Consider the following 72089-nt stretch of genomic DNA (forward strand, 5'->3'; position numbering starts at 1 on the left):
GGAACATAACAATATGATGAGATGAAGTAATTGGGTTCTTTTATCTCAGCAATTGTGTAATAAATGAATGTAAAGGTTATGCCACCTTTTGTTTTTGAGGCACTGGCGCATAGTTCAAAAGAAAAGATTTACATTAAGCAAGAAATACTGTTGTCAAATTGTAAGACATGGGAGTAATCCACGAGTAAAGTTAACAGACAAAAATCAGTAGTAACCTTAACCTAGGGCTGTCCTTGATCTCCTCCCCAGAACTGTGTTGCGTGCAAACTAGTAACTGTCAGCGCTTGAAAAGCTAACAAAGTTGAAAGTAGAAAGCAGGCAAAATGGATTGTTGCCAAAGGGCATGTTAGTATATAGATAACTTGATTTCAGATGTGAGCACATACTAAGTTCCTCAAGGAAAGAAGACTCATTTGTTTCAGCTTTGTGATTTGCTTACTGCAGTTTACTGCAATGCTGCTGCTTTTCTTGTCCTTATTGGGTTTTGCTGCCGGTGGGAAGCTGCTTGTGGTGCCAATGGATGGAAGTCACTGGCTCAGCATGAAGCCGGTGGTAAATGAGCTGCAGCACAGAGGACATGAAATAACTGTTGTCGTGCCGGAAGTAAGCATGCACATGGGAACAGCGGAGTCATTTACTATAAAAATGTATCCTGTACCTTTCACCAAGGAAGAGCTGGAAAGAATTTTTGTCTCATTTGTTAAGGGTATTTTTCAGGAACAGCATTTTATATTAAGGGTTCTAACAATAAATGAACATCTTAAAGAAACCTCTGCATTTTTCTATAGCACATGCACACACTTGCTGTATAACAAAGAGCTGATGGACTTCATAGAAAGGAGCAATTTTGATGCTGTCTTTACGGATCCCATGTTACCCTGTGGGCAGATAATTGCTTTGCATCTGTCTATTCCTTCTATTTTCTTCTTGCGGGAAGTCCCATGTGGAATAGACTCTAAGGCTACTCAATGTCCAGCTCCACCTTCTTACGTCCCAAGAACACTTTTAGCGTATACAGACCATATGACATTCATCCAGCGAGTGAAAAATCAGTTACTCATCTTGGCAGAGTCTTTTCTTTGTAATTTTGTTTATTCACCATTTGAAAATCTGGCTTCTGAGTTTCTGCAAAGACCAATGACAATGAAGGAGCTTTTAAGTCATGGATCTATTTGGCTGAAAAAATTTGATTTTGCTTTTGAGTATGCTAGGCCAGTGATGCCAAATATGGTCTTTATTGGAGGCATAAACTGTGTACAGAATAAGCCACTGTCTCAGGTTAGTGATTGGTTTGTTAAGACACACTAGATTTACAAGGGGAAATGTTACTGACAATTATTTTATTACATGTTCAATGGTGTTTAGTTGAATATTGATACAGACTCATGCGTTGTTTACATAAAGAATTACTCCTGATATACAGATAGTCTTATTCTAGAATGAGAACACTTGCTTCTGAATAATTGAATTCACTTTTAGTTGTATTAAGATAATCTATAAAGGAACTAACTCTGGAATAGCTATTCTGCTTTAAATTCACACCCTATCTTAATCTGAATTCACTTCCTATGTAAATAGGCCTTTGGCTGTAGAAGTTGTATTGATGAAATGTTAATTTTAAGGACAAAAATTAACATGAGGAAAAGATCTCTTTCCTAGTCCATATTCATTCTCCTGGGACAGCTCTACATAGCAATTTTGCTTTGTGAGAGTTCATAAATATTTATTTTCAATTTGTGCATCTGGGTTTACAAAACCCACTCTTCACCAAGAAATCTCGCTGCCCAAAGCAAAATCCAGCAGAAATTGCCAAAGATGTCTTGCCATTGAGCTAACCTCTTGCCCTTACACCCAGATTTTGAAGCTTCCTGCTTATTTTGTCTTTTTGATGAGACTGCAGGTGGTAGCTGTTATTTCTCCGTACTTTTTTCTCTCTCTGGCTTTGGAGGATTTAAACTACCAATACCAGCCCAACCCATAAGTGCATAGGTACAGCTGTATAAGTACCATCTTGATAAAATCTTTGAAAGTACATAAGGGATAAAGGAAATATTATTATCAGTATTAATAATAATAACAATTTTATTTCACAGTACTAATTAAGAAGTCATAACAATATGAGCTGAAATTCTGCAGTACATGAATATGCCTAGTTGGAAATCCCCCAGAAAGATCATGTGACAGTCTTTAATATTAAGCCAAATATTATTCCAGCAACTTCTCTGCCAGACTCAAATGCCTCTGGGGGTTCTTAAATCTTACATTTCCTAATAGATTATTGCTTATAGCTATAATTCTTGCATGATAGAAGTGTCCATTGGCCCTGAATTTCACTCCTGGAAGGTCATGTTTTTGGCAACATGGGAACCCACTCTGTCAGGGACAGCCACACTGCCACAAATAGGAAATCTTTTCTTGTTTTCATTAAATACTACACACTCGATTTGAGAGCTTCTAGAGAATTATTCCTTGGTATGAGTATGTATCAATTTAGCAGTTTGCAAATGCAGAAGAAAACAAAATCAAGGAGCAGTATTAGTTTAGCTGTACAAAATAGTTTAATCTGTAGAGTTTATGGTCTTCTGGCTTTGAGTGTCTCTATTTTCTCCCAGACTTGATCAGTTTGTTGCAAGCTACTTTCCTTTCTCTGGGTGTAGACACATGACATATTTCCTCTGGAGTAATGTGTGTTTACTCCAGTGTACACATAGTGTACCGTCATAGGGCCTTGTTACACATGGTATTTGAGCTGCTCAGATGTTGATCGGTGTTAGTGCTAGCTCACATTTGAAACAGTCACACCTTAAGGTTAAAAACCTTTTCCCACTGTCCCTCACCTGCACAGCTGTGGGTTGCCACTACACGGCTGGTGAGCCACGGGCAGCTTCTATCCCTGCTCTAGGTGTGGGTGGGTGAGAAATAGGTTGTGGGGGGACAGGAACAGCAGTGGAGAGTTAATGGGACGGGGGTGGGTAATGAAATGGGAAGTGGAAAGGAAATGGGGATGGGGGATAGGTGGTGAAATGAAGTCAGCCATTGAAGGATAAAATAAAAAGGGGTAACAAGGAAATTAAAAAGAAATAAAGAGGAAGTAAATTAAAGAAGGTCTTATTTTTTAAATTGAGATTGGGATTGGGGTGTGGTCCCCTAACTTGTTCCCTCCACCCCCTCTAGACCTTAGTCTTGGACCCGTCTATCCCCTATGGCCTGGCTAGCTGGCATGTGCTCTGCAGGCTATTTACACAGGTTTGCACCCTTGGGGATCAGAAGGGAGGGGGAGTTGGTTTGGTGCCAGAATCACCCCCTGGGGAACAGAGTTCAGGGGGTGGAAAGTTTGTCCACACAGAACAGGAGGATGGGGGAGGAGACATGGCATCCAGGGATGCTAGAAGTCTGCAATGTAGGCAGCTCATCTGTGGCGAGTGGCCACACATTAATGGAACACAAGTTGGGTAACATGGATCAGATATAAATCTGCCCTGAAGTGGTAAAACTTTAAGCCACCTAAAGAGTGCTTAAAACTGGTTTCAGGGGTTAATGTGTGGACAATCCAGGGATTTCAAGCTCCAAGAGATGCCTAAAGTTAATGTGTAACAAGGCCCTTACACCAGATAATGTCACACAAATCCAAGAGTAAAGTTAGCACACAAAAATCAATAGTAACCTTAACTGGGATAAGTTGCAAGACAGTCAGTGTGCATACAGAGCTTGCATCAGTTTCAACTTGAGATAGCCATTTGTTCAACGCAATCAAGCTGTTACCCATTCCTGGTCACTTAGGACCATATAAAGTGATTCTGGCAAGACACAGTTCTGGTCCTTCTGGGTATTGCTTTGTAGATTCCCATACAACTTAGTGCATTCCAGCAAAACTATGTTTCTTACATTCCATATTATACTTAGTAGTTTACCAAATGACAAAAAACTGCTTCACAGCTTCTACAGGGTTGTGCACTTCTTAATATTTTACAGAAATCACTCTATTTGGCTGATAAGATATGGCCTTGTGTTTGCATACCCTAGGTCAGCACTGTCCAAACACAGTCCTTATTGAAGGCAAAAGCAGTAATTAAGGGGAGAAACTAACATACCTTAGTTCACTGTAGGGGGCCAACCTTTCTGATAGGTATGCCTCCTGCCAAAAATTAGCCCCACAACCTCCCTGAGTGCTACTCTCATCCCCTTCCCCTGCCCAAGCAGCGGCTCTGCTTTCTACTCCTTGCCCTATCTGGTACTTTTGCCTGTCCCCTCCCTGGTCTGCCATATGCCATACACATAAGATGCACCTGCCACTTGTAGCACATGCGCTGCAGGTTGGCTACCTCTGTATTAGCATGTGACTACACAGTTTAGATTTTCAGTGCTATGTTTATTATTCCATATTTGGGAACAGTCCCGTGACTCTGAAAACTTGAGTTCCACAAATATTCTATATGACCCTGCACAAGTCACTTAGGACTATATCATCTTCTTTTGTATGAGATTTTAGGATTACAACATTCATAGATTAATATCTAAATTTGATAGCCATTTGACTGCTTCAGGCGTAGCTGCATGGATTGATTTTAGACTGTCATTAAATGATCAATTTAATGGGCAATCACTGACAATATGCTGTACTGTCTGAAAAATTGGACCACAATTGCTACCTGAACTCTCTTTCATTCTCCATTTATGGAGTAGGTGTCGACATCTTCCATGAACTGTCCATCTGCAATTCAGGGAGGACCAAATCTTTCTCAGTAGGTCAAATCCTGGCTGGGGGATTGTAGAGTGGCTGACTATGTATTTCTGTGCCAGCTTGTTATATGCCCAGGTTTCCCTCCACTGTTCGCCGGTGGATATTCAATAGGACATAGGTGCCTACAAGCTGATAATCTAAAACACACAGGTTTTGGCTTCCTGTAAAGTAAAATTAAAGAGTTAGGTTATTCTGAGAACATGCATAGTGAGTGAGGGAGAGGGAGGAGCTGTTCAGTTATATGCCAGATATAGGAATGTGCTTGAACTCCTCCAAAGCTTAGGTAACCTATAAGGGCTTTGGACACCTCTATTTAGTTGGAATCTACAATCTGGAATCTTCTTCTCAACATAGGCACCAAGGGGTGGATTCAGGAGGGGTACATTGGTGTGTTTTCACCCCCTCACTTTGATTCCTGCTCCATCCAATGTTTAAAAACAACTGCCTGGCTGTGGCAGCAGCACTTTTAGTTAGGCACTGCTGAGGGAATCTACTGACTTCAAGTCTTATTACAATCTATTTGATCTCTTCTAAACTCTTCATTCCACAGGTGTTAACAACCCTCTCTGTATTCCAACAGTCTTGAATCAAGTACCAAGGGCCCTGCTAAGCATCAGAATGGAGAAGTAGCAAGGGCACCAACTGTGGGGCTTAGATGCCTCTATACTAGTACTAGGAGCATGAAGAACAAACAGGAAGCACTTGCACTCCTGCTTGCAAATAAAGAATTCGACCTGGTTGGGCTAACAGAAACTTGGTGGGATCCTACCCACGACTGGGCAGTGGACATTCAGGGCTACAGGCTGTACAGACAGGACAGAGTGGGGAAAAAGGGGTGGGGTGTTGCTCTCTATGTTAAGGAGCAATATACATCTTCTGTAGTTAATTTGGGCCAGGAAGAAGGGCAAATTGAGGAACTATGGGTCAGGTTACAGGGGGGTCGGGGTGAAAGGGACTTGGTAGTGGGGGTCTACTACAGACACCCACACCAGGGGGACGAGTTAGACCTAGACTTCTTGAGACAGCTCTCAGAGGCAGCGTGCACAAGGGACCTGGTCATCATGGTGACTTTCAAGTTCCAGACATCTGCTGGGAGAAACAGGCAGCCAGGTGTGCCTGTTCACAAAGGTTTCTAACCTCCTTACAGGACCTTCACCTATTGCAGGAGGTATGCGTTCCCACTAGGGGAAATGGCTTACTAGACTTAGTACTGGCCACAGGGGACGACTCGGTGGGGGATTTGCAGGTGCAAGGTCACCTAGGGGATAGTGACCACCTATTGATAGGGTTCACTATCTGGAGAAAGGTGGGGAAGATAACTAGTCGGGCGGAAGTGCTAGACTTCAGGAAGGCCAACTTCAACAAGCTCAGGAGATTAGTTAGGGAGGGACGGACTGATAGAAGCCTTGAAGAGATCGGAGTACAGGAAGGGTTGGCATTTCTCAAGGGACTAATCCTGCAGGCACAGAAAAGCACCATCTCAGTACACATAAAAGGGGGCAAAAAAGCAAAGAAACCCCCTTGGTGGAGCAGGGAAATCCAGGAGAGCCTGGAGGGAAAAAAAGAGGCCTACAGGCTGTGGAAGCAGGGGGCTGCCACCAAGGAGGAGTATACCTGCTTGGCTCGAGCTTGCAGGGAAGCAGTGAGGAAAGCCAAAGCAGAAATGGATCTTAGGCTGGCAGCAAAAGTTAAGGATAACAAAAAGTACATAGGAAGCAAAAAGAAGGTACGGGGTAACTTAGAGCCCCTCCAGGATGAACTAGGGCAACTGGTAACAGATAGGATGGCCAGAGTGGAGCTTCTAAATGATTTCTTTGCATCCGTGTTCCTGGACACGAATACAAATACGCATCCCATTGGGACCTTAGGTAGGACCAGTATAGATACCAACCCAATAACTGTTTGAGCTGACCTAGTAAAGGGGCCCCTGGATGGGTTGAATGTATTTAAGTCAACAGGTCCTGATGATTTTCATCATAGGGTGCTTAGGGAATTAGCTGGAGCCATAGCGGAGCCACTGGCACAACTGTCTGAGCTCTCCTGGTGCTCAGGACAGGTCCCAGAGGGTTGGAAAAGGACCAATGTGGTCCCTATTTTGAAGAAGAAGAAGGAGAAACTGGGTAACTATAGGCCAGTTAGTCTCACCTCTATCCTTGGGAAGACCTTTGAAAAAATTGTTAAGGATCACATTTGTGGGGGACCAGTGGCTAAACGATGCTAAGGGGCAATCAGCATGGGTTCATAGCAGGCAGATCCTGCCTGACTAACTTGGTTTCATTTTACGACCGGGTCACAAAATGCTTGGATGAAGGAATAGAGGTAGATGTTATTTACTTAGATTTTAAAAAGGCCTTTGACACAGTGTCGCACCCAATTCTTGTAAATAAATTGTGTTCATTATAAATGCTTGTAAAGGTTATGCCACCTTTTGTTTTTGAGGCACTGGAACATAGTTCAAAAGACAAGATTTACATTAAGTAAGAAATACTGTTGTCAAATTGCAAGACACTGGAGTAATCCACGAGTAAAGTTAACAGACAAAAATCAGTAGTAACCTTAACCTAGGGCTGTCCTTGATCTCCTCCCCAGAACTGTGTTGCGTGCAAACTAGTAACTGTCAGCGCTTGAAAAGCTAACAAAGTTGAAAGTAGAAAGCAGGCAAAATGGATTGTTGCCAAAGGGCATGTTAGTATATAGATAACTTGATTTCAGATGTGAGCACATACTAAGTTCCTCAAGGAAAGAAGACTCATTTGTTTCAGCTTTGTGATTTGCTTACTGCAGTTTACTGCAATGCTGCTGCTTTTCTTGTCCTTATTGGGTTTTGCTGCCGGTGGGAAGCTGCTTGTGGTGCCAATGGATGGAAGTCACTGGCTCAGCATGAAGCCGGTGGTAAATGAGCTGCAGCACAGAGGACATGAAATAACTGTTGTCGTGCCGGAAGTAAGCATGCACATGGGAACAGCGGAGTCTTTTACTATAAAAATGTATCCTGTACCTTTCACCAAGGAAGAGCTGGAAAGAATTTTTGTCTCATTTATTAAGGGTATTTTTCAGGAACAGCATTTTATATTAAGGGTTCGAACAATAATTGAACATCTTAAAGAAACCTCTGCATTTTTCCATACCACCTGCACACACTTGCTGTACAACAAAGAGCTGATGGACTTCATAGAAAGGAGCAATTTTGATGCTGTCTTTACGGATCCCATGTTACCCTGTGGGCAGATAATTGCTTTGCATCTGTCTATTCCTTCTATTTTCTTCTTGCGGGAAGTCCCATGTGGAATAGACTCTAAGGCTACTCAATGTCCAACTCCACCTTCTTATGTCCCAAGAACACTTTTAGCGTATACAGACCATATGACATTCATCCAGCGAGTGAAAAATCAGTTACTCATCTTGGCAGAGTCTTTTCTTTGTAATTTTGTTTATTCACCATTTGAAAATCTGGCTTCTGAGTTTCTGCAAAGACCAATGACAATGAAGGAGCTTTTAAGTCATGGATCTATTTGGCTGAAAAGAATTGATTTTGCTTTTGAGTATGCTAGGCCAGTGATGCCAAATATGGTCTTTATTGGAGGCATAAACTGTGTACAGAATAAGCCACTGTCTCAGGTTAGTGATTGGTTTGTTAAGACACACTAGAGTTACAAGGGGAAATGTTACTGACAATTATTTTATTACATGTTCAGTGGTGTTTAGTTGAATATTGATACAGACTAATGTGTTGTCTACATAAAGAATTACTCCTGATATACAGATAGTCTTATTCTAGAATGAGAACACTTGCTTCTGAATAATTGAATAAGCTTTGGAAGTAGTATAAACTTTTAGTTTATATTAGTTTTACACTTTTATCACTTTTAGTTGTGTTAAGATAATCTACAAAGGAACTAACTCTGGAATATCTATCCTGCTTTAAATTCAGACCCTATCTTAATCTGAATTCACTTCCTATGTAAATAGGCCTTTGGCTGTAGAAGTTGTATTGATGAAATGTTAATTTCAAGGACAATAATTAACATGAGGAAAAGATCTCTTTCCTAGTCCATATGCTTTCTCCTGAGACAGCTCTACATAGCAATTTTGCTTTGTGAGAGTTCATAAATATTTACTTTCAATTTGTGCATGTGGGTTTACAAAACCCACTCTTCACCAAGGAATCTCGCTGCCCAAAGCAAAATCCAGCAGAAATTACCAAAGATGTCTTGGCTTTGAGCTAACCTCTTGCCCTTACACCCAGATTTTGAAGCATCCTGCTTATTTTGTCTTTTTGATGAGACTGCAGGCGGTAGCTGTTATTTCTCCGTACTTTTTTCTCTCTCTGGCTTTGGAGGATTTAAACTACCAATACCAGCCCAACCCATAAGTGCATAGGTACAGCTGTATAAGTACCATCTTGATAAAATCTTTGAAAGTACATAAGGGATAAAGGAAATATTATTATCAGTATTAATAATAATAACAATTTTATTTCACAGTACTAATTAAGAAGTCATAACAATATGAGCTGAAATTCTGCAGTACATTAATATGCCTAGTTGGAAATCCCCCAGACAGATTATGCGACTGACTTTAATATTAATCCAAATACTTTCCTAACAGGAACTCTTATAGCCTGCCTTTTCTAGTTTTCTACCCCTTTTCTTCACTAAGTTTTGCTGGGACTTTTAACAATATTAGCTGACTGTGTGTTAGTGATGGGGCTTATGCAGCCTGTTACTTCATGCCCATAAATTAACTGGAAAAGCATAGAAAGCAGGGCACCAGAAACTGTAATAGTTGATGTATTGATTAATTTTAAAGGGGAGTAGTGACACAGATTGTTTCCTCACTTTACTAGTAAGTACAAAATATTCGTTTGTAAAAACTTTTTAGAAATACATCTGACTCTTCTGTGCTGTCCCTCTTCAACTTTCTACCTACTTTGAATCTGGGGCATGTGACTTCCTCTAGGTATCCCCCCACAGCCTGTAGCAACACCATTACTGCATTTGTACAACTCCTATCCTAAGCCTGCAGTTGTGGCTGAGTGGTGTCTGTGGGAAACTCAGGTTCAGTTCCCAGGCACACATGTAACTACAGTCATTGAGGCACTGAATGTCTGGTCTTTGGATTTGTTCTCAATGGTCTAAAGGGAGGATGGAAGTTTTGGACAGCCTTGGCTCCTCCATACTCCTGCCTAGGTGTATGTGTCAAACATCTGGTGACCTCTCAGGCACATACCATGATCCAGAAGGATTAATGCTTGCTTACCAAATCTATCCAAGGCACTCAGAGGCTTTTGCAAACAATGTATGAAAGCTTTCCAACAAACATGCTTGGCAAGTGTTGCTGTCACTTGGTTTTAAAAAGCAGCGGGTCTTTGTCAGAAGCAGGTTCAGCTACCCTCAGGGGTTGCTTTCCCTTGTGCTCAGTTCTTGATCTCGTGACTCCTACCATAAAAATACAGCTTCCAGCTCCATAGCTAACACTGGTCCTGTTTTGTTAATAAGCACTCTCTTTCAGATTTCAGTCAGTGGCTTGCTACATGACCAGTCTTGCAGGGAGAACAGCATGTTTGGCCAAACCATGCGAGACATCCTCTATCATCTATCATACTGATCATAGCTGCCTAATGGCTATATGTAGGGCAAATGCTGGCAGATCTTGTGCAAGCTTGGAGAAGGGGTTCAACCAGTTCCGCTTGCCTGACCAGTTACATTTCAGATTTAGATTAAAATATTCTAAACCCACTTCAGCGAACATTTGATTCATACTAATGTCATGTCATCATGATGCACAAAATTACAGTGAAGTAGAAGGTGCTTAGTAGAAAAAATTACAGATTCTTGGCACAAATAACAGTTCTCCACCCAGGCTGACTTCCAGCTGCACCCCTTCTTTATGTAGGACCACACGCTTCCTCAGTCTACAGTGAGCACAGCCATCTAGTGGCCAAATCAGATATTCCAAGACCATTCCAGTCATCTTTCTATCCTCTTAAGAGATTTTTTCGAAGTACAAGTATGAACTATAGATAACTATAGATAATATCATCATTTCCTATCCTAACACTGTAGTCTACTTGCCTCTTTCCCTTTACTTGGTCTTCAGTGAGACAGCCACATAGAGAGTGAGGCCTGGCTTATTTTTGAGGCAAAGGGTTTATTCCTTAAGCAGGGAGAGGTGGAATGGGAATGGGAGGGGAGTAGCCTGCAACATGCTTCCTAAAGGGGCAGAATCTATACTTCTCGTGTGTGTAAGGGAACGCCAGCTAGGCATATACTTCCAAAGTTTCTACCTCACTCACACGGTCCAAGACTTTTGCAATTACAACTGCATCTTTAATCCTACATCCTTTTAACAATAAGCAGAAACCTCTAGAGGAGACCACCCTATGAGACAGTCACCTGCCCAAAATATGCTTGACTCCAGTCTTTTAAAATCATTACCTCACTTCAGTTTCTGTTGTTCCCCTGAGAGATTGTCTGAGACTGGTTTCACCTGAAAGACTTGATCATTAAGTAGGAATGCAAGTCTGCCAGGGGGCTGGAGTTATGTATAAAACCTGAAATACTTCAGGTTTGTGTGGCAGACAATGGATTTTTAGAAACATGGCCCCTGTGAGTAAATACCATCATCCAGTTTGTGTAAAGTTTCTTTTTCTCCTGTCCTCGTTTCTTTTGGCTGATGGTGGAAAGTTGCTTGTGGTCCCGATGGATGGAAGTCACTGGCTCAGCATGAGGACAGTAGTGGAGAAACTTTCTCAGAAAGGCCATGAAATTGTTGTTCTTGCACCAGAAACAAATTTGAATGTGAGAGGAGCATCAGAATATTATACCCTGAAAACATATCCGGTGCCTTTAACACAGGAAGAGTTGGACGCGCGAATGTATTCATTTGCTCATGAGCTTTTTGAGAAACAACCTTTTCTTGAAACAATTATGAGGCTATATGAAAAAGTAAGAATCATCTCTGCTGCATATTTTTCCTCCTGCATGCATTTATTGTATAACAAAATGCTTATCAGATACCTTGAAGAGAGGAGATTTGATGCTGTTTTTACAGATCCCATTGTGCCCTGTGGACAGATAATTGCTTTGCATCTTTCTATTCCTTCTGTTTTCTTTTTACGAGGGCTTCCCTGCAGTTTTGATCTGCAGGCTGCTCACTGTCCAGACCCACCGTCTTATGTCCCAAGGACACTTTCAGGCAATACAGACCATATGACATTTATCCAGAAAATGAAAAACTTATTACTCAGTTTATCAGAATTCTTTCTCTGTGATTTTGCCTATTCACCATTTGAAAGTCTGGCCTCTGACTTTCTGCAAAGACCAATGACAATGAAGGAACTTTTAAGCCATGGATCCATTTGGCTGAAGAGAATTGATTTTGTCTTTGAGTACCCTATGCCAATGATGCCCAACATGGTCTTTATTGGAGGGATAAACTGTGGACAGAAGAAGCCATTGTCTCAGGTTAGTGCTTTGTTTGGTAGGTTGTATTAAAGTTTTGATGGAAAATACTTCACTTTATTATATGCTGTGTGCATATGCAGTTTGGTCTGTCTGTTACAGATAGTCATTAGAAGTCACATTTTGTCTAAGGTGTCTACTAAAGAAAATGAGAATATATACGTAAAGGAGGAAGGATGCTCTGTCTCTTTTTTGCTCTGACTGCATTTCTAAAAACTCAGTGCTTCTGATTCTACTAGGGCTTGTACACATATATTCTTTGGTTTCAGTGGAATTGGATGTATGCCCTCCATTTTCACTAACAAATCTAAACACATTCAGTGGTTTCTGGTGCATTTAGAGACTATCATCTGGCAGTGATCACTTTGATACAAATAGGAGTTGCACATCCTCAGTCCAGGCCCAGGCAGTACCTTTGAAATACAGCTTTTGAGTGTATAGCAAATTTACACAATTCTTTATTGCAATACTTCTTTCCAGTTTCTAAAAAGCTTTAGTTTATTTAGAATCTGTTCAGAAGCGTTCCAAATCTACTTTGCCTGGCAAGGGGGAGGGGGGAGATAGGGAATTGTTTCATATTTTCAATGATTACATTTCACTGGGAGGGTTTAATTTTTATTTTATGTTTATTAGTATTATTTTTCTCCATGGAGGCATGCAATTATGGAAGTCATGTAGTGTGACTGTAGTCGATTCCTCTGCCTAATCTTACATCCCTTAAGTCCTCATCATGCATGCATTCTAATTGCTGGTAATTGGAACGCCTTGAAAAAAAATCTACTGAGATACAAGCTTATTTGGGAAATTACAGCAAAATATGCATTAATTGACAATATTCTGAATTAGTAACTGAAGATGTCTGAAATTCTCTCATGACTTAAACTGCAGTTCATTCTTTAAAAAAAAAAACCTTAAAAAAATAGTTTTCCAGTTACCCTAGTTATCTGCAATTTGGTGCATTGTGTGTAAAGTCTGTGTGCTTTGAGTCCATGTTCACACTCTAATAGAAATGATTTAGAATTCAATTTTCTAACAGCACTGTTTTGGTCAGACTGCTGCCAGCAGACAGGCATTCACTGCATCTCGCTGCAATTTGCTCAACCGGAAAATAACACTGCCTTCTAAATACTTTCGCTGCACTTGGCTAGATCGAAAACTGGTGTAACTGAAGGTTGTTCCGTTAAAATAAATTGAGCTATGCCACTAGTGTCAATCAGGATATTTTTGTTAAATAAAGATTGCTAGAGTTGTATTTGTCCACATCTTGTCTTACAGCTGTATTTCACAGCTTGTTTTAGGCAGTTGCATAATGTGGGCTGGGCAACCAGGGCACCAGCCCCAGGCACTCACTCGGAAGGGGCACAAGAATGGCACTCTTTGCCCAGCTGCTGCCACTGCTGTAGCCAGCCTAGACCCCTGCCATCATTGCTGCTGCCCAGGGTACAGACCCTGGTAATTACACCTCTGATCTTAGATGCTAATATAATTTTATGCTCAGTCTCTACTTTCAGGCATCCTTGCCAAAATGCTTTCCCCCACACCACTTGAGAGGGGTTTACTTGCTGCGGATCCTGTTTTGAGTAGAACCAGCAGAAAATTTGACATCTCCAATTTTTATTGTATTTTTTAAAATCCAAATTGCCTTTTTCAACAAGAAAGAAATTTCCATTGAAAAGTTTATATTTCATGGAAATTATTTAGGTTTTTTGGTTAAACTGAAAAATCAAAAAAAGGCCAACCTTAAATATTATTCAGGTTTTTTATAGCTAAAATATTTTTTTTTACTTTAACTTGAAAATATCAGGTTTTTGTGTTTACCATTATTCCATAAAAATTTGACCTTTTAAATATTTTTTTTTTGGGCGGCAGTGGTGCAATAATTTGCCAGCTCTACTTTGGACCAAAGTCAGTTCTCTTGCTCAGGATCCCTCACCTCCTTTTCTAAAGCCCTGTATGGAGATCAAAAGGTCAAAGGTCCACTCAGACCTAACAGTCCCCTGTGCTACAATGGTTAAGGCACATACTGGTTTCTGTAGCCAAAGGCATGCAAGGTGGTGGTGTGGCACTTGTTTTCCTTTGACTCCCCAGCCCAAATGACTAAGTGTCCATTTTCCCATGACTAGGGAGAGAGGGAAGGGGGGCTTTAGCCCAAGTTGGGAGTGAAGCCTGAATTCATACATCCGAAGCCGTAGCAGGACATCTTAATCACTCTTGCTCCTCCTGAACAGAGCTGGGGGAGCAAATGGAGGACTCCTCTTTATTCTACAAACTTCTATACTGGAACAGGGGAAACCTGTTCTTCCATCTTCAGAACCCTGCAATAGAGAAGGAGGTGGCTGAAACCTGAACAAGGAATCATGGAGCCCTTATCTTGGCCTCCTACTAAAGAAACCAGCAGTAACATAACTAAGTGGGAGTGGTGACCAGGACAGCATCCTGGGGTGCTCACTTTGGGCACAAAAATAGCAGCCACTGTACTTGCCAGTGAGCTACACTGCCACCATAAGCAGCCCAGCAGCTGCTACTCTCCCATGTGCCGCCACTAACCTATTAAGCTTCTGTGGATCACCTGTCATGGGAACCTGGAAGAGGAAAGAGGACCAGAAGCACAGGGAGATTTGGACTCCTCCACAGGTTTGGGGGAAGAATTTAGAGAGTGGGTGGTTTTACTGTAACTATAAGAACAGTTGTGGTAAAGCTGTTTAGGGAAGTTGTAGAATCTCCTTGATTGAAGTTTTTCAAGATACTAGGTAGACATTGGTCTGGGATGCAGAGATTTGGACTAGATGCCTACCAAAGCTTCTTAAAGCCCTGTGATTTTACTTCAGTGATATGGCTAGAGAGGCCAGCATGTAGAAGTGTGCCCAGGATAAAGATTTTGTGTTTCTTTAACTATAAGCTTAAGTATTGACTTGAAAATGTAACAGAAGTCAGAGCCTGCTCTGATATCAGGAAGGAAGACCTACTTTGCACATCTTCCTATGGAGATGCATCGCCCCAAAAGGGTTTCAGAGCTCTCTGTAGAAGAACACCGTGTAGTGGGTACATTTGTAAATACACTGATGGACCATTATGACCTTTCCTTGTCCCTAATAGTCAACAGGAGAACTCCTTTATGGCCCATCTCTATGTACCATCTTGCATTGAAATGACTCATGACATATGAGAGTTGAACCAAAGAATGCTAGAAATTGTGGTGTAAAAGATTTGTTAAATCTGATGCTACAGCTATGCTTTTTTATTCACCATGGCATTCACTAAGCAACAGCAAGCAGAAGTGCTTGGGGCTGTTTTTTAAAAAAAATATGGAATTGCTACCTCTTAAAATTCACAGATGAGTGCTTCTTGTCCTGTGACATTCTTTAACTCACAGATAAACCCACATGTGAATAGGATTCTTCTATACTTCTGTATTAGCAGTTTTTGGCAGCAGTGAACTACATGCATTTTTCTTACTCTGGTTTTGCAAGTATATGGGAACCTGTTATATGTGAATTGGCATTGTGATCCCATGACACTGAAGTTTTTCCACCAGCTCTCCTATGCAACAGCTATATGAGCCTGCTAGGAGAAAGAGTGAGGTGGTCTCACCTGTAAAGTCATGTACCTGCTAAATGACCGCAGCTCTAAGGGTATGTCTCAACAGTGACTGTAGTATAGTGTAGGGCAATGGTTCTCAACAGTTTTAGACTTGAGGCACTCTTTGAGACTCAAGGCACCTCCCTGAAAATGCCAGCTCTTACTTTTCACTCATTTTTTGACTGTAGAAAAATATTCTTCCGCAATTCTTCTATTGCAAAGAATTCAGAAAGACCATAAAATGTTATACGATTTTTTGATATTATGGATTCCCTTCTGAAATCTCTAGATTTATGTTGTGAATCATGTTGGCATACCTAATAACACATGGTACCCCATGGCAAGAAACTTCAGTGTGCCGTAGCACCCAAGTTGAGAATCACTGGTGTAGGCATTCCTGAGATAATTTAAACTAGCTAATGTGGGTACCAGAAGAAGTCTAATTGAAGCAGCACAGAGCTCAGCCCAGGATAATTTACTTTACTTCGTGGGCAGTATAGGTATATCTAAGCTTCCTTAAACCACAAAGCTATGTGCATTGTGTTTGGGTTTTTTTTCAAACAATAAATTTAATAAATCTCCAGCAGTTTACCAAACAATCTAAAGAACCTCAAACAAGAAAATAATCAATGAAAATTAAAAATGCAATGCACACAAGCTTTTGGATTCTTATGAGTAGCTGCTTAAGTAGTGTGGGGTTTTTTTTTTTGTCTCATTCTGCATCTTCAGGAGAAAAATATATATCATTGGTAGTGAAGAGGAATCACTGCTTAGCAGCATTATTAAGAAAGTTCAAATGCAAATTTGTTACTGAAACTGATGCATTGATCTTGTCTGTCAAAAAGGGTGTTTTGGTTATGCAAACTATTTAGCTCTTGCCCTTGCTTTAACTGACTGTCAATTTTGATTCCCAGTCCCCAGTATTTTTACAGGTATTTGTACAGTGTCTAGTATGCAATCTGAATTTGAGCCCTATATGGCTTATTGTCTGTCACTGATGACTCTGAAACAGAGCCATAGTCCAAGGAGAAGTAAGTGGAACCTCTTCTTCATTGTGATCAGAAGCCATATGGAGGGTATTAGACACCCATGCTTCTCCAAGGACAGGTAGGAGTTCATCCCTACCTTTTCTCTCTACTCATAAGGAGCAATATGGGAGATTGTTACACACATCTGACAGTCCCTGCATGGTAGTTGGCAGCTGGGAGGAAAAGACTAAGCTCTGAAGAGTACTGTCTGTAGGACTGAAGAACTCATCTGAATGAACCCCACAGCTCCCCACAGCTTCATGAAAGATGAAATTTTCCAGATCACTCAGTAGTGGACTAAATCACTGCTACAGGGGTGGCTATTTTTGCATCCCTAACCCCCTCAAAAGCAGTGTCCTGGGCTGCTGCCCTGGTTGCCCTCCTCCTTCCAGTTCTGCTACTATCCTCTGAAATAATTGGTAGTTTTACTAAGCACTGGAAAGAGAGTAGAATTAGGCCCACAGTGAGTGCATCTGAAATCCTACAATAGACGAGGAAGTGACTGAAACTTGGAGAAGGAATCATAGAACCTTCATCTTTGCCTCCTAGTAAAGAGACGAGCAGTAGATGGGCAGTGGATGCTCTAATCTTTCCTGGATTTCATCCTCGTTACTTACTGTGTTAATCAATCCATTCACTTAGAGTGAAGCTACATGTTACACTTAGACCCTAATCCATCTGTGGTACATTAAACAGTGTTAAAGTTAAAACATGCTGTGGGCAGTTGCCTATTAAGAGTTAATAACATTTCTTTCTTGCACAGCTCTGACTCTCTACTAGAGGGCTGGTGAGCAGAGGTGTGGCTAGAAGCCAGGACACCCCGGCTCTATTGCTTTATCCCTGCTCTGGGGGAGTATGGGAGTAAGGGAGCGGTGCATCCCTGGATGCTGGAGGATTGCAAATTCCTTATTTTATCTCCATGGAGCAGGCTAAAGTTACCCTAACATGGGCTAGATAGAATGGCCCAATTAACCCTTGCCTGAAGTGGTGTAACTTTGAGATGCTCAGAGGGCACTTAGATGAGTTAACAAGCTTTAACACATGGATGCTCACATTTTAAGTGCCCTTAATATAGTGTGTGTGTGTATAATGTGTAACCCTAACCCTTAGCCAGAGCAGAGATGCGTTAAGAAACTGTATGGAGTTCATGCATCACAGAATCAAGATTTAGCTCAGAATCATTTCAGCTGAAAAAGATCTAGTTTGTTGCAGGTAGGTCTTGCTTGACCAATCTCATTTCCTTCTACGAACAGGTGACCTATCACCTGGACAAGGGAGAAGAGATTGATGTCATATATCTTGACTTCAAAAAAGCCTTCGATCTGGTGTCCCATGATTGCCTCTTGGAGAAACTGGCCAATTGTCACCTTGGGTCCTCCACGATCCACTGGCTGGAAAATTGGCTCCGGGGTCGGACCCAGAGGGTAGTAATTGATGGAAGTCACTCATCGTGGTGTCCTGTGAACAGTGGGGTCCCCCAGGGCTCTGTCCTTGGACCCATACTGTTCAACATCTTCATTAATGATGTGGACACTGGAGTCAGAAGTGGACTGGCCAAGTTCGCCGATGACACCAAACTTTGGGGCAAAGCATCCACACCAGAAGACAGGCAGGTGATCCAGGCTGACCTGGACAGGCTCAGCAAGTGGGCGGACGAGAATCTGATGGTGTTCAACGCTGATAAATGCAAGGTCCTCCACCTTGGGAAGAAAAACCCGCAGCATCCTTATACGCTCGGCAGTGCTATGTTGGCTAGCACTATGCAAGAAAGAGACTTGGGGGTCATCATTGACCACAAGATGAACATGAGCCTGCAATGCGATGCGGCGGCTAGTAAAGCGACCAAAACGCTGGCTTGCATCCATAGATGCTTCTCAAGCAAATCCCGGGACGTCATTCTCCCCCTGTACTCAGCCTTAGTGAGGCCGCAGCTGGAGTACTGCGTCCAGTTTTGGGCTCCACAATTCAAAAAGGATGTGGAGAAGCTTGAGAGAGTCCAGAGAAGAGCCACGCACATGATCAGAGGTCAGGGAAGCAGACCCTACGATGACAGGCTGAGAGTCCTGGGGCTCTTTAGCCTGGAAAAGCGCAGGCTCAGGGGTGATCTGATGGCCACCTACAAGTTTATCAGGGGTGACCACCAGTATCTGGGGGAACGTTTGTTCACCAGAGCGCCCCAAGGGATGACAAGGTCGAATGGTCACAAACTACTTCAAGATCGTTTCAGGCTGGACATAAGGAAGAATTTCTTTAGTGTCCGAGCCCCCAAGGTCTGGAACAGCCTGCCACCGGAGGTTGTTCAAGCGCCTTCATTGAACACCTTCAAGATGAAACTGGATGCTTATCTTGCTGGGATCCTATGACCCCAGCTGACTTCCTGCCCTTTGGGCAGGGGGCTGGACTCGATGATCTTCCGAGGTCCCTTCCAGCCCTAATGTCTATGAAATAGTTTATTCAAGCTTTTTATGGAGAGTCTGCTGCCAAACTTTTAAATTTTTACTTTTGTTTCACCTCATAATGTACATTTATTTAGCAATAAAACATTTAATTCAATGGCAAATAAGACTGAAAGTCTCAAGAAAGAGACAGGCATAACTAAAAGGAGATTGTTTACCATATGCACCAGATTCCTACATAGACAGCTTGCAGAACTGTATGGGATTTATGTATCCTGTATGACCTCATAAAGCAGGGTTAGAGTGTCATAAGTATCAGAAACCCTTCAGTAGAAAAGGACACGTTCATTAAGTTTATTAATGCCCTAGACCAAAGTGTTTTCAAATCTTTATCACCTCTTAACATGCATTTCATTTCACTGCATGCATTTATTTAGCTATTACATATTTACTTGATAGCAAATAGGGCTGAAGGTCAAAAGATACCAGACTTTTAAAAACTGACATGAAAGCTCATCTGTGCAATACTCACCAGATGTCTGCAGAGATGGCAGAATTTTTCTTTCATTTCTGCATCCAAATTATGGGAGTGCTGTTTCTCTTCCTGCCTCTGCTGAGCTTTGCTGATGGTGGAAGACTGCTTGTGGTGCCAATGGATGGAAGTCACTGGCTGAGCATGCGGGCAGTGCTGGATGAGCTCAGAGGGAGAGGGCACGAAATAGTCATTGTTGCACCTGAAATAAATGTGCACATAAAAGTATCAGAATTATATTATGAAACTGTATCCTGTTCCTTTCACACAGGAGGAGGTGGATGAATATTGTCGAGCAATTTCATATGAGGTTTTTGAGGAACTTCCTTTTCTATTAAGATTTACCAGAACATATGAGAAAATGAAGAAGACCACATCTCTATTTTTATCCACTTGTACATATTTATTGAACAACAAAGAGTTGATCAGATACCTTGAAAAAAATAGATTTGATGTTGTTTTTACAGATCCCTTGATCACTTGTGGGCAGATAATAGCTGAGTATCTATCCCTTCGGTGTTTTTCTCGCGTGGAATTCCATGTGGTTTAGACTATGAGGCCACTCAGTGTCCAAATCCCCCTTTGTATATCCCAAGGCTATTTACAACAAATACAGACCATATGACATTTACCCAGCATATGAAGAATATATTGTTTGGCTTGTCAGAGAATTTCCTCTGCTATTTTTTCTACTCCCCAGAATTTGCAATTCTGGCCTCTGACTATCTTCAACGAGAGGTGACTATGCCAAAGCTGTTAAGCAATGTATCTGTTTGGCTGATGAGATTAGACTTTGTGCTTGATTATCCCAGGCCGCTGATGCCCAATCTTGTTGTCATTGGAGGTATAAACTGTGCTCAAAAGAAATCATTATCTCAGGTTAGTAAAACTTTTATTTTTGTTGCAGTTCCGATCAAATTCTAAGTTCACTAGAGAATTGGCATACATTATGTTAAAGACTTCTAGTTTTACCAAGAACTTTGTCTTGGTATTTTCCATAGTATTTGGGCAGATGATCATAACAAGTTTCAAATGACCTTTCTGTTTAATCAACGAAAATTTTTTTCTACTAGTTAGAATCATGGCTGAGATCCTGAGTTTTCAGTGTGGCTTTGCTGAAATCGGTTTACACCAATGGAGGATCTAGACTAAGCCCCTCACTTTGAAACTTCCCAGAAAGGACTTCAGTTATCAGCCAGAGAACTAAACTGACTAGCTAGAGGTAGACTGAAACACATGTCAGGGACTGGTCCCTGAACCAGCACTTACATATGAAATAGATCATTTGGATCTCTGCTAGGATGTCACCCAAGCATGCTCCTCTGTAGCTGCTTCTTTCGCATCAGGCTCTTGCTACTACACGTTTCACAATGCTCTCTTACTGGCTGTTGGCAGGAAGAGAATCTATTTTATACCTGATAGTGCATCAAGGAAACAAACAGAATCCTCTGAAATCCTCTGAAACGTCTGTTTATTTTATTTATAAATCTTTTCCTCCTTGTCTGTACTGAAACAGTAATGCTTTTAACCCCATTCCAACCGTGTGTGAATACTTATTATTTTAAATTTAATTCTTAGGAATTTGTAGCAAATCCTACTGCAACATCTAATCAAAGTAACTTATTCATTTAAACCTCCTAATTCTAACTAGATACTGCTAGTGCTCAACTGCTGATTAATAATTATTTTTTATGCTTTCTAACCCCTAGTTAATCTTGTCATTGTATGAACATAAGTCAATATTTCTTTCAGAACCAGTAAATATTCATGGCCATAGTTCTCCCAGAAAATCAGTGTTCAGTCCTCATGTAGCAGAAGGTACCTTTTTTCCCCTGGTGCTCAGCAGTGGCTCCCTTCTTGTAGTCTCAGCACCCAGTCATTTCAGGATTTCTCTTTTATCTGGCCTTCTGCAGCCTTGCTGAAGGTAAGAAACTACTGGCGATGCCTGTGCACAGAGGTCATTGGCTCAGCATGTGTCATGTAGTAAAGAAACTCAGCCTGAAGGGACTTGGAATAGTAGTTACTGTGCCAGAAACCAATTTGATCATGAGAATATCATCAGATTACACAGTAAAAATCTAGGAAGTAAAATACACACACAAAGATTTGGATGCACACTTCCAGTTATGAGGCCATCATATATTTTTGATGATTGGCTTTTTCTGAAGAGACTTATAGCAGTACACTAAAAGTTACTTACCTTTCTTGCTATAATATTTGCTACCTGCAAACACTTTTTGCAAAATGAACAATTGGTGAAATACATTGCAGAGACTCATTTTGTTACCTTGAGGATCAATAGTTTCTGAACATCTTGCCATCCCCTCTGTCTTTTTGTGAGGGATTCCTTGCAGTTGGGAATATTACAAGACTATCCAGTACCCAGATCCTCCTTCTTACATCCCTGGACTCTCTACATCCTACACAGACCAAATATTATTCTCGGTAAAAACACGGTTTTCAGATAATTGGAGTTCTTGATTTGCAAATTTGCTTATTCTCAGTTTAATAATCTATCCTCTGAGTTTCTCCAAAGAGAATCAACAGTCCTAGAGGTTTTAAGTCATTCCTCTATTTGGCTCATGAGATATCACTTTGTTTTTTGGATATCCCAGGCTAGTGATGCCCAACATGGTCTCCACTGGAAGCATCAATTATGGTTAGAAGAAAAGCATGGTCTCAGGTAATTTATTTTGACAGGGAAAAATTGATTTATTTTAAACAACCGAGTATGTTTTTCATGTTAATTATATCGTTTATGCTATTGGAAAAAAACCATATGCAGCTTGCATTTTTAAAAGTAACTTCTTTTGGGTCTTTAATTTTTGCACGTCTAATCTGTGACACTTAAAGAGGCCTGATTTTCAGAAAATATTTATCACCCACCCTCTAAAAAGCTGACTAATTTGAGCACATTCAGGATTGACACTCCAGAATTAAAGCACCCAAACCACTTGTCACTCTTCTAAATCAAAACCATGTATCTGCTATATGAAGACTAATTAAAATGGTTCCCTAAAATAGCTTTCGTTCTGATTGAAAATGCTATCAAGAGAGTTTAAGATGTTTATGGAATAGTGATGACTAATACTTTAAAAACATAATGGTCTTAACCTTGACTGATTTTTTTGTGATATTTTCAGAATATGCCTGGCATATTTTCAGGGGGCTGATGCCCAGAGTGTCCATGAATTTCAGTGGGAGTTGCAGATTCTCAGTATCCCTGCGACTGTTTATAATCCATGGTAACTTGTTTAAAAGATATTATAGTGATTTATCTTTGCTCACAAGCTTAATGCTGAGGCATGTGCTTTGCTAGTTCATACATTTTTTATTCTTTTTCTCAAGGAGATCAACGTGATTGATTAACTTGCTGGATGATAGGCTGTCATTCTTGATTCTCCTTTTTAAAACCTACTTGGACTAAAAATCCCTTCTTTCATTTCTTTCACCAGTTAAAGACTGCCTTTTTCCCATACTCAAAGAATGTAAATAGTTTATTTGATTTATTAGATTTATGCGTGTGATAATTTGGGGGTAATATATGTGTTTGTGGAAGTTAGGGCATTCTGACACCAATGAAGACTATATAAAAACCTAGATAGATACAGTATATCCCTGATTTTAGCTGAGAAAGAAGTTGTGGCATTTTTCTTTTTGATTTAGCAAAACAGGTTGCAATGTCCAGAATGTTGGAATCCAGTTAGTCATTAATGACACTAATTATCCAAGTTCATAACACTATGATTACTTACACAACATGTGTCCTTTGAACAGACTTGTCTAACCTTGTCCAACCGTTGCTTTGCTTTTTCCTGATAGTTAGATATTTTTGATGTACCTTGGGAGAAACATAAAAGAGCTGAATTTCATCATGCCACATAATGAACTTTAATCTGCTGAGTCACTCTACACAAGTGAAATAGTTGGAATTGTTGTTACTATATTACTTAAACTCCAGTGACACCATTTTTAAACTCTAGAGTAAGGAAATTTATCAATTGATTATTATTTGACTTTCTCCCTTTTATTCCAGTTTTTTACATTATTAAGTAAATTAATCCAAGTAAAAATGTAACTAGAATGTTTATAGAGATTAGACATTTATAGAGATTTAGAGATTATGGAGATATTACTAGAATCCTAGCAATTTCTGATATAAAACACAGCTACTGCCTTTTCTTCCTTAAACTTCTATTCCCTTCTGGTCCTTCAGGATCTGTTCATTGTACCCACCAGAAAAGTAGTTTTGCTTAGAAAAAAACATTTGGCAGAGAATTGCTTTAGCTTGTGCCTTTCTGACCAAGAACCCAAGTGGAAATGAAGTCTGATAACTTCTTCATTTCCTGAGGTGCTGAGGGCTTTCACTGTCTGCAGAGTAGGCCATGCAAATTGATCCAATATGAACTACAAGCTATAGCTCTTCTGATCTTATTAACATAAGACATTTTAAAAATAGAGAGCAAATCATGGTAAAGGAAGCTTTGTAGAACATATCCAGGAGTAAACTGGATAAAGTAACCAAAGCCTGGTACCTTTGGCTTAGTTACTTATTTCTTACATAAAATCTCTTCCTGCTCTCCTTCCTCCCCATCCGTCTCAAAAGTCAGTTCCTCCAGATCCCTGTTCCACGTGGGGTTTATAATTAATATTAGGGTAGAAGTTATGTTAACATTTTCCGAAAATGCTATTTTATCAGGTGCATTGCCTTGGGAAATCAAATAGTCTTTCTTCTCCATGCAATGATTATTCACCTCTGAAATGTTCAGCCAACATTTTCATGCCTAGTTCTAGATGGGCCGCCAAACTTTCTGTCAGGATTTTGAAGCTCATTTTTATCTTCCCAGTTTCTTATCCATTCTCACAAGTCAAAGGGGCTGAATATCAGCTAGGATGTCCATTTTTCTTGCTTACTAAAGTTTCCTATGCTTGTTAAAGTTTGTTGCAACAACCAGGTTACTCTGTCTTGAGTCATATAAGTACTTCAGTTTTCTATGTATGTGTCCTCTGATATTGTCTCCTTCAAAACCTACTCCTGGGAGGGCAGCACCACTTAGAAATGACTTTAGTAGCTTGCTCTGTACATTTTCCCCTTTTTGGATGTAGTGTTCCTATTCTGCCCTACTATAGACATGATAGCAATTATCATGAGTAGTGCTGGTGAAATAAGCTACAAGTACGTAGGACAGGAAACTGTGCTATAATCATCTTCGAATAAACCTGAGCCACAGCTATCCTGCTATGATATTCCATGACCTTGTTGAGCAAAGACCTCTGTGTACTGTGCCATTTTACACAGATGAAATGTTGCTGGAGGAGCTTGTTTAATAAGTTATTTAAACTCCAAGACACCAATGTTAACAGTTCCCTAATATTTAATATTCCCAACTTTTATCACAGTTTATACCTTAACACATGAACTCCAGCAACATTTCTTCAGAGTATTGCATTGAGAACAATCAGGCATAAAGGTCTGCTTTTTGACATTTGCTCCTTTGCTTTTAAATGCTGTTCAGAAGGTTTATTAGAGAGCTGGTTCTTACCCCTGCTAGAACGACAGCATCCATGTCAGGGTTTCAAATAACTGCTGGCAATAGCAGAACTGAAGAGGGAGAGGAAGGGGCTGGGGGGCCGGGCATCCAGGGCAGGGGGCCTGACCACTGCTTTTGTTGTGGGGGTGAGGAGCACAAAAATAGCCATAACCATAATGGTGGCCAACTGCAGTGCTGGAATCGATGCCGCAGCAACTGGTGCATTGTGCTGCTATATCTCTGACAGCTGGTATAGGTCTTTCTGTCTCTATCTCTTTATGGAGGTTTGGTGAAGGCAGGAAGTTGATGGTTGTATCTCAGGAAGGACATCACTGGCTTAGCATGTATCTGATTGTGGTGGGCAAAGGAAATATGATGCCATGGGAACACTGGATTATTATAACATACGAATGCATCCAGTGCCTTACACGCAGGAAACTTTGGATAAATATTACATTCCAAAGTGCAGTGTGGGGTTTTTTTTTATCCTCTTCTGATAGAATAAAATTGTGATGATACATGGAAACATGTCAGAAGTTATTACCGTATTTTTTCGCCTGTTGGAAATTGTTGTATAACAAAGAGTTAAACAGTTACTTTGAGGAAAACAAGTTTGATGCCATCCTAATGGATCCTGTGCTACCCTGTGGACCAATAATAGCTGAATATCTGTGCCCCACCCCTCCCCCTTCTGTTTACTTCATGCGTGGACTTCCATGTGGTTTAGACTTCAAAGCTACTCAGTGTCCAAATCCTCTTTCTTATGTCTCTGCAAACCTTTCATACCCAATTCAGGCCACGTTATTTACCCAGTGTGTGAAGCCTGCAAAGTTGTTATTTTTTCACCTGTTATATTTGGAATATAGGGAGCTAGCTTCTGAGTTTCTTCAAAGACAGGTAACAGTCCTTTTCAACAACACTGCCCTTTGACTGATATAGCTATGTGTATCCCAGACCACTCAGGCCAAATACGGTCTTCATTCGAAGCATAAACTTTGAACGAAGAAACTGTTATCAGGCCTTGGTATGTTTAATCTTAAGAAAATATGGTATGGTTTCCCAGGGGTTATTTAAATAATTTTTCACTTTTTTTTTGTGCTTTAGATAATGCAGATCCTAATATTGGATCAGATCCTTAGCCTCTGTACACTGATCTAGTCCCATTGACTGTGTTCACATACATCTTAACTAATGACTCAAAAAGTATATCTGCCATGTTTTCAAAAAAACCCCAAACCAACAAAAAAAACAATAAAGGCACTTCTATCCAGACATTAAAACTATTTTGGCCCTTCCATACCAAGCTTGGGATCCACAAAAAATTAAAGCGCATGAACCAGTGAGAGTTTAAGTAACCTTCTCCTTGGGGAGCAAGCTTTGGAGCTTTCTGGAGAGGGCAAGGGTTTGTATCCCCAAATTGTATGACCCTATGGACTTTGGGAGGGACACAATACCCCTGCAGATCTAAGGCCCCAGAAAAAGTCCATCCTGGCAGCATTCTCATGATGAGAGACACTGCCAACGTGTGTGGGGGGGCGGAGGGGGAGGTGTCAACGCACACACACATGCTAAGTACACATTACCTGTGCTCCTTTTTTAAGGGGAGAGGACAGTGCAGAAAACGTTTTGCTGCTGCTTTCTGAACTACATCTGAGAAATGCAATAAAGCCCTGATAAAGCCCTGTCAGGGGTGCTTTACTGCGCCTATTTAATAGAATTTCTATGGAGAAATTTGGGAAAGAATTGTACCTAGGCACTGTTTGGTCAACATTATCATGAACACTGTGAAGAACTGAATGGTTTTGAGAATTCTAAAGACATTTCAGGGAGGGGAAATCTTTTTTTTTTAAAAGAAGTCTGTATTTTTTATTTTATCGACTATACTGGCGTGTCCAGTGCCAGTGAGGAGCAGAAAGTATTGCTCTATACTCAGTTCAAGCCAGGAGTAATCAAGAGCAACGTGAACTTCAAACAACCCTGACCCAGAGCTATGAACTTCTGTGACCCAACTCCACTAAAGAACTAAGGTTGTCCTGCTGAATCACTATAAATAGAATATGTGGAAGTGCTTATTAGTTAGTCCAGCAACATTAACTGATATCGATTCAGTATTAACAGTCTCACTTTTATCACCGTTTATAACAATAAATATGAACTCTGCCAACTCTAATAAATATTTTACTTTAGAATCGGTAAGGAGTAAAGGTCACATAGATGCATGCTTTTAAATGCTGCTCAGAAGGCTTACTAGAAGAAAGTTGATTTTTTAAGCCTATTGGCATGATGGCAACTGTATCAATATTCCAGGTAACTGCTAGGTTGGCTCTTTTTTTTTCTCTGTGGAGTTTTGCGGAGGGCGGGAAGCTGTTGGTTATGCCTCAAGATGGAAGTCACTGGCTCAGCATGCGTGTAGCAGTAGAAAAACTTGGACAGCGGGGACATGACATCGTTGTTGTAATACCAGAAGCCACGCTGCTCCTGGGAACATCGGAATATTATACGACACGAACGCATCCAGTGCCTTACACACAGGAAACATTAGATAAACATTACCAGTCCATAGGTCAAAATGTTTTTCTTCAATCTCCATTTCTAGAAAAAATTGCAACAATATACAGAAACATGTCAACAGTTACCACCATGTTCTCTTCTGCCTGTCGGCAATTTTTATATAACAAAGAATTAATCAAATACCTTGAGGACAGCAAGTTTGATGCCATCCTAATGGATCCTGTGTTACCCTGTGGACCAATAATAGCTGAATATTTGTCCCTCCCTTCTGTTTACTTCATGCGTGGTCTTCCATGTGGTTTAGACTTCAAAGCTACTCAATGTCCAAATCCTGTCTCTTACATCCCAAGAATTTTTACAACCTATTCAGACCACATGACATTTACCGAGCGTGTGAAGAACCTATTAATTGATTCTTCAGAAAATTTATTTTGTTACCTATTTTATTCAAAACATGAGGAACTGGCTTCAGAGTTTCTTCAAAGAGAGGTAACCGTCCTGGAACTGTTCAGCAAGGCATCAGTTTGGCTGATGAGATATGATTTTGTGTTTGAGTATCCCAGACCACTCATGCCAAATATGATCTTCATTGGAGGCATAAACTGTGAGCAGAAGAAACCATTATCAGAGGTTTGTATTTTTTACTTAAAGTTTAAAAAAACACAGGTTTTACTAAAGATTGTTTAAAGGTTTTGTATTATTATTATTTATTGCCATACTATATTTGTTCTTGAGAGCTTACCTGGTTCAAGATTGTCCCAGATGCCAGATCTCTGTACCTCAACCTATTTCCAATGACTGTTCAGATGAATCTTGGCTATGGACTCACAATGTTTATGTCTACATGGTGCAATGCACTACATTCTACTCAAAGTAGCTCATTTTTAATATTATAAAGTTGAAAAGTCTATGGCATTTACCATTCAGTGGATCTTTTGTAGGTTTTATTACTGTATTTCGTGTGTTATTGATATCTTGTGTGGTCCAGTGGAAGTGTAAATTTTATGCAAGTTTATCTACATGTGCAAAGGTCTTGATGACATCACAAACATCAGATTCAAGTAAAAGTATTGGGTGATGCATGAAAAAGTTGGGATAGTATTTGTTTTTAAATAAGCTTCTGGTGCAGTGGGGATTTATATTGTCCAGATGACAGTTCTACAGAATGGCAGAGGCCCTCTTGGGTCATGCTTGAAAAATTGCTATATCCAACCCACATTTCTTAAATCTTGTACTTTGTCTTTATTGTTCTGTTCTATATAGCATCTGGTTTGGGTGAAACAGAGTCTACTAAAGTGACATGCTTCAGGTAGCATGGAATGAGTTTCATAGATTTCATAGACATTAGGGATGGAAGGGATCTCAGAATATCATCGTAGCACTGCCAAATCTATAAGCGTGCTGCGGGTTTTTCTTCCCAAGGTGGAGTACCTTGCATTTTTTGGAGTTGAAGGCCATCAGGTTTTTGCCCGTCCATTTTCCGAGCCTGTCAAGGTTGGCCTGGATCACCACCCTGTCCTCGGGTGTGGATGCTGTATCCCAAAGTTTGGTGTCATCAGCAGACTTGGCCAGTCCACTCCTGACACCAATGTCCACATCATTAATGAAGACATTGAAAAGGATAGGTCCAAGGACAGAGCCTAGTTGGACCCCACTGGTCACGGCGCACTACAATGATTGACTTCCATCAGCTACCACTCTCTGGGTCCAACCTCAAAGTCAATTCCCCAGCCAGCGGACTGTCATGTAGCCGAGGCCACAGTTGGCCAGTTTTTCTATAAGACAATCGTGGGATACCAGATTGAAAGCTTTTTTAAAGTTGAGATATATGACGTCGATCTCTTCTCCCTTGTCCAGGTGATATGTCACCTGGTCATAGAAGGAGATGAGATTGGTCAGGCAAGACCTACCCCCAACAAACCCATACTGGCTATCCCTCAGGATGTTGCCCTCAGCCAGTTTGTCAAGAATGGTTTCTTTGATAATTTTTTCCAAGATCTTACCCGGGATAGAGGTCAGGCTGATAGGCCTGTAGTTCCCCAGATCTACTTTCCTCCCTTTCTTGAAGATAGGCACCACATTGACCTTCTTCCAATCCTCAGGCACTTCACCTGAGCGCCATGAGTTCTCGAAGATCTGTGCCAGTGGCCAAGCTATGATGCTTGCCAGCTCTTAAGTACCCTGGGGTGTAGACTGTCTGGGCTGGCTGACTTGAAGGTGTCCAACCTCTTAAGGTGTTCCTTCACATGGTCAACATTGATGTGGGGTAATAGGTCTCCCTTGCCCTGGCTGTCCCATACTTTATTGGGCAGGGCCGTCCCTTGGGGCTGGTAAAAAACTGACACAAAATACCCGTTGAGCAGGTTGGCTTTTTCCTGGGTGTTGATTGTCAGTTGATCCATATGGTTTAGCAGGGGTCCAATGTTACCCTTGCTTTTCCTCCAGCTCCCCTCATATTTAAAAAGGACTTTTTATTGTCCTTGATATGTGTAGCCAGTTGGAGTTCAGTCGCATCCTTGGCTTTCCTGGTTTACTCCCTACAGGTCTGGACCAGTGCATAATACTCCTCCTGTGGGGTGGATCCAGCCTTCCATCCATTATAGGCCTTTCTTTTTAAATGCAGGAGGTCAGCTAGTTCCCTGCAGAGCCAAGGGGGCTGCTGTACTCTTTTGCTTCCTTTCCTCCGAGATGGGATAGACATTGCTTGTGCTTTCAGGATTGCTCCCTTGAGGAGCAACCACTCTTCCTGAACACCCCTCCCCTTCGGGTCATGGTCCCTTAGGGCCTTGCCAACAAGCCTCCTGAACTTGTCCAAGTCAGCTTTCCTGAAGTTCAGAACTTCTGCTTTGCTGACTGACTTGCCAGCTTTACGGCAGATGGTGAAGGTGATCAGCTCATGGTCGCTGTCTCCCAGCTTCCCTTCGATCCTTAGGTCACTGATTAAGTCACCCCCCATTCCCAGTACTAGGTTGAGCAGTACTTTGCCGCTTGTCAATCCATAGACTTTGTGAGTCCACACACATGAGGAAGCTTTGCGACCATTCGGATGTGGCCAAATGCTTTTCCCACAAGATGTCAGGGAAGTTGAAATCTCCCATGACAACCATGCACTGGGAGCATGCAGCTTCAGCTAGTTTCCTGGCAAATTCCTGAGCAAGCTCTTGATCCTGGCTAGGAAGTCTGTAATAGACCCCCACCATTGTGTCCCCTGTGCCTTGTTCACCATGGATTTTTGACCCAGAGAGTCTCCAATCGTCTCCCCTGGGACACTATGTCAGCTTGCAGGGATGTGTAGATTTATGCGTGTGATCTCCCTATAAGATCGTAATCCTTTTAGTTTAGCAGGAGGACCAGTTCCTCCTGTTTGTTCCCCAGGCTCCTGGCATTGGTGTACAGGCAAGTAAGAGTCCCATTGCGGGTCCTTCCCTTTCCTACAGATTGCTCTGGGGCTGGGGTAGGGGTGAATTCCCTTGAGTGCCTTAGCCTGCTGGGTTTATAAAAATGGCCCAGTGGGCTTGCAGTGGCGGTACTCCCCCCATCCCCTGGCGGGCTCAGTTTAAAGCCCGGACGAGCAGATCAGCAAGTCTGGCTGAGAAGAGCCTCTTCCCCAGTGCAGAGAGACGGAGGCTGTCTCTTCCCAGCAGCCCACTGCCTCCCTCACCAAAAAGCAGGCTGTGATCATGGAAGCCAAAGCCTTTACAATGACATCAGTGCTGCCGTCTCTGGATGACTATCTCAACCAATCTCTCCCTCTTCAGTCCATGTGCCCCCACCCCCCTAAGCTCCACTCCCAGAGCCCTGTAATCTCTCATGACCCAGCTGGGATTGTTCAGAACCATGTCATTTGTGCAATGAGTTGGGCTATTTTGACAAGTTGCTCCAACAGCCAGGTGTGTTGGGGATGCCTTGAACATACTGTACTCTGAGCCTGCAGAACATAAGTTACAGCAATCCTGTGGATGCTCTGATTTATGGTAGGGGCCAGTCTAGACTGAGGAATTTGAAGGGAATATTGGAAAGTAGCAAAATGCTGAGTGCATTACGAGTGCACCTGAAAATCCAATCAAGTAAATATAGTTAACTAGCACAATAGAATCATCTATCCAGAAAAGAGATGTTTTTATGAACTTCTGATTACAGCTATGGCCACAGAGCTAGACAGTTATTGGAGATGAATGGTAGTCACCAGAGCTAGATTATAGAGGAAATATAGTTCAGTTTTGACTAAAACAAAACTACGATTAATCTATACTGAAAATATGTGAAAATACTGGAACTCTCCCTAGCAATAGTGCAGTTGTCTTGTTGAAACAATATGGGGAAGGAAGCATATTACAAGCATAATATGATAATACCACAGGTGGTAAAATCCAGACAATTCAAAGTCCAACAGATAACACTTATCTCTCGTTCCATTGTTACCAAAATACTTCATGAAGAGTTCAGTCTGACAGTTACATATGATACCAAATAATGAACAAATGAATCGCAATGATTTTCAGTATCTTTTTATTTAAAGTAGGGACTGAAAGCATCAGATCAATATTTTGGTCATCACTCTAGGTTTTCTGTGCCTCCACTGTCCAATGAACTATACAAAATCAACTCAATCAGTTCATTTTTAATCAAAGGTTTATAAGTACATACATTGTTGATAAGGTACGATCTTTCATATTCGATTCCATTAGATCTTGAAATGAAACATAACTTCCATACCTCCCATGAATCGCGTGGCATCTTCTAATTTTTACATAGACATTATTATTATATGTTAAAGCTAGTTGAATGATAGGAACTGGAACCAGTTAGGAAACAGTTAACTGGATAATTTGCCACTACCCAATCAAGATACAAGCCTTGCCAGGACTGCAGATGAAAGAGGTGGAAAAACTATCAGGATTTGTTAGGATGGGAGCCAGCCAGACTGGAACACTTGCTAGCTGGAGGGATTAGCTGAAGGTGACCGAAATGTGGCCAGAGTTCTGAGTTTCCCCATGGATTTAGGACTGACAGTCTGAGGATGAACTTAAATCAGCTGGACAGAAACTGGGAGGACACATGCTGACTGACAAAGGACTGACATGAGTCGGAGTCTTTTTGCAGAATTGACTGATCCATTCAACTTCAAACAGACTCAAGACTGACAGTACTGGGAAGTACTGAGAAGAGGAAAGGGAGTGAGTAATGATGCTCTGAGGAGGTACACATTCAGGAAACAGACATTTTGTGCATTGCCAGTTTCATAAATCCCATGTTAAGTCAGATTGCAGAATCAATCTTTAACCAGTTGAAGTTAAAAAATAGCTTGTTTAAGACCATGTAGACATTGGAAATTAAATATTTACTTTAGGATTGAAGGAATGAAAGGGGCAAAGTCACACAGCAAAATAATTCCAGCATTCCCTGCAATAGTTTAGTGTGCATCTAAAACCTGGCTGAGTGATTCTGTGGCACAAGGCTTCTTGGTTAATGATATGACTTCTTTTCTACAAGGGGTTTATCATCTAGCTGCATGGCTCCTATTTTTCCTGCCCGTCTGGACGCTTTCTGAAGGGCGGAAGTTACTGGTGATACCTATTGATGGCAGTCACTGGCTCAGCATGCAACCAGTTTTGGAGCAACTTAACCAGAGAGGACAGGAAATAGTAGTTGTTGCACCAGAAATAAATTTGTGGATAAATCCATCAGCACATTACACAATGAAAACATACTCTGTACCCTACACAAAGGAATTTTTGGAAGAACAGCATAAGACAATGGGCCATAAAGTTTTTTCACAACAACCTTTCCTGGAAAAAATCACTTCAGCAGTCTCAAAAATGAGAAACATTACAATGATATTATTTCATTCCTGCGAACAGTTTCTAGCCAACAAACAGCTGATCAAATACCTAGAAGAAAGTAAATTTGATGCTGTCTTTATGGATCCTCTGTTTCCATGTGGGCAAATAGTAGCTGAACATTTGTCCCTACCCTCCGTTTACTTCATACGAGGAATCCCATGTGGTGTAGAGTTTCATGCTACCATGTGTCCAAATCCTCCTTCTTACCTTCCAAGATTCTTCACGGGCTATACAGACCACATGACATTTATCCAACGTGTGAGAAACCTCTTGGTCAGCTCCATCGAATTCTTGGTTTGTTATCTTTTTTACTCACCATATGAACACCTGATCAAGGAGTTCCTTCATCAAGATATGACAGTGCCTGAGCTGTTTAGTCATGCATCTATTTGGCTGATGAAATATGACTTTGTGTTCGAGTATCCTAGGCCTATGATGCCCAACATGGTCTGCATTGGAGGTACAATCTGTGGTCAGCAAAAACCATTATCTCAGGTTAGTTTTATTTATTGGCCAAGTAAAGTTTAACTATGTAATAAGACCAAGTTTAAATCAGTTAAAAATTCAAAGTAAGGCAAGTGCATCATAGAAATCCTTGGGGAAAGATGTTGCACCTATTTTTATTATCATCTATAAGTAGACATTTATGCAGTCAGAAAGCCTCAGTTATCTACAAAAACCCAACCCATGAAAGCTTATGTTTTAGTGCATAGAATAATTTCATTTCATAGCACTGCTTATAAGACTTGTGGGATAATCCAAATAACAATGCCAAATGCTAATATTTTGCAGTGTACCTGTACCACATCTTTCATAATGGAATTCCAAACATGATAATTAAATGACTGCACACAGCCATTTAATAGATATATACCAGAGTTATTTTTACAGAGCAGCAACTTGAAATTCAGAGAGATTAAGTGCCTGACAAAATTAATTTGGATACAGCATTTAGAGGTTCCTACTGTGGACTTTTGACCTGTTATGTCACAAAGTTCTACAGATCTCCTGATCATAATCTTGATTGTAGTATCAACATAATTTAAATATGCAACAAAAAGATACATGGCAATGAATTGCACTGCTAGACCCCATGTGGCATTTGTAGTACAGACAAGGTTCTTTGGGTAAATCTGACATCTTTTATTAGACCTACTCTAATAGTTGGAAAAATTCTTCTTAACAAGGTTTTGGGCACAAACACCCTTCATCAGGCTGAGGAAGTGTCTACAGATGGTCTGTGCTCTTCCTGGATGGAATAGTAAAGCAGTCAGAGGCCAGTACATATGCAAGAAAGCCAGTCAGTCAGAATGTAAATTGAGGTGGTCAGCAGGAGAGAGAATGGTGGGAGCAGGGAAGGGAGTGAGAATAGCTTGTAAAAAGTGGAGTGTTTACCTGGGGAGCCAGATGTTAGGCAGGTTATAATGTGTCATAAATCTAATGTCTATATTTAATCCATGAGTTTTTGTATCCAGTAGATTTATGAAGGGAAGTTCATGGGCTCATCTGTGAAAGGTGTTTTGTAAATTCCCTTTGAGGAATAGAACGGAGAGATTGGAGAGAGTTTTTCTTGTGAGAAATGGGCCCCCACAGGTAGTTGGATATTCTTGACTTTGATAGATTTTTGCTGTGTGTTCATTCTGGTGCACAACTGCTGTTTGGTTTCTCCTACATATTTTCCATCTTTCTTTTGGTATTAGGTCATCCTGACCTAATCTTTGCTGATTACTCTTGACATACTGAGAAAAACCTCTTTAAAAGATTGGCTGAGAAGTCCCCTATTGAAGGTGGTCTTGGTTACCAGGAGGACAGATTCTGACCAAGGTTTACATAGGCACTTGAGTGTCCTGGGCGGCATCTGTGCACAGTGCAGTATCAGTGGCTGTACTGCTGCTGTCATGGCAGTGCTTTTAATGCCCCACCAGAGTTAGTACCCAGAGCTGGTGGCCTGGGCAGCCCCACTTAGTTACACTACTGGACCCTGATTCACCTAAGGACTTAAACAGGGAAGTAGCATTAGTGTGTGATGTCTAAGTGAAATAAATGGGACCATGCAATTGCCTAAAAAAGTGACTGTGTGTATAGACCAGATTGGCAAAGACTACTTAGTTTCATTTTACTTCCTCTGTATGTTGGACATGGTCCATTTCTTACTATCATCTGGACATATTTAATTTAACCAATTCCCAACCATATTGTAGTGGGCTAGGCACTGGTGGTACTACGGTGTTTTCTGCTGATATACTGAAGATTGTTTATGCTTTGTGGCTATGTTGTGCAGGAGGGGATGGAGCAGATATCACATGAGACATCATCCACTCATGTTGCAGTTTAGCCAAACATTTTTCTGGGATATTTAAAACAGATACAATCTCACCTTTAGCAGGGGATTGGACTACATGATTCTGGAAATCTAAATTTGGACTTTCATCCCTTGGACTAAATTTGGACTTTATATGGTTGGCTGCAAATGCAGGAGAGTGAACTCTGCAACCCAAAAGGACCTGTCCAATCCTATGTTCATATTTGTATAGTAAAGTGTATCTGTACTTTTTGAGGAAATTTGGGTCTTATTCCAAAGGGCACTGATCTAATCAAATAGTTAAACCTGTGCTTTAGAGTTTATACCATTGGCTAGCTCTCATGTGGATGTATCATGTGTTGAAATAAAAGAGCTATGTAACCTTGTTTGCTCCCACAAAAAAATCAATTCAGAGGTTGAACTCTCAGCAGGCCTTGGGTCATCCCATTCATGAACTATTCTTTAAGAAAGGTCACGGTTGTCTCAATAGTGAACAAAATGTATAATAGCCATGTTAGACAAGAATAAAAAGAATCAATCAGAGTTGTGCCTTAGAACACAAAAGATAATTTTGTCAAGTTCACAATTTATAGGGATATATTAACTAGGCATATTTAACAAGTTTTCCTTCTAAATCCCATCCCATGCATATTATTTCCTATTTTCTCTTTCCACCATAATTTATTGATATTGCTTGCATGACATAAGTTCTTTGTTCTTTATCAATTTACTTGCCCTTAATGCTGTTTTTCTGTTTGCTCCAAAATCTTTGGGTTGCTGGGTTCTAGTCACGTGTGTTTTATAGGCCTTTTCATGCAATACGAGTCTCACTATTTTCTGCTTCCTGTGGCTATGGCAATTTTGAAAGAAGCATAACTTTTCTTTACTTTAAAAAAAAACAAAAAAACAAGAAGAAAATTGGAAACATTTCAGAAAATATTCTAGTACCTGATTTGCTTCAAAGCAAGATAATGCTGGTTTAGTGCCTAGAAATGGTTGACCTTTTCATAGATTTACTTGATTTGTACTGTGTTATTTTTTACTGCATAGATCGTGATTTCCTTCACCTACCCTCATTTAATACACCGAAGCTCTTACAATTTCCATATTGAGTCTTGATTGAGACCTTAGTCCTGGCAACTTCGGCATACATGAATAACTTTTTTTTGCAGGGGGAGGTGGGGGTAGGTAATAATCCAATTAGTTTACATGGGACAGTTTTTAATTGCTGCAGATGTTTGCACAATAAGATCAGCAGTTTAATTATTTTGCATGTCCTTTTGATTTCCTTTGCAGGTACTTTTCATTGTGGGTTCCCATTGACTGCAAAGTACTAGGAATTATGGATTTGTGATGCGTGTTTTATGAAAAAATATTGACTGGCAGTTTCTTTGTATTTGCAGCAATTTGAAGCCATTGTGAATGCCTCTGGAGAACATGGCATTGTTGTCTTTTCTTTGGGCTCAATGGTCTCAGAGATTCCAATGAAGAAAGCCATGGAAATTGCCGAAGCCTTGGGGAAAGTACCTCAAACAGTAAGGGACAACTCTTTCTAGACTAGCCATTAAATACTATCTTAAAATATAGTATTTGATTATTACTTGATTGGTTTTGGTATATAAACAAGTATCATGAATCATGCCACATTTGAGGGGAAGCTCTGCCTTAGGACTCCCCAAAAGAAAGACTCATTTGGTCTCCTTCTCCTGAAGGACCCCCTAAAACCAGCCCTGGACTCTGGGTTTGAGACCGTCACTCTTCTCTGTCCCTGGCTGCCCTAGCAAACCATAGCACCCCTTGAAGAGTTTCTTTCTGGTCAGCTCCCAGGAAGGGCAGTGTTTTCTTCTTCAAAGTGGAAAGGCAAGTATGGCAACACCCCAAACAGCACAGCTGACTACTCGGCTCCAAACAAAGAGTCTTTATTGTGCCCCCTGTCCTTCCTGGGACTCCATTCTTTTCTCTCCACTCCATCCTCCCTAGGAATCCTTCTTTTCTTTCTACCTTGTTCCTCCTGGAACTGCCCCTTCTCTTTCCAGCTCCTAGAGTCTCACTCTTTCTCCTCGGGCAGTCGGCCATATTCCCAACCATACTGTTACAAAACTGTAGTAATTAACACAGGGACTAACAGTCACCTGATAAAATGAAACATAATGTCATGGGGAACTAATCAGGGAGATTCTCTTAGAGAGAAAAGGTGTCCTGCTTATGTAACTAATTATAAGAACTATTTCCAGCAAAGCCTGTACTGGGTCCCACCCCCACCAAACATCCCCAACCAGAACTGCAGGCTAGAAATCAGCCATATTTTTAGCTTCTTGGGTCACAACATACCTCGTCACAAAAAGTTACATTCAACATTTAACACAACAGATACCTTTAAAAACCTGCCCCTCGTTTCCTTTATAGAAAAACAAAACTCATCGTCATGGCTCTCCAGAAATCCTGATGAACTGCATTTGTCCATTATGAATTCTGGTGCACAACACATTTTATAGCAGGATACAACAGCAGGAATGGTGCAGGCTCTTAATGCTGTATTAATGTTGCCTTTATTTATTCCAAAAGGTTATCTGGAGGTACACTGGAGAAGCACCACCCAACCTTTCAAAGAACACAAAACTAGTCAAGTGGCTGCCACAGAATGATCTACTTGGTATGCCTGAGCAAGGGGGGGAGGGTACTGCTATAAATTGTTAAATATATTTCTTTTCATTTGAAAATGCTATATGATAACAGTTATAAACACAGGCCTGTAAGGCCAGAAAGGACTGCTGCAATGCTTCAAGCTTCAGTTTGCTGGAGATCACAGCATTTCCCTGAATTAGTTTTTAGTTGAACTAGAGCACATCAGATCCAGGAACAGGGCAGGAGGGGGTGTGCCCTCCTCCTGCACTTTGGCTGTGTAGCAGGCTTGCTGCTTGGGTTGAGTCTCAGGCTTGAAATCTTGCTGTTTAGATTGGTGGAGCTCACCCCAATCAGGAGGCAGCAAGAGTTCAGTCATGCCCCTTTCCTGAGGGGAGGGGGAGAAGAGTTCCCTCCGCCCCCCGTGGACTTGATTGAAGACTGCAACACTCAGGTCCAGAAGACTTCAGGGGTGGAGCCCTGCAGCGTATAAAAGCAGCTGCGTGCCCAGCATGAGGGGAACACATCCGGGACAGAGAAGAGAGAAGAGCTGGGCTTAGAAGAGCTGAGGAGAGCTGCTTAGTAGGGCAAAGCAGTAGCCCGGAAGCACCTCTAAAGACTTCCATCAGTGGGGAACAGCAGATGGCTCCAGCAGCTGGGCTCTTGGTGTGCAGCACGGCGCACGGCATCCAGACCCTGGGAGCTGAAAGGTGATGAAGCTCAGGTCTGCAACATCTGGTGTGCGGCCAGAGACACAGTGCACAGGACGGTGCATGGAGAAGGACCTTTGGAGCGCCTGGGCGGCTCAGATCCCCAACCTCTGGAACAAGGGTGGGAGCTCGGTGCAGGAGACGCTACACGGAGGGTCCAGGAGTGGACTGAGCCTGGTGCTGCACGAGGCAGCCCAGGCCCCTGACCCATAGCAAAAGGTTGAGTCCAGGGAGCCAAATGATGCTTGGGCTACTGAGCCAGCAGACAGGGCAGAGCCAGAGGCCCCAGAAGCCCTGCATAGAGGTGCCCTGTTCCAGGGGACAGCGGCCCTCCCCCCAAAGCTTGCTGCAGACAAGAGAGCAGCCTGGTGCAGAGGATGAGGAGCACCCTCCAGGCCCGGGAGCCATGAGTTGCAGGGAAAAGACGATTCCCACAGGGGAGGGGGAGTCCTCCCCCGGTTAGTTAAGGGATCCTGAAAGTGGAGGTCCCACTGAGAGAGCCCCCCTAAAGTTACCAGCTTCTTTGTAGGGCTTGGGAAAAGCCCAAGGGCATTGGGGTTTCCCCTCGCAATTAAGTTTATCTTTGGGGTTTATCTGTTTCAGATCAGATACTTACCTGTGACTTACCTGTATCTGGAGCACTGGTATAAGGTTTTATGTCATTTACCCAGAGGGCATTGTTTATGTTACTGGTTTAGATATCCTATAAATATATATACATTGTACATATGTTTATATTCATGTTCCTTTCCCTTGTGATAAGTTAATGTAAATAAATGTGTATGTAAAGTGCCCTGACTGTCCTGGCCTGGTTCTATAGGGATGGAGGGAAACTGAGCAGTCTGCAGTCCCCACCCCACAGCACACCTGCCAGCTAACAATCCCCTTCAATTGGAGAAGGGGAGTATATACCCAAGTTACCTGTGCTACAGCTGTGTTGCCTAATGCCTATGTGCAGTGAGCTTTGAGCTCACTTGCTGATCAGGGGAGGGTCTGGTCAAAAGCCCTGCTTTTGCATGGCTCTGGAGCTGAGAGGGTGAAGAGGAGAAGCCTTCACCCCTTCTCCCCCTCGCCCTCCCTACTGAACGCATTAGCAGGAAAAAGAGAGGACAAGTGGTGGTGACAATACTCACCTCCCAGTGTCTGAAGCACAATGAAAATGGGCTCTGGCCAGACACCTCCCTGAGAGTTTACAGCCAAAGAGGCAAGCGACTATGCTGTCACATCCCATCTGGATCTGCCCCTGAAGAACATCTTTTAGAAAAAACATTGAGTCTTGATTTTTAAAAGTTCCTGCAGCAAGGAATTCACTACAGCTCTTGAAGAGTTAGTGCAATTGTTAATTGCACTCTCCATTAAATTTTGTGCCTTATTTTTTAGGTGAATAAGGCTAGCTTCACTTTGAAGCTTTCTGAGATCTTGGGGTGATATCCTGGCCACCCAATGAGAGTTTTGCCCTAGTTAACAGAGGAGAATCTAGGTTTTTACAGATATTATTTAAACCAGGCTGAGTTCTGAAATCTTCATGGTTCAATCTGTCATAAGTACTTTCATTTTAATTATAATCATGAAGATGCCAAGAAATAATGTCCACATGACCTATGCTTCCATGTCATGGCGTACCTTTATAATTAGCACTGTCATGTTGGTTTAAAACCTTCTCTTATAACGTGCCCACTGCAATTTAAAGAATTAAATGCCTGAGCAAGCAGTTGACTATATATTATTATATCTGTTTTATCCCCACAGCTCATCCGAAAACCCGTGCCTTTATCACTCATGGAGGCTCACACGGGGTCTATGAGGGAATATGTAATGGCGTGCCAATGGTGCTAATGCCCCTGTTTGGAGACCAGATGGATAATGCTATGCGGGTGGAATCACGGGGTGCAGGAGTGACACTGAATATTCTTGAAATGACTTCTAAGGACATAGCTGATGCACTGAATACAGTAATTAATGATATAAGGTTAGTAACAGCGGATACAAATATGTCATCTTCATTTCAGGACTACTGACAAAAATGCCGGCACACTGGATTCTAGATTAATTGAACACTAATTACTATCCTTGTCATATTAACAATGTTACATCACTCAAAAATCAGGAATAATAGATTCTAAATTAGCATTTCAATACTGAAGGAGGTCTGGCCTTCTTGCTGTCTGCAGTAATAGGCATCAGCTAACTAGAACTGAATTTGCTATGATAGTGTGGGTGTGGCATAAATATGACAAACAAAAATGGTTTTTTAAAGTTATGTCACATACTTACAGTCAAGCGTCCAGCTTTTTGAGGGCAGCAAGACAATGATAACGATGCTGTTCTACATACAGTACAGGGGGTGAGTGGTGGAATAATTTTTTCTTGCCTGTTTTGCATTCCCCTCCTTTTCTTATGGGAAAAGGGGAGGGAAGAATACCCAAAATCCAAACATCAAAACTAAATAAAAAATTTAAATGGATTTTTGCTATATTTGTAAATGTTTTTAGCCCAAACCTACATTTATCCATGTCAAGTTTCAGACAAAAGAAATGCACCATTCTAATTTTTTTTTCATGGGGGAGAGGGGAAGTAATTTTTGACTACTAATGTACAGTAATGACAGATAAACCTGCTTCACAATGGCAAAGATTAAAAAGCTTTGATGGCTGGGTCACTCCCATACTAACATTTTATTTTAATATGTATATGCCCTTCCATACCTTGTACTTTGCCTAATAATGCTATGGTTCTGTTGCAGAATGCCCTTATAGGGTTGTTTCCTAGCATCAAACATGTATAACCTTCAAGCTGAGGTGGCTTAGAGTGGGTAACTATTATCATTTTTTAGTTATATAGATTTAATAGATTAATAGGGTCGGAAGGGACCTATTAGATCGTTGAGCCCAACCCCCTGCTCTGGGCAGGAAAGAGTACTGGGGTTAAATAACCCCAGCCAGGTGCTTGTCTAATCTCCTTTTAAGTGCTTCTAAGGTAGGGGAAATCACCACCTCCTTTGGAAACCCATTCCATAATTTGGCAACCCTCACCATAAAGAATTTTTTCCTGATGTTCAATCTAAATTTGCTGTCCTTCAGCTTATGGCTGTTGTTTCTAGTAACCCCGAGGGGTGCCCTGGTAAACAGAGTATCCCCTATTCCCTGCTGACCCCCCCGATAAGTTTGTAGTCAGCCACAAGATCACCTCTCAGCCTTCTCTTGCGGAGGCTGAAGAGATTCAGGTCCCTCAATCTGTCTTCATAGGATCTTACGTGCAGGCCCTCAACTATACAAGTAGCTGTCCTCCAAACCCTTTCCAGGTTATCCACATCCCTCTTGAAGTGCAGTGCCCAAAACTGGATGCAGTACTCCAGCTGTGGCCTCACCAATGCCACATAGAGGAGAAGTATCACCTCCCTAAACCTGCTCGTGATGCACCTACTAATGCAAGAAAGAGTGCGGTTAGCTTTACTTATTACCTCATCACATTGGCAACTCATGTTCATTTTTGCAACGACTATGATCTGAGATCCTTTTCCGCTGCTGTGCTACTTAGGATGGTACTTCCCAGTCTGTAGGTGTATTGGTGATTCTTTCATCCCAGGTGCAGCGCTTTGCACTTACCTTTGTTAAATTGCATCCTATTCTGATCTGTCCACTTCCCCAGTCTGTCCAAATCCTCCTGAATTCGCTCCCTACCCTCTAGTGTGTTTACTATACCCCATAGTTCGGTGTCGTCTTAGAATTTGGACAGAGTGCTTTCTACACCCTCATCCAAATCACTGCTGAAGATATTGAACAGTACTGGTCTAAGGACAGAGCCTTGGGGGACACCACTGCCCACATCTCTCCAGGTAGAAACTGACCCATACACTACCACTCTCTGGGTGCTTCCCATAAGCCAGTTTTCCACTTGCCTGCCTCTGAAAAAATCCACACCACAGCTACTTAGTTTAGTTATAATAACTGGGTGTGACACTGCATCGAAAGCCTCTTTAAAATCCAAGTGAATAACATCTACCTCTACTCCTGCATCTAAGCACTTTGTGACCTGGTCATAAAAAGAGACCAGGTTAATCAGGCAGGATCTGCCTGCTATAAACGCATGCTGGTTGCCCCTTAGCATTGTGTTACCCGCTGGCCCCCCCCCCCCCAAATGTGATCCTTAATGATTTTTTCTAAGGTCTTGCCAAGAATAATGGTGAGGCTAACCAGCCTATAATCACCCGGGTCCTCCTTCCTCCCCTTCTTGAAAATAGGGATGACACTGGCCCTTTTCCAGTCCTCTGGGACCTGTCCTGAGTGCCACAAGCGCTCAAACAGTTGCGCCAATGGTTTCACTATGGCACCAGCCAATTCCTTTAGTACCTCTGGGTGAAGATCATCGGGGCCTGCCGACTTAAATATGCTCAACCCCTCCAAGTGTCCCTTCACTAGGTCAGTGCTAACTGCTGGTGGACTGGTATCTCTCTCATGCCAGGCTAAAGTCTTATTGGGAAGCATGTTTGTATCTGTGTTTAAGAAGGACTTTTTATTACCTTTAATCTTTGTTGCCAGCCTGAGTTCTGTATCTGCTTTGGGCCTCCTCACTGCTTCCCTGCAAGCACGAGCCAAGCAGGTATACTCTTCCTTAGTGGCTGCCCCCTGCTTCTACAGCCTGTAAGCCTCTCTTTTCCCCTCTAGGCTCTCCTGGATTTCCCTGCTCAGCCAAGAGGGTTTCTTGGCTCTTTTGCCTCCCTTTATGTGTACTGGGATGATACCCCTCTGTGCCTGCAGGATCAGTCCCTTGAGGAACTCCCACCCTTCCTGGACTCCTAACTCACTGATGTTATTACCCCTCAGTCCCACTCTAATCTCCTGGGCTCGTTGAAGTTGGCCTTCTGGAAGTCTAGCACTTCTGCCCTACTAGATATCTTTCCCACCTTTCGCCAGATAGTGAATCCTATCAACAGGTGGTCACTATCCCCTAGGTTACGTTGTACCTGCAGATCCCCCGCCAAGTCCTCCCCTGTAGCCAGCACCAAGTCAAGTAAGGCATTTCCCCTAGTGGGACTGCATACCTCCTGTGTTAGATGCAGGTCCTGTATGCAGGTTAGGAACCTATGTGAACGGGCAGACCTGGCTGACTGCTCCTCCCAGCAGATGTCCAGGTAATTTAGGTCACCCATGACGACCAGGTCCTATGAGCATACTGCCTCTGAGAGCTGTCTCAAGAATTCCAGGTCTAACTCTTTCTCCTGGTGTGGGGGTCTGTAGTAGACCCCCACTACCAAGTCCCTTTCACCTCTACCCCCTTGTAATCTGACCCATAGGTCTTCAATCTGCCCTTCTTCTGTCCCCATCTTTATTACAGAAAATGTATAATGTTCCTTAACATATAAAGCAACACTCCCCCACCTTTTTTCCCCCAATCTATCTTGCCTGTAAAGCCTGTAGCCCTCAATGCTCAACTGCCCAATTGTAGATAGAGTCTCACCAGGTTTCTGTTAGCCCAACCAGGTCAAAATCTTTGTCTGGAAGCAGGAGTGCAAGTTCCTCCTGCTTATTCCCCATACTCCTAGCATTAGTTTAGAGACACCTAAGCCCCCTGATAGGTGCCCTTAGTACTCCCCTATCCTGATGCTTAGTGGGCCCCTTAGTACTTACCTGGTCTATTCCAGCGTGCGGGTCATGGCTTGCCTTTCCTGGTTTCACCCTGTCTTGGACATCCCCGTCCCCCAACAAATCTAGTTTAAAGCTCTTCGTAGGAGGTCTGCCAAACTGTAGGAGGACATATAAAACAGCTGTTTCTATCTGTTTATAGAAAGCTGCCGCAGCACAATCTAAAACTGCCTGGCTCAGCATTACTTGCTTCATACTAACACAAAGACAGATCAGGTCACTGATATCTCTTCATACTTTTCATGGCTGCTGAAATGGAAGATTCCTCATGATTTTTCTGTTGTTGCAGTAAAATAGGCTGTCCCCTTCTACTTGTTGCATTGTCCTAATTTGGCTTTTTTGGTTCTGTTTTCTCTTGACCAAGTGCATCCTATTTGTTTGTGCTGCCATTGCACCCTAGAGGTCTCCCTATGGACTATGCATTCTACAGCACAAAAACTGGCCTCTTGCCCCAGAAAGCTAAAAATAAGAGACAAGACAGCAGGTGGATGCTGGCATGGGGTGCACAGAGAAATACTGAAGTGATACTGGTCACCATGAAAGACAGTGCCCTAATTAGCCATTTTTAAGTGTGATGTGGGTATTACAGCAAAGGAGAGTTTTAAGGAGACTCCTTCAGTGTCTCCTTCTGTTTCCCTCACTCTCTATGAAAACCTCTAGAGCGTGATTCATGGCCTTCTCTTTCACATCCTCTCTCTAGGGAACCTCATCTGCTTGCATCATTTCAGCTACCATCTAGAAAGCTTTAGGGAAGACCCTGATGGATCTTCCCCAACCCAAACTTGAATTCCAGTCTGTTTCTTTCATCTCCTTTCTGAGAGAGCTAAATGACAAGTTAATCCTAACAAAGCCCAAGCTCAACTCTTTATTTATCCTTGTATCTTTTCTACTTCCCTTGATGTTGATATCCCCAGCATCCTAGGCTTGTAACATTGATGTTACTTAAACTATCTCTTTTCGTACATTAAAAATGCAGATGAGAAAGATCTTCAGTATCTATTTGAATGGACAGTCATGTAATTTATTTCTACAGACATGCATTTTATAACTTTCTAAATATAAAACTATAAAAATATTAGCAAATTGCCTGTCAAGAATGATAGGTGGGCAGGGACACAGGCCTGTGTCTGGTTCCACACCTTTGGGTCTGGGTCCATCTGTCCCCTCCCCACTGGGTCTGGGCCTGTTCCTCCTCCCTCCCCATGCCAGTTCGGGTCTAGGCCCACTCTTCCTCTCCCTCCTGCAGTTTTGGGTCCAGGCCCGCTCCCCCCATCTGGTTTGGGTCTGGAACTGCACCCCTCTTGCCCCCGGGTCCAGACTCATTCCCCTCCCCCACACACCTCTGAAGGAATTGCTGGACTCTGACTGTCCCATGACCTGCCCCAGCCAGGGCCCAGTCACCATGAATGGGGCCCTGGCTGGGCCAGGTCATGGGGCAATCAGAGCCTCACGGCTCATCCAGGGGCATGGCCTGTGTCCCCCTGATTTGTTCGTGGGGCAAGGGCGGGCTGCAGCTGCGGGCTGTGTTCAGCCTCTACTCTGTGCCTTGCTGCTGCTGTTTTGACAGCGGTGATATGTGCCTCGTTGCCCGGCCCCCCCAGCAGTGGGACTCACATGGCACCGCACCTCTACCAATGCAGTGGCAGCGAGGCACGGAGCAGAGGCTGAGCACAGCCTGCAGCTGCAGCCTGCCCTTCTCCCATGCACAGCCCAGAAGGCCATGGCCCCCACTTTGGCTCCCCGCCACCATGCCTCTAGAGGAGCTGCCAGGCTCCGATTGCCCCATGACCCAGCCTGGCCAGGGCCCCAGTCACTGTGAACTGGGTCCCAGCTGGGCCAGATCATGGGGCAATCAGAGCCCTGTGGCTCGTCCAGGGGAGCAGTGCGGGGGGGGCCAAAAGCAGGGCACATGCCCCTCTCCCCCAGCTCTTCCTGCATCTAGGCCTGTGTGCCCCCCTCGCCACTTCCTGCTGCTCCACCTCACACTGCCTCCCAAGAAGGGGAGGGAAGCTTGCACACTGCAGCCATAGCTGCCACCCTGTGCCCTGCGCTGCCCCCACTCACTTTCCGGCCATGTGCAACCACCCCACCAGCATCCCTCCCTGTTCCCCCCCCCGGGTGGAGGTGGTTGGGGGCCAGGGAGCAGGGCAGGCAGTTGGGGGAGCGGTGCGTTGGGGTGGGGTGTGAGGCTGTGTGGTTCAGGGCTATGTGATGCATCGTGCCCACTCCCCTCCTCTCCTTCCCCACCGCTCCCTGCTGGCTGTTGTCTGGGGGCACGCTGTGCTGTGCCATGCCTCCCAACAACAGGTGGCAGGAAGTAGAAGGCGGCAGGGAGGGGAGCAGGCACTATGGCAAGCAGCATGTCTTGTGGCCATGGCCCGCAGCAGCTGGCGCCGTGGCAGGCAGTGCCTTGTGCCCCTGACTGCCTGACCCATTCCATGTCCCCCGACTGCCTCTGCCTTCTCTTGTCTGTCTGTCTGTCTGTAATGCTCTGGGCCAGCCAATTGTCACCCGCCCTGTAGGCGGCACACGCACAGCTGGCCTGAAGCATTACAGACAGACAGACAGACTATGGCTTTTATCAAATTAGAATGCTTAGGAAGTTTAAACAATGTAATCCATTTAACCATGTAATCTGTTTTTCTTTGCAGATACAAGGAAAATATCATGCGTCTTTCTGCCCTTCATCTAGACAGGCCTGTGCACCCTCTTGACTTGGCAGTGCACTGGGTTGAATTTGTGATGAGACACAAGGGGGCACCACATTTGCGGCCTGCAGCCCACGACCTCAACTGGATTCAGTACCACTCTCTGGATGTTATTGCTTTCCTCCTGGCAGTGGTGCTCATTACCACATTCATATCTTTCGAATGTTGCCTATTCTGCTGTAGGAAATGTTTCTGTAAAAAAGGAAGAGACAAGTCAAGCAAATCAAAGATGCAGTAATACATGAGGTCAGAAGCAGGGGATGGGGTCTGCTCCAGAGCTTAGAGACTGGAAAGCATCCTAGATCTCATTCTCAGGATATCCATTTCTGACTACCAGCTCAGTGATAATTTGGAACATCCATGTTTAAATAAGCCACGGTGTTTGTTGTTTACTCTTGATTGTCTCAATTAATTCAGATTTTTTTTTAAAGCATTGAACATATCATTAAAGATAATTCATACAATAATGTTCTTGTTTAGTGGGTAGGTTATTAAGGGGAAGACAGAATTTCTGGGCTCCATTTCCTACTATGCTGATGACTAACTAGGTGACTTTGGGCAAGTGTCTGCTTTGTGCCTCAGTTTTCTTATCTGGGCAATGGACACAAACAGGGAAAGTGCAACTTCTATTAGCCACATATATGGTACCAATCACTTTCCTGTGTGGGTATCTGAGCCCATATATTAACCAAACAAACAATGATTTTTGGATTAAAGTTATTACATACGAATGACAAGTATACGTCAGTGATATATTTCATCCGAACTGAGCTGGCAGCTCTAGTTCTTGGAGGAAGGGAATGGCATCGATTCTCAAGCAACCACTATGTGAATAATATTTACAATATTCTGAGCATGAACAAAGCTTCCATTTGAAAGTGCTATTGAGCCCCCACTGTCCCAGTGAAGCTTCACACCACATGGAGTACTCTGCCTGGAGTGTTGATGTCAGCTGATTTGCTCTTTGTAAATGATATTCTCTTAAAGATGAAAAATGACAAATAAATCCCAAATTATAGTAATAAGTATTGACTTTTTTTTTTCTAACAGGAGAAGTACAAGCATGCTCATTGTCTCCTTTGGACTAACTGTTGGGCCAGAGAACTAAAATGACAGAAACATGCTCAGATGTGGAATATAACAGAACCACATCCTCAAACTCATCTAAACATATAAAAGTACTGTGATTGATGTTAAATGTGTGCACATTTACCAGAAACAAACACACATTTGTAACATGGATACAGACTCCAGTCTGCCCTTTCTTGGCAGCGCAGCTATATCAATCAACATAACCCTCTAGTCCTCATATGCTTGCCTGCTTTGCGTGTGGCCCCGGTACAGATAAATTAACTAGAGTAGTTTAGCGCTTTGTTCACCGAGAAACACTTCATTTGAATTAACTTTTAAAGTGGATTATTCGATTAGTCCATGTTCAATCTTTCCTGTGTAAAGAATCTCAAAGTGAATTAGGCTAAAACCAATTAAGTCTCTTTAATTCTGAATAAGGGTGCTCAAACAATGATTAGTTATAGTTTGTCTTACCCATTTAACGCTCACACCTTTAGTTTGTTTGAATTAATTTTTTCAAGAATACCCAGAAAGCCAAAAAACATCTCATTTCCCTGTGTTTATCCATTTCTCCTATGTCAAAAACACATTCCTCAAAACATCACAGATCTCTTCTTTTTGCAAAGCCATGTCAATGCCTCAAGCATCACCACCTGCTGATGCATCGTATGTCTTTATTATTATTGAGTCATTTAATTGATTTTACTGACAAGCTGGAAGTTAGAACACCTTTTTTTCTGATTTTCAGAGCAGCGTTGTTAAGACCTACTATTTGTGAACCAACCCTGTATTCTTTCACCTGATCAGGCCTGCCTTGAAGGGTCCCCAGAGAATGGCTGTGCTGGAGCTGACATTTTGGAGAAGCAGGAATCTGTACAGTCTGCAGGAAGGTGCATCAAAGCTTAGGAAAAGTAGGTCAGTTCCTGTGCACCAGAAGGGCTTTTCCCATCACTATAGTACAGATATTTTTGGACATTTACCAGGGGAGCAGGGAAAAGACAGATGATTAAAGCCTTTGAACACTGACACTTTCCAGACTGCTCATCACACGCTTGCTGAAAAGGAGTATAGACCACATATCTACCAGTGTCTCTAGGGGGAAAAACAGAACCAGTGACTGCGGGCCTACATGTTGTCCCTTCCTCTGCAGGTAGTCTCACTAAAACCAGCAGGACTACTTGCAGTGAGAGACTTCCAGAGTGAGTAAGAGTGGCAAATGAATGCATATTACAAATCTGCACCTTCTGCCTGAACAATTTATGTATTTCAGCCTTGAATGACCCCTTGCCTACTCAGATTCAAAGGCTGAGTCACATTTTATTTGAGAAGCAATAGGATTTGCAGTAATGGGTTTGAGTTGACATGGATAGGTCAATGGGCTTTGATTTGACCTTCACAGCATAAGTTGGACCTACATATGATACCCATCACAGATACCGCCCCTCTTTATCTGGGAGAAGGTTAGACCTAACTATTATGTATTTTTCACAGTGGAGAACGCTGTAAATATGGGCTGAAAATACCAGTTCTAAAAAGTGACTTTAACCAAACTCCTCAAATAATAGAACGCTGGAGGCAAAAGCAGACACTCAAGAGCAGGAGCAAAATGCATTAAATATATTGTTTTTGCTTAAATATAAGACAATGTTTCCCCTCTCCCCTGCCCCGCTCCCCTTGCCAATTAGCATGAGGGGAAAAAAACTCCTTGTCCTACATTTGCATACAAGGAAACCTCATTAAACACATTTGCCTATCATTAAACTGCTGCCAAAAGCAGCATGTACTCAGCAATGGAAACCAACTATGAAGCTGACACATGGCCTGTAATGAGCAAACATACTGATGGGAACTTCTTATTTTATTTTATTAAAAACACACATCACTGTACACCTACAAAGCTACACATATTGTGCATCCTTGTTTTACCAAAAACAACGACATATCCAAAAACATACAACTACATCTATTAAACCAGGAGCGGGCAATTATTTTGCACAGAGGGCCGCTTACTGAGTTTTGGAAAGCCATCGAGGGCCACATGACAGGCAGCCCAGGGCAGATTAGTATTCATTTTCTAAATATTTTTAGGGGCCCTGTGGGCTGGATAGAATGGCCTGGTGGGCCGCATCCAGCCCCCAGGTCACATTTTGCCCACCCCTGTATTAAACCCTTAAATAACATGCATCAACTTCTCTCCAAAAACCCAGACACATAACTCTTTTTCTTTATACAGACCCCCATGAAAAACTGTTACCTCAGTAATTATCTGAAACTCTCTGCCCCTCCCATCAGTTCTTTCTGTTGATTTAGTGAAACGTGTATCCAGTCCTTTTTCCTCCACTTCTCCACTTCTTCCTCTTTGATCTCTTCCTTGTCACGATCAATTAAGTATTTTAGTTTATGCAACCCTAGCTTAAGGGACTCTTTCAGTGAAAGTCAACTCTTTGAAACCCAGGGATTTCTTACTTTCCATAAACTAGTTTTAATACATGCTAATAAAGTCTTTAATAACCTTTCCTCTGGTCCCTTTGGTACGAATCCATATACAGTAAAATCCATTATCCAGGATTTTACTAACTGGCACACTCTATTAACCAGAATTTCTGGCTGCCCAGTTGGACGCGCGGGGAAAGCTTGCACAGGGCAGCTGCCGCAGCGAGTCACTACCTTGCATTGCTGCTGCCACCCCCGCTCCGCATGCAGCTGCCGCTGCCACCTACTACCCTGCACTACCACTGCTCAGCGTGCAGTTGCCGCCCTCCCCCTCCACAGCTCTGTATTATCTGAAAACCCTTGCCAGGTTATTTCAGATAACCGGAATTTTTACATAACTGGCAATCCCCTTACCCTGGGGATGCTGGATAACAAATTTTACTGTAGTTAGCACGGGAGATGGTACAACAGGCTTATTTTGGTGATACTCGGAGAGCAGCAGATCCTTTCCCACACCCACTTTGCATATGCACATTCCCAAAACATATATCCCACTATTTCTTCTTCCCTGTACCACTCCCTTGGGCACCCTGATGAGCTTGTCAAGCCCCATCTGTGTTGCACTTCTCTCACTGGCAATATATTTCTTACAACCATCCATGCCAGGTCAGCATGTTCCCTTTTTAATTGTTTACCTGCCACCTCTCCCCACACTTACACTTGCCCTTCTCTGGAGGTTCCCACCATCCTGTCTTTGTCTCCTGTGCCATCCTGTCTCTCTCCTTTACCACTTTCAGCAATTTCTTATGATCCTTCAGGACCTCCAGCCCTACCTTCCCTATTTTATACCTCCACATGAAGCCTTCCATCCTGATGTGAATTGGCAGTTGCCCTGTCCATGGATACATCAAAGAGGTCTGATATACTCCCCATTTCCTCAAAATTGCAGCTGTGAAAAATCAGGTGATACATGCTGTTTTCCCCCTCTTCCCTCGTCACTGTCTTGCATACCGCACTTACTTATTTTGCATAGGCAAACAATCCCAAGTCCAGCAGCCCCTATCCCCCATCTCTTGCTTCATACAGTTCAGCTCTAGCCATCCTTTCTCTTCTGGCATTCCAGAAGAACGTACATATTTCCCTCTGTACTTTTGCTATCCTTTGGGGAAGGGGAGGAAGGAGAAGGGTATCTGGAGTAAACCCACGTACTGAACAGGGCTGATCTATGTCATCACCAAGGCTTGAAATGCTGTTGAATTTTCTGGGACCCAGCCAGGTGAACTCTACGGTAAATCATAAATCTTTTGGCTTTGGACTAATTTCGCATATGGTTTGTACTCTATATAAGTACGTACAAAAGTGCTGCTTAAAAGTCTGTGGAGTACATGTGCTAAAACTTGCATCAGTTAAAAATAAAATAAAATAAAATGCATCAATTAATCCACCAGTGTTTTTAAATTTGCCCCTCACTTCCATCTGCTAAGGGAAAGCAGGGTCTGACAGTAGGAGGGAGGGGAAAGGGACAGCAGGGGGATAGACATGGGGGGGGGGGGAGGCAAGGAGGTCACCAGACCACCCTCCAGATTTATTTCCCTTCTGAAGCTGTAGGAGGGGGACTAAATCAAGGTAAATCTCCAATAATTAGATTCTATACCTGGAAAATTATATCAAATTTATACATTTTCCATATATACAATCTAATTGTTGGGGGGTCATAAATACTTGCAGGCTGGATTCAGCACTGCCTGGTGCCTTATGTAATCCTTTACTTGGGTACAGTGGGTGCCATACACAACCATGCTGATTTGACATCATTATGCTAATGTAAAGTAACATGCCTCAGGCAAGGCAAGGGGACTAGACCTTTCTTCGAAAACAATCAAAGAACTTTAATTGGCTAAGTAGGAAATTTAATTTGCAACTCTTACAACCGCATTGCAAGAAATGAGGTGTGCAGAGATGCAGGTGTTCACACAGGCTGGTGATGGTCAATCTGAAAAATAGACACGTCAGTTAAATGTTAACTACTATGATCCCAATCCTGAAGTTGAGCACATTGAGATGAAGGCAGTGGGGCTCCATGTACACCCAGGACACCCACCTGTAGAGATCCATCTGGTACCTGTCAAGGACCTATATAATTGACTCAGATAGCGTGAATTTCCTTCTCTCTTTTTTTTTACCTGCTATCAGTGGAATTCATCAGGCAGAGATCATGAATACACCAAAATAATAAAATCTATCATTCACACAGATAAGGCAAAGAAGCGTGGAAATTAAAGAGAAAAAAAATCCACCGCTAATGGAATCTGTGAATCCCACACAGAGCATATTAGATGGAATAAACCAGAGGTGTGAAGGGGTGACATTAGTCTGGTAAAGAATGATTCACGTACGTCCAGTTGAGGGCAGTATTGTCATTGCAAATACCTTTCAGTGAGCAAGGAAAGTAGGATGTGCTTTGGAAATATTAGACCTTTTCCTCAAAATAAAGGCAACAGTATTGGAAATCAAAGGGTAGCTCTATGAATTTTAAATGATGAAGCTGGCAAAAAGGATTGTAACTGAGGGCTGGCGTGCACAGGGAAGTTAATTTGGTTTAGGTAAGAAGTGCTATAGCTATTCCTGATTAACTTCCCTGGTGGGCACTCTGATTCCAGAATAAAAATGCCTTATTCCAAATTAGCTTAATCTACTTTACAACTAAATTAAACTTATTCACAATAAAATTCTGTATAAACAAACCCTCCACCTTGTAACTGGCTACAACTAAGCATTAGGTTTCTATAAAGAAAGGAAATGGCTAATTATTAGTAGAACTAACTACGTAGGCAAAGTATACCAGTAGCATGTCTGAGACTGAGATTCCACCCTGTGCCTGAGTTCTGTGCAGTGCTGAATGACAGGCCTGTAGGTGCCCCTGTGCCTCATCCATTTGGGGCTGGTAGGAATCATTTCAGCCTCTAGCGTAGAAGCTCTAACTTACACCTAGCTGCCAACATCACTGATGGGCACTTCAGGCAACTAGAAACACCCAGGTATAGAAGTGCTCCAGCTATAAAACCTCATTTCTTCGACATAACCAGCAAGACCACATGTTCTGGAATTGCATACACCTAAATTCCTGGCAGAGTCTGCTGCGGGGTTAGACTGCTGTAACCTGGGAAGAATTCAGCCCTGAACTGAGCAGAGAAAGGCAAAGCTCAAGGCACAACTGCAGTGTTGCCTGCTTTTGCAGTTTCACTGTAACTCTTGTGATGGGGAAAAAAGCTAGGGAATCTGCTTTCTTTTCTAAGGGCTCAGAAACTAGAAGGCAAGGAAAAATAGTTAAAGGCATAAGATTTTAAAGTCAATCTTACAATATTTCAAGACTGATTCTGTATTTTCAAACACTGGCTGAATGGCATCAGCCATCTTGGGGCATACATACTCAGCAGACCGCAAAGCAGTAGCAGGAACCTTATTCCATTTCTGATGAACGGATCAAATCTGTTGGCGGAACAGGAAGGTTCTGCCACCTTAGATGAGCTGTGGTTGTCTTGACCTTATATTCTCTGGACTCTAAAGCCAGGGCCTGTCTAAGCTTTCAAATGTACTGATGTAGTTATTTAATATCTTCCCTCATTTTTGCTGTTCTGATTCTTGACTGTGCATAAGGGCTTATAAAATAATTATTTCTGAAAAATGAATCCAGAACAGCTGGATTAGAAAAGCCCTGAAGCCCTGACTGGGCTTTGAAGGTGTGGGGTGGAATGGGAGAGTTGTAGCCTGCTGCTGACTAAGCACCAGTGGAGTGACTGCAGTGTCCACAGGAACATTAAGCTAAATCCCAAGGCTTTGAGAGTCAAACTCTTATCTCACAAATAATTCATTGCATACGCACTGAAAACCAACTATGTGAGGGAGGAGAAATGGCACAACTTTGTACAAACACCAGAGAAGCCTGGTCCTGCTTGCTTTTGCAACTCACACAGAAGAGACACAATCCATTAACGGAATAAACCTGATGACTTGAGAAATACCGATACTCACCTTCCCTCCTGCGTTGGGCATGGCCTCCAGACACTGAGTGGTGCAGTAAAAGTTTGCTCATATACACTATGGCTAGGGACAGAAGTTACACATAAACAAGTTTAATTAATCAAAAACTGGCTTACACGTGTAACAGAACATAAGTTCAGTGCACTCAAACCAGTTTCAAAATGGCTGAAACTGGTTAAAGATAAACCTGGTTGGATGTAGTATCAGACTTAACTGATTTGGGTCAAACCGGTTTATGACTTCTGTCCTAGGCCCCTTCCTGGTTTAAGTTAAACCAGAGTCCCCCCACATCCCAGCATGCTTTCCAGCCCTGGGCTGGCCCCACCCCTCTGCTTTCTAGCTGGAGCAGGGGCAGGGGCATGGACAGACATAGGCCTAGCATGGCCCCCAGAGGTGAAGGGGGCAGAGAGGGGGTTTATTCTCCCTTCTCCCTCTCCCACCAGAGGACCACAGTTGGGGTCTTCCTGGCCAGGGTTAGTAGCCCCTTTCTGGTATTCCCCCCCTCGCTGCTTGAGTGGTGGTAGGGGGATAGCCAGCCCCTTCTGTCCACAGCCTGAAGCAAACTGGGAGAGGGAGGTACATTTAATCTCCCCTCCATCCCCTGTCCCACCAGCAGCCCAGGTCCACCTGTCCGGGGTGGAGCAGCCTCTGTCAGCCATTCCCCCCCTCCCCACTCCAGCAGCAGGGGAGGGAGTGTAACCAGAGCCCACCAGCATGGCCCCACCACCCACCTGCCTTGCCTGCAGCTGGGGCAGGGCTGTGGGGTTGAGATGGGCCAGCCTGCAGGTGCTGCTGAGGGTGGCCACAGATGGGCCAGCCCAGGCTGGGCCATGGGGACTGAGCCCTTCCCAGTGCTGGAGGCAAGGGGAAGCTGGCTTGGTCCAGCAGAGCTGTTGTGCTTCCCTCACCTCCAGCTGTGGCTCCTCCTGCAATGTGCAGCGCCGCTCAGGGCAGGTGGATGCTTCAGCTCGGCAGCTCCAGCTCAGTGCATGAAGCTCTGGCTCCAGCTCCGACTGCCTTCCATCTGCTTCACCCACTCGGTGTGATGAGCAGCCATTGAGGGCAGAGTGGATGAAAAGCATCTGGGAGCTGGAGCCTGAGCCCCATACACTGGGCAGAAGCCATGGGGCTGAAACTTCCTGCTTGCCCACCAAGAGTGGTATGGCATGGCAGGGGCAGGGGGCAGCAGCAGCAGCTGGAGGCAAGGGGGGCAGAATACCCTGCCCAGCCCCGGCCAGCCCACAGCATGTGATGCGGCTGCAGCCACCAGGTGCTGCACAGGATAGTGGGTGGCAGCAGCTGCAGTGGACACCTGCTGGGCTTGAGGCCTGCTGGCATCTCTGAGCTGGCCCAGGCAGCCTGCTCCCCGGCCAGCCCCCACCCATGCTGCCAGGCTGGGCTGTCAGAGCCACAGCCAGCTGGGAAGGGACCTGCCCCGACTGGCCTCACCGGGCCCTTCCCAACTGGCTGTGACTCCATGACAGCCCCACCTGACCTGGGCTTGGGGAGCCAGAAGCAATCTGGCAATGCAGCCTCCATGGCCCCAGCCCAAGCTGCAACCTTCTGGGAAGGGCCCAGCCCCTTTCCCCCAGCCTGGGCTGACCCCTCTCCATCCACCCTCAGCACCACCTGCAGACTGGCCCAGCTCAGCCCCACTGCCCCAGCTGCAGCCACAGCCCTAGCCCTGGGCAGATAGCAGGGCCATGCCAGTTGGCTGTAGCTAGGCCCCTGCTGCCCGAGCAGGAGCAGGGGGGAAAGCTGGGCAGACCTCGCCTGGGGTCCCATGCCCGCCCAGAGACAGGGGAGTTTAATCTCCCCCCACCCCTTCATCTGACACACTGCCCTGGCTGGTGTCTGGCCTCGGGACAAGCCTGGTGAGGGCTGCTTCCCCACTTCCAGGTTGCTTCCTCCAGGCTGCTTCCCCCCTGTCCTCCTCCCTGGCTGGACTCCCTACAGGCCAGGGTGGGGTTTTAAACCCCTCTGCAATCATACTTAGCCCGTGCCCGGGGCCTGGCCACACCTCCCAGGTCAGCTTCCCTCCAGACTTGCAGCTGCAGAGAAAAGGAAGGGAGGATTGCTCTAGCACCCCCCAGCTTCTGGCCTGAGTCACTGCAGGCATGTGACTGCATTTCCAGAATCAAAAGTGGATGTCTATTTACTTGCAAAATTGGTTCAACCTTTGCAGGTTAGACTAAGCTGCAAACAGCGTTTCCTCTAAGCTGTGTGGCGTGTGCAGCCTGGCAGTGCGGCATGAGCGTGCCTGTGCGGCCATGCTTGCCGCGCAGCTTAGTTGGAATGCTGCCTGCAAAGACTGAATCAATTCAGGCTCAGGTTTTTTGAACATCTGTCCCTAGCCTACATGGTAACTGAATACCATTCATTTACAGCAGGAGGAACATGGACCATGACTCCATTTTACATTCCCTGTCCTTTCCTTCATTAACACTCTTTAAAAGTTTAATTTCTCTGGGCCATGGACCTGCTTTGGTGGATAGCTAACTGCTTTATACAGCCCAGAGCCCAAAGTGAGACCCTAGCCCTGTTCTGCCAGGCAATGCACAAAACCCTCTGATAATATCCTGACTCCACTCATGTCAATTGGATTGTCCATTAATCTCACTGGGGCTGGAATTTCAACCATTGCATAAGATTATCAGAAATGAGACCAACAAAAGGTGGGATGAACGTGAGGGGCACCAGCAAGCTCCTTGTCCCCCACAAACCTTAAACTCAATCAGTTTAGCCTGTGCTAAATTACAATAGCTTTGTCTTGACTGGGGTCTTAGGGCTGTTAATGACACCACACTCAGGGTAGATCTGATCCTAGGCTATCAGATCCTAGGCCTGAGCTGCACTTAGGGTATTGCCAGCATGAGTTACTGTGATCTGTTTCTTTATCTTTCACCAACATAGTTATGGAAGTAAAAGCCCTACAGTAGATGTGGTTACACTAGCAGAAAAGTCCTGTTGCCACTAAGCAAAACTTACATTTATTGGCAGAAGCTGCATCTGCACTATTTGGGTTTGCTGGTATAGCTCTATTGTAGACTTATATGTGAAAACTTCTGTAAGTACAGATAAGGCACTTATTTTGATTTTCTACTGAAACTACTTAGACTAAGTCTATGCTACAGACTACTGTTAACATGGGCTTTGTCAGTCAGAGAGATGAAATATATGTGGTCCCTGACTGGCCTGGCTTTCACCTAGGAAGCTTTTGTATGCATTAATATTGGCAAAATGGTGCTTTTATCAGTGTAGCTTTGTTTCAGCAATGGGCAGTAAGGAAGAGGGTGATCCTACCAATAGGAAGACCAGCTTTGCCAGGATAGTTGTTTCTACAGTAGGAATGTTTTGCAAGTACCAGTAATCCTGTACTTGTAGTCATCCCTAGTATAGACACAGATTTAGTTAAAACTCAGAGGAAATCCCAGCCTGCTCAGCTTGCCAGCCCTGTAACTAAGTTGGGGCTCAAAATGGGGTCGTCCCTTCATTTGTGCCATCATGATGGAGGAAGTATAAGACATGGGTTCAAGCCCCTGCTTTGCCATATATTTCCTGTGAGACCTTGGGCAAGTTATTTTATGCTTCAATTCTCTATGTGTCATAATAGCTATGTCTTATCTCAGAGGGGATATTATGAGGATAAACATCATAAAGAGTGTAAGATGCTCAGATCCCAGAGTAATCAGGACCAGATTAAGTATATCAGCTAGATAACCATATATAGGACTGTAGGCCAAATTCTCTTCTCAGCTACAACTGTACATCTCTTGAAGGTGCAATATGAGGACACTGAAGCTATAGCTCATGCAGTGACTGAGGAAAAGTGGGAAGTGCCTGGCAAGTTGGGAAGTGCAGGGAGAGTTTCCGAATTAACTTCCTGATTTCTCATTTTTCTAGTGCCCAGCATCCAACACGCACTATAAAATGCATCCTTACTTTTCTACAGCTATTTACTGTTAGGGGGCTAGTTTTACATCCCATTTGGAGGACAGAGGCCACAGCTGCATCAAATTCCCTAATAACAGGCAGGGACAAAGGTTCGGTTCTGACTCTGAAGACAGCACCTCCTATTGTGCCATCATCCCTTCCTGAAACAGCTTTCTTTTCTCCTTCCATCTAGTTCCTGACTGGCTGGATCCAGTAGCCACAGGATCAGATGAGATCACTAACCAGATTGTGGTGACGGGGACACTGCATTTGTAGAAAGAGGATCTCTCTGGAGGGAAGAGAACTTCAATAAAGGATGCTTAAAGAAGAAATCTACCACTCCAGCGATTTCCTCCCCAACCCCTGGAGAATACTTGAAATCCTACAGAAATCAGCCAGATCAGTCTTATTATTTGAAAGCCCCTCAGGACCATGATGTAGACTATCTCAGGGGGAAGCTTTCATAATGAGAGAAACTTGGAAAAGATTCAGCAAGCCAATACTTTTTGCTATATTACTTGTGCCACTAATGATCACCTCTGTTTTAATAAATACTTCCTCTCCCATACCAGACTCTCTGGCAGCTCGCTATTACATTAATGTTTATTTCTCTGATCCTGATCTCAGGCTGAAATACCTAGCAGTAAATAGTGATTTTAGGGTACAGCTGCTGCCTGTTTTGTAGAAAGCAGGTGCTCAGTCTTCTATGACTGTTGGCTTCCTTACTGTCTCTCACACGCAGGGCTTCCAAAATTTAGACAAATGAATAGAACAAGTCACTTTGGAAAATTTAGATTTTAGTCTTTAGCCACAGAAAGGACATTGAGCTAACAACATTCAGTGATATAACATCAACACCAAGTGATGGAAGAAGGAAAGATAGGGAGGAGCAACATGATGGTAGGGAGGAGCAAACATGATGGAAAAGTTATAATAAATTAACTAAAGAAATGGATTTATATTGAACTTTGACATTAAGAAATTCTCAAATCCAGCAATCTCTTCTTTTCCTGTGATGTGCAACCCACTGGGAGCCAGGGTAAAAAGAGACACACAATGTTTTCATCCAGCACTACTGAAGATACTAAACAAATATTGGACTAAACAACTCCCCATTCAGTCACTCTGTTTCTTATCTGTCAAATAAGGTTTCTAATCCTTTTCTCCCATTCTTAGTCTGTCTCATCTATTTAGGCTGCAAGATCTTCTGGAGAATGACTGTCTTTTGCTGTGTGTATGTAAGATGTCTATTACAATGGGGCCACGATCCTGGCTGAGACCTCCTGGGTCTACTAAAAAATAAATAGCATTGTTCTAGTGCAGGGATTCTCAACCTTTTTTGGATTTGAGACACTCCTCATTGGACTCGAGTCACTGCTCCATAGCTTTTTTGAATTGGGTGGCACCCAATTTCAAAAACTAATTTATATATGACAGTGCTTACTTCCTTGTGAAAGTACTGGGTAGCGGGGGAGGGGAATCACCCAGGCAGAGGAAATTCTGAACCTGTGTTTATCTGCTTAATTTATCTTCTTATCTCCTCACATCTTGTATCCTGGTTGAGAAAAGGCATCCTGGTTGAGAAACCCTGTTGTAATGTAAGTCTTTAGACACTTTTCACTGACTATTGAAAAAATCACTAATCAAAAGCAGCTCTTCACTACTGAACTTAGAGAGATTTTCAGAACATGATGGCTAGGGACAAACATTACACATAAATTGGTTTAAGTGATCAGAAACTGGTTTAAACCTGTAACAGAACAGATGTTCAGTGCACATAAACCAGTTTGAGAATGGCTGAAACCAGTTTGAGATAAACTTGGTTGAATGTAGTATCAGACTTAACTGATTTGGCTCAAACTGGTTTATGCAATGTCTGTCCCAGACCCCTACTGGTTCAAGATAAACCAAACTCCCCCAGCATCCCAGCATGCTCTCTGGGCTGGATGGGACTCTCTGCTCCACAGCACAGGTGGTCCCTCCCCTCTGCTCCCTGGCTGGAGCTCGGCAGACACTTGCAGGCACAGAGTGTCTGCCTGCCTTCTCCCTGGTAAGGAGGGATTATTCCCTCTGCCTTACACAGACACCTCAGCATTACCTAGCAGACTACACGCTGGCTACAATTCCTGCTGTGGCAGATGGGACAAAGGCAGACAGGTGTTTTGGAGCTAATCAACAGGTAGCTTAATGTCCTTCCTTGAAAGAGCTGTTTAAGAGCTCTCCATTGAAGAGCTCCATTAGTTAATGGAAAGAGGCTTCGTTTTCTTAATGGGCTGATAAACACTGAGTTAAGGGTGATAAACAGTCGCTGCTGGGCAGCTCAGGAGGGAGGGTAGGAGAATAATCAGAGCATCCTGCCAGGGCCTGGCCACGCCTCCCCCTCAGTTTAGTACTATAGAAGAGAAGGGAGGGCTGCTCTAGTGCTCCCAGACTTCTAGCCTGAGCCACTGCAGGCATATGCCTGAATTTTTTCAGTCCAGAGGGGATGTCGGTGCAGTTACAATGTTATTTAGCCTAGCCAGGCTTAATATAAAGTGCTTGTTATGCATATTGTGGTAGCAGCTGGGGAGTGGAGAGGGAGATTTCTTGAACAATACAATCCCATTGTAAAGGGAAGTTAAGATTTTCAAAAGGGCCTACACTGCTGAGCTCTACTACAAAGTTTTGCTGACATAACTATGTCAGCTGGGGGCGTGAAAAGATCCTTCCCATAGTTTATGTTGTTATGATGGCAAACCTTGTGTGTGGATGCCAATAGAAGAGGGGTTGTGCAGAGAGGTGGGGTGAGAGTAGCAGCAGAAAACCCCTTCTGTTAACATAAGCTGTGTCTGTGCCAGGGGCTCTGCCACCTTGGCTAGGCCAGCACAGCACAGCTCTGGAGCAGACATAAGAACATAATATAAGAGCATAAGAACTGCCAATTAATGATTTATCTAACCTTACACAGTGGCAGAGAGTGGATGCTGCAGGGGACAATAAACAGGGGATATACAGCATTTTCTACCCTTTGCTCCTCTCTCACTGCAGATTCCAGCATTAGACAATTCCTAAGAGGAATTAGCCACTCGCATGATCAGGGGGCAGCAGGGCAGGCCCTACGAGGAGAGGCTAAGGGACCTGAACCTGTTCAGCCTCCACAAGAGAAGCCTGAGGCGGGATCTAGTGGCCGTTTACAAACTAGTCAGGGGGGACCAGCAGGCATTGGGAGAGTCCCTGCTCCCCCGAGCACTCCCAGGAGTGACTAGAAATAACAGCCACAAGCTGGCAGAGAGTAGATTTAGACTAGATATCTGGAGGCGCTACTTCACTGTCAGGGCAGCTAGGATCTGGAACCAACTTCCAAGAGAAGTGGGGCTGGCTCCTACCTTGGGGGTCTTTAAAAGGAGTCTGGATGAACACTTTGCCAGGGTCGTTTGACCCCAGTACTCTTTCCTGCCATGGCAGGGGTTTGGACTTGATGATCTGCTCAGGTCCCTTCCGACCCTACCAACTATGAAACTAAGTGACTCAAGAACCAAATTTTCATCTTAAAAGGTGCTTAGCTGCTTCAGAATTTCAGCCTCATTGAAAACATGTGTGCCTCTAAATCATTTATTGAAAATGGGACTTAGCCTATGTGTATACTAGGAATACTATATTGGTATAAGAACACAACTGCCCTAGCAAAGGGGTTTGTCTCCTAGCACAGTGTGGATGCAGCTATCCCTAAGAATGTCTGTATGGCACAATGCAGTGCTGCATAAATATATGCAAGTCCACTCAGCTGCCTCTACACAGGATTGGGCGGTGTGGACATATCCCCAGATTGGCATAGATATACCAGCCAAATGAAATTTAATGTCAGACAACCTGAACCTTCAAAGTCACTTGGGGAATCTTGAAAATTTTGCCCAGGGCCCCATACAGTCATTTCATTACCTTCCTTCCACCCTGTCCCAAGCACTGTGCTGCTTAGAGATATTCAAATACACTGGAGTGCAAAAGAAGCTAAAACAATATGGTTAGACTCACATTAAAAGCCTCAGGCCTGATGAAGAAGGCCTTGCCTTTGACAGCTTGTCTAACTTTATTCCAGTCAAGCAGTTGGTCTGATAAAAGATATCATCACCCCCAAAGAATCCTTGCCTCTCAGATTCAACGAGCACTCAATGCTTCCATTTCCTCAGCCAGGTTACAGGAAATTTCTGGCATATTTCTGAAATACCAGTGACAGCAAGGCAGTCCTCATCGGTGCAGTAACCCATCTGTCCCTAAGTATCGGCAGAATTACAAATGGAAACATTAGGAAACACTCAGGGGAGAGAATCTCTACTTTAAAATTCTTGCAAACAGCAAAACAAAAAAACCGCTATATAATGCAGGAAGGTAACATTCAGTCCCTACCTGAACAGGAAGCTGAAACAGCAAGACTCTTTCACGTGAGCAACTGACATTTATAAGGTGACTCCTTGCAAAGGGAAAAGGACTACAATACTCAAAGGAGAAAGCCTGCATTACCCCAAAAGTCAGCACCTTCCAGTCCACCCCTAGTATAAAGCAGTATGGAGCTGTACTGCACCAGAAGCACAGCAAAGACTGAGCTGGGACTCGGAGCAATGTTTCACTCCTTGCTGTCTCTTTGCAACACTAGGAGAGGGTATCACTACCTTTTCCTGACACATATGGCTTGCAGGGTAGTATACCGCTCCCTCCTCCGTTGCTAGCACACTGTGTGGAAGAGAGTAATAATAATAATAAGCATCATCTATTGCTGTGTATCAGTAGATCTTAGGGTGTTTTAATGGGGAGATAGGTAGCATTACCCCTGTTTGATAAAGAAGGAAAACTGAGGAACAAAGTAGGAATATGACTTGCTCAAGGTCACCCAGAAATGGTGGGAAAGGTGGTCACAAGAATGTAGATCCTGAGTCACAGTCTGGTGCCCACAGGGCAACTCTGCCTAGTGGCAATGAGTCTCCTTCCTATTTCCTACACCTGAAGCAGCAGTGCAGGTAAGCCTGGGAAAAATAAGATAGTTCCTAACTGCCAGCTCCTTCCCTCCCTCCCCCCTCAACCTTTGCCCTCAGTTCAAGGGATCAGGCTGATTTTTGTGGTTTTTTAATTTGGTTTCTTGCAAAAGTGCTGCAGTTAATATGTGAAAAATGAGATCCTTGCTATCCAGGCTGGTCTCTGAGGGGGAAGACCGCAAAAGCCAACTTCACTAATCTGCCAGGACCTCTATTCTGCATTCTGTTTCCTGGTAACAATTAATAACATGACAAACATCTGAAACAAGCATTTCCCACTTGCGGTGTCATCTGCTGTTGCTGCGGAAACCCAGAACCCTGGATTCAGGCCTTGGCAGGAATAGGAGGAAAAAACTGAATTTCAATTCTTGAACTCAAACTGCATGGATTTGGGAATAGAACCTTCTTCTCTACTTTAAAGCAATGCTTCCCAATCATTCACCTCCAGGAAAGTAAACTCTCAGGTAACAGAAGAGGAACAATTGTACACCAAATGCCAAAATGATGACACCCGAGAAAGACAGGAAGGGAAGTGGTGACACCTATAATTGTGCTTTATTATGCCCAGGCCTGATCTTGCACTGCAAGACTATAACACAATGTTAAAAGTCATTTCTACTCCTCCTCTACTTTGGCTCTAAGCCATGCCCCTGACCTGTTAATGAGTTCTGTGGAAACTTCAGAATAAATACTTCTAAACACTGGCAGCAAACCTCCTGTGACTCTGTTGTTAGAGAATGGGGGGGGGGGAGGTGTTAGCTACGTGATTTCTGTGCACCTTAATGAGCTCTTTACAGCTAAAATTCCATCACAACCCTCAGAAAATTTACAGGTTCAAATATTTTTCACTCAAAATAGACCTAAACTTTGCAAAACTCTCACCATTTCCATCACATATTTAACACTTCTCTAAATTTGTTCTTCCCTTATTTAAGAAGGTTCTTTTAAAAAATACAAAACAGAACAAAACATCCAGTCATAATTATAAAGATAAAAAGCAGAATTACCAAGGGTTTTGGAAAGATTGTAAGTCAGGGGTGGGCAAAATATCGCCTGCCAGGCCATTCTATCTGGCCTGCAGGGCCCATAAAAAAATTTAGTAAATTAATACTAAATTTAGTATAGCATACTAAATTTAACATAGCAGTGCTATGTTGGCTAGCACTATGGAAGAAAGAGACTTGGGGGTCATCATTGACCACAAGATGAACATGAGCCTGCAATGCGATGCTGCGGCTAGTAAAGTGACCAAAACGCTGGCTTGCATCCATAGATGCTTCTCAAGCAAATCCCAGGACGTCATTCTCCCCTTGTACTCGGCCTTAGTGAGGCCGCAGCTGGAGTACTGCGTCCAATTTTGGGCTCCACAATTCAAAAAGGATGTGGAGAAGCTTGAGAGAGTCCAGAGAAGAGCCACGCGCATGATCAGAGGTCAGGGAAGCAGACCCTACGATGACAGGCTGAGAGACCTGGGGCTCTTTAGCCTGGAAAAGCGCAGGCTCAAGGGTGATCTGATGGCCACCTATAAGTTTATCAGGGGTGACCACCAGTATCTGGGGGAACGTTTGTTCACCAGAGCGCCCCAAGGGATGACGACTAGGTCAAATGGTCATAAACTACTGCAAGACCGTTTCAGGCTGGACATAAGGAAGAATTTCTTTACTGTCCAAGCCCCCAAGGTCTGGAACATCCTGCCATCGGAGGTGGTTCAAGTGCCTACATTGAACACCTTCAAGAGCAAACTGGATGCTTATCTTGCTGGGATCCTATGACCCCAGCTGACTTCCTGCCCTTTGGGCAGGAGGCTGGACTTGATGATCTTCCGAGGTCTCTTCCAGCCCTAATGTCTAGGAAATCTATGAAATATTTATCTGCCCCTGGCTCTCTGTCAAAGATAACAGGAGCCAGGGGCAGTAGGACCCAGGAGGAGCCGGTGGCAGGACTAAACAGCTACAGCAGCAAGTCCAGCCCGGCCCCCGCCCCCCCGCGTGCCTCCAGCCCTCACCACCCCGAGCCCCAGCCAGAAGCCTCTGCCTAGCAGGGGCTGCTGGAGGCTTCTGGTCTGGGACTGTTCCTGTCTCCTTGTGCTGAGGGAAATACAGATACAAAGGAGCAGGGGAGGGAGGCAGGGGAGGACCATGGTGATTGCCCCAGTCCTCAGGGCCCGCTGGGCCAGCTCCTGCCATCCCAGCACTGCAGCTGGGAACCATGCGGTGCTGAAGCACTGCAGGTGAGGGGGCAAAGAGGAAAATGGCTGCAGCAGGCACGGGGAAGGGGCAGCGAGCGGGCACAGGGAGCACAGCAATAGTCGGGAGGAAGAGAGTGCAGGGCCAGCATCAGTGCACCGGGGCCAGCACCAGGAGGGCCCAGAGCTTATTCCACTCCATGTTGTGCTTGTCTCCTATTGCTACCTGATGTAATGGTTAAGGAGTTAAGCCTTTTTCTTTATACAATAATCATAGCCTTGCAGCTCTCTTTCTGATGTTACTGGGACAAACAACCCTTGCCATCTTCAAAAGATGTCCTCTCAGTCCAGTGATAATCATCTTTCACTGGAGACAAGTTTGCTCTTTTTTTCCTCTCAGTATGTATTAGTAGTGGCAGCCATTAGGGTCATTGGCACCTATACACATGCAGCAAGGCTGCTCTGATGCACTGTAATTAATCAAGTCTGCAATTAATCAAGTCTGCAGGAGCATGGTAATTACTGTGCTCCAGCAGACTCCAGCATCGAATGCATCAGCATCCCCACGCTGAAAAATGGTGGTGAGGATGCTTTAACTAAAGCTAATTCAATGAGCTTTGGTTAAAGTGTCCCCAGCACCATTTAGTGCTGAGGTCACAGGAGCCCTTTCCCCCAGAAAGGATCATTTATTTCAGCTTGGAAGCCCCTAGGATTCAAATAAAGTCCTAGTGCTAAGGGCTCAAGCACTGCACTGTCCTGCACGCACACCCTCTGCACCAAGAGAAACAAAACCCTGAGTGAGACAAGCTGGAGAAAGCACAATGAATGAAGCAGCCGTCCAGTATTTCTTTTTATCCCTGCTGATTACTGTGTGACCCCACTGTATACTATCCCACGCCTACTCTCAGTGAGGCAGGAGTCAGATGGTAAAAATAGCATGTGATCACATAATTACAAACCGAATGTATACCCAGGACACAGCTTCTGCCTGGAATAAAGAAAGGATCCTCAAGAAAAAAAGTAGCCTGGGCTGTAGAACAAAAAAGAGGCTGTGATACATGTGGACTCTCACAAAACTCTCCTCACTACCAAACCCTGGAGCCCACACAGAGCTCCACTGCAATCAGTGTAGGAGCTAACCACACACAGTTCAAGGCAGAAGCCATGCTCCTGAATCTCAGCTTCTGCTCCAAATGACTGAAATGATAGAATAGCTCAAAATCGGACTGACTTCTTCACAAAATGGCAAGAATATATTCCCCCTTCCTCCCTGCTGTTTCTGTGTTGTGTCCTTACCAAAACAGCTGTATCCTCTCTGTTCAGCTGTTCCATACTTACCGTTGTGCTGAGAACAAGCATAGGGAATTTCAGTTGGACGGAGTTACGTGCATCTGGACAAGGTCTTTATGAAGCAACTTTTTCTATGGGGATTACTATAATACTCTCTTAGGAAACTAGCACCATGTATTTCATTATCTGAAAGACTGCAACACAGGTCTCTAGGGAACACAGGAAATGCAGGTTGTTTTCAGTCGGCCAGTGCTTGCATGGAAATCTCTGCACAAGGGGTCACCAGTCACTGTACAATCCTTTGCGGGGCGGTGGGGGGAACATCAAACTGTGCCATTAAAAAAAGAAAGAAAAACCCTTTTATTAAAGGAAACAAATTGCCTTGGATTAGATTGATCTAAACCCTTTCATGGTGCTAACGACTGAAGTCTGGATCAAAGCATCCTTGCCAGACGGGCCCTCCAGCTCAACAGTGGAAAATGGATGCAGAGGGGGACAGGTTTGCTAGAAAAGAGTATATACTGAGCAATCCCTCTGAGCTGGCTGAGCTTATCTGACGTTTTTTTGTAGTGTGGAAAACTAAAATCAAAGCACATTTTAACTTCTGTATAGCATCTAAAATAAAACATCACTGTACAGCAATCTATTTCAGAGGCATACACCACTGCCCAGCAGGGTCGGCAGCTCTGGCTGTGATATTTCCTACAAACATCAGCAGTTTTTATCTGCAAAAGGAAGGAAGTCAGAGCCTAACATTCCTATTGCAGACAGCAGGGCTGGTTTTGTGACTGCTTGCAATTGGGAGAGATTGGGATCTGAACATCTGGCCCAGACCCAAGCCATCTCCTTCCCAGCAAAATTGACATGATCCCAAAGGTATCAGCTTTGCCAGCAGGAGAGGTTTTCCTACCAATGAAGAGATGTGAAAGGCCCTTTGTTGAGTGGGTATTCTGAGGTCTGTCGGGATCTCAACACATCTGTGCACAAGTTGGAGGGAGGTTTTGTGGAGCTCCTCTCCACAGCGGCTTGATCCAAGGCCCACTGAAATCGGTGAAAATCTTTCCACCTTTTTCAAAGGGCTTTAAACCAAGCCCTCTGCTTGGGCCTTATCACACTGACCTCAGTCTCTGAGAAGGAGACATTGCCAATATATTAATTCAGTCCCACTAGGGTGTCTGAGTTTGATGGGAGATGATCTCCACAGCTTACACAAAAGACTGAGCTTCGTGTCTCAGGGTGGCTCCCCTGGGATAACAAGGGGAGAAGACTCATAATCAGTCTACTGTAACTTATATTGCTGCATAGTTACTTCACACTTCGAGGAGTAAGTTTACCTTAGAGTGGAGTGACTTACACTGGTATGAGGCTTCGCGTGCGTGTCCCCTCCACTTTCCCCCAAAGACAAATTACCCCAGAATAGACATGTTGTATGTCCTTCAAGCAGCAGCCAGTCCCCAGTGTGCATTAACACTGTCCAGCTATCACTCCATGCACCGGTCTGGTGAGGAATGCATTACACTGCTTGACGTCAAAGTGGTGCAAGTGACCCTGTTCTGGCACTTCTTTAGACCCCTTGAGAAAGCAGTGTGGAAGCAGGGATGGATTAAACATTCTTGGGGTCCTGAGCCCAAACAGCATGGGGTCTAAAGGTGATGGCTTTAACCAATACCCACAAGAGACAATTGCCAATATTAAACATATAACCAAATAGGAAATAGGCACAAATATATGGGAAAGAAAAGAGTTAGGGGCACAATCCTACAGGTTTGTGGCCATGGTGGCACATGCCCTCTGCAACCAATGCAATAGTGTCACTGCTGCCTGCTCTTGAGCTGTGCCTGTGGAAAATAGCAACAGAGAAAGCTTCCCACTTGGTGGGGCCGCCTTTTTAGGGGTCCCTGGGCCTGGGTCCTGTGGGCCTGTTCATTAATCCACCCTGAGTAGAGGGTGTGCTTTTTGTGGGTTCAGCAGTCAGCTTTCAGGAACAGAATTTATTAATACAATAAAGTAAAGGAGAGGGAAATAACTGGGAGATGATTCTCTCTCACAGCTGCTTGTAGCTCATGCTTCTAACCAAATTGCCCACAGCCAGCTCTGTACTACCAACATGGTTACATTAGCAAAGAACCTCTTAATGGGCAGTCTCCTTACAGACAGGTGACATCCAGCTCTGGACTTCTGGACTGTCTTTTGTCTGGGGAGGCAGAAAGAGAATGGTATGAACCTAATACATTTCTGAAGCTTATGCAGTGTTTAAAAAGCATAAAATCAGAATAATTTGTCACGTTTTGAGAAGGGGGGGTGTGGAGTGATGGGAAGAAATCACTGCAAATGAGAAACTTTTCTCTCCTATCCCTGTATAGAAATGTACTCTCCAGGGAAAGCCAGAGGCAGGACGGTGTTCTAGACTGAGGCACTGCCACAAACCATGTGTCTCAGTTCATTTGGATGCTCTATTTTTTACTTATGGGATCTTAAAAAAACCCAATAGCAATGGCTTTTAATACCACTGGACAGGAACAAGACCCTGACGCAATAATCAAAATCAAGAGGTGCTCACTTTTTCTTGTGCCAAGATTGCTGCAAAATTAGGGCCTGGAAGACTGTAGATGAAAAATACATGCGGTTTATGTGCAATTCCTTAATGGGATCCAAAGGGAGAAGAGAAAAGTGAGGGGAGAAAGCCACAGATGAATCACGGGCAGTATGATGCCATGAGAGGCATGTGACTTCACAGAGCTCTGGCACGTGGTTTCTGAACGTGGGACCTAACCAGCACTGCTTGAACTGTGCTGAGAACACAACCACTTTGAGCAAGCTGTGCAGCTGCATGAGGGCAGCTCTAAACCTCCCCTCTTCAATTGAAAGACCTGGGCTTCTGCAGGGGGAAAAAAGTCCCCTATAAACTAATGTCTTTTTCTTACTCCCCACACACCTAGAAGCCCCAACTGTTTCAGCACCATTGAAGTTACAATGGTGTATTTGCCTGTACTATGAAAATCCATGCAGCCACCTGCTGAACAAGTATAACAAAAATACTAATTTTGATTAAAAAGAGCACAGCTGTTTACTTGACTCTGTGCAAATTTAAAAATCTGAGCCCTGATGAGTGATGACATACAAATCAGCATAATTACTGGCTCTGGGCAAATCATTTATTTGCTGAATTTTGCCTATTTTCTATGTGAATTATCAAAGCAGAGAACTGGCTTCACTCAGATATATCCATTATTCAAAATAATGTACCCAGGAACTTCAGAGAATAAGGCTGGCCCTGCAGACTGTCCTCAAATGGCTTGCTTGTATTGTGAAGAGTCAACACTTGAAATCCCCAGGGAGCAGGTAGGCGGTTCTAGCTGAACAAAGATGTCACACAGTGAGTATAACAGTCTACCAGCACCATATACGTCATCACCTGCTTTGCAGTGCTCCCCTGCTGCCTAGATTCGACAGACAGGGTGATCCCTATGGAACAAGAAATCATCTGCAGACTGGACTGTGTTAAGTATGGTCTAAACCAAGACTATGGATTCTTATCCCATTACTTGGATTAACTTTTATAAATCCTATGTCTCTCTGTGGATTAACTGCTTAGTTTTTTCTCTCCTGCTCACCTTGCCTCCCTCAGCAGTGCTCCCTCTTTTTTCTTCCCTGCTTCCCTACCCTTTGTATTCCCATCACGGCTTTCTATTTAGCAGCTCTGCTTCCTGCATTCCCTCCACAGCATCTGATGAAGTAAGCCCTCTGCTTATAAAACCTTGTGCTATATATCTGATTGAATTAGTCTATTGGGTGCAAATGTTCCCTGCCTTCTATAACACTTATAGTCAGTTTCTCAGCATTTGTGCTAGTGAATGGGGAAATTCACCTTCTGCAGATGTTCATGGTTTCCACCAGACTTGATCACCTGGATAAGACCCTGATCCTGTAAGGATTGGCATATACTTAGCTGCTTGTACTGTGAGCAACCCCATTGAAATCAAACTGAAATATTAACTTCTTTTCTACCAAAGAACATGGGCACACCACACCAATCCATCCACCAGTGGAGAACATGCCTTTGTTTTGCATTTTAAAGCCTTCTACAATAATAATATATGCTTGGCATTTCCAACATTACTGGGGCCCTCTGTTTCTTCCCAGAACTATTTGCAACATCTGCATTCAAACATCTGGATCTCAGATTGGCCTCCTCAGCCATCTCCAGACTCACTGATGATTCCCTTGTTTACTGGGAGTAAGTACAGACATTCAGAAAGCCCACACCTGGATTGATTCTATCTTTGCAGGTTAGTCTAACCTCCATAGATTGAACCAGCAAGCAAGTGAATAGACATTCACTTCTGATTCTAGAAATGCAGCCACATACCTGCACTGGCTCGGGCTAGAAGCTGAAGGGCTCTATAAAGAGCCCTCCCTTCCCTTCTGCAGTGGCCAAAAAGCTGGGGGGAACCTGACCCGGGGGGGCGTGTGGCCAAGCCCTGGCAGGCTGAGTATGCTTGGGGAGGGGTTTAACCCCCCC

General features: G+C 43.5%; 2 protein-coding genes across 2 annotated transcripts; both read left to right on the plus strand.

Moving 5' to 3' along the window:
* The first annotated feature begins 244 nt into the window (after positions 1 to 244).
* On the plus strand, positions 245 to 1365 carry LOC102558703 (UDP-glucuronosyltransferase 1A1-like). Its single transcript, XM_059727165.1, has one exon. The coding sequence runs from the start codon at positions 454 to 456 to the stop codon at positions 1306 to 1308; it is 855 nt and encodes a 284-aa protein (XP_059583148.1). The 5' UTR covers positions 245 to 453; the 3' UTR covers positions 1309 to 1365.
* Positions 1366 to 19697: 18332 nt separating this feature from the next.
* On the plus strand, positions 19698 to 48626 carry LOC102558477 (UDP-glucuronosyltransferase 1A1). The gene is given in 10 exon segments (XM_019492108.2): positions 19698 to 19978; positions 19980 to 20242; positions 20245 to 20618; positions 22355 to 22422; positions 22883 to 22984; positions 27616 to 28411; positions 37330 to 37461; positions 38492 to 38579; positions 41008 to 41227; positions 47552 to 48626. Coding segments are annotated over 10 exon segments (2604 nt in total). The 5' UTR covers positions 19698 to 19712; the 3' UTR covers positions 47847 to 48626.
* The last annotated feature ends 23463 nt before the right edge of the window (positions 48627 to 72089 follow it).

The sequence above is a fragment of the Alligator mississippiensis genome, chromosome 4 (genome assembly GCF_030867095.1).
Source record: "Alligator mississippiensis isolate rAllMis1 chromosome 4, rAllMis1, whole genome shotgun sequence".
NCBI classification, from domain to species: domain Eukaryota; kingdom Metazoa; phylum Chordata; order Crocodylia; family Alligatoridae; genus Alligator; species Alligator mississippiensis.

What these genes read in the sequence shown, in the direction of transcription:
- LOC102558703 (XM_059727165.1), top strand. Translation starts at nt 454, where the DNA reads ATGCTGCTGCTTTTCTTGTCCTTATTGGGTTTTGCTGCCGGTGGGAAG.